The sequence below is a fragment of the Gossypium hirsutum genome, chromosome D12 (genome assembly GCF_007990345.1).
Source record: "Gossypium hirsutum isolate 1008001.06 chromosome D12, Gossypium_hirsutum_v2.1, whole genome shotgun sequence".
Taxonomy (NCBI): Eukaryota; Viridiplantae; Streptophyta; class Magnoliopsida; order Malvales; family Malvaceae; genus Gossypium; species Gossypium hirsutum.
In genome coordinates this window covers 54,828,243-54,899,951 of record NC_053448.1, presented here as the reverse complement: position 1 = coordinate 54,899,951, position 71,709 = coordinate 54,828,243, and the positions used below count along the sequence as shown (strand labels likewise).

Below are 71,709 nucleotides of genomic sequence, written 5' to 3'. Positions count from 1 at the left end.
CTTCCCTGTCTGTATGTCCTTCACAAAATATAGAACCGAGTGAAACTCAAAATAAACATTATTATCTTTGGCAAACTGACCCACAGACATCAAGTTCTTGCATACTGCAGGAACATGTAACACATTTTGAAGACGTAGAAGCCGAGCCCTAGCTGAGAGGGTGGTCGAGCCTATATAATCTATAGGCACTGAATCACCATTGCCCATGGTGACATAATTTTTACCTATATATGATGAGTCAGTCGTGAGGTTGGACACCTTCGGTGTTATATGATTTCTTGCTCCAGAATCGGGGTACCAAATAGAGTCAGCTTGTGAAGATGGTTAAGATCTAAGAGGAAGTTGACTGGGGGATGTCTGAGTAACTGAGCCACAACAATGAGACATCACTTGACAAGTAGGAGCGGAGGAAAAACATCCAGAGCCATGCAACTGATGACAATTTACTTGTAATGAGTAGGCCCTGCACCACCAGAAAAATTTCCATCAAACCTGTGATAGCAAGTCTGTACCATGTGGCCTATCTTCCCACACAACTCACATTACGGCTTTGTACGAGACCAGCCCTTCCAGTTCCACGAGATCTGCCTCGAGACCAACTTCGACCCTGTCCTCTATAACCTTGCTTGAAGTCTTAAGAATACCGAGTAGACTCAGCTGAACATTTTAACCCATCGTCGTTGTCTTACTGATGCTAAGTTTGCTTGACATGGAGTTTCTGTTAATGACTCCAATTGGCATGATTCACAATCAAGTAATAGTTCATTCAACAAGTCAATAGATAATGGAGTGGCAGAAGCAAGCACCCGAATAGATTCGAATTCCATTGAGAGTCCAGCCAAGATGACACTCACTTGTTCCTTTTCAGAAATAAAACTACCAGCAGCAGTCAAATTATCACTAAGTTGCTTGACTTTCGATACATACTTTTTAACAAACAGATTTGATTTCTTGAGGGAGTATAAAGCATGACATATGCTTGGGACATTTATGGTTAATTTCACACTAACCTTCTTTCAATCGCAGTCCATAGATCAAAGCTGGTTTTAGCAGTCGTAAGATGAGCCAAAATATCATCTGTAACAGTAGACAACAGCCAAGAAGCAAGAAACTTGTCTTGCTTTTTTTGAACAAGAAAGTCTTGATTTTCAACTTGTTGCCCATTCAGAACCAATAACAAACTGAGGAGGGAGGGAGTGGTATCTAACACAAACCCTTCAAGCCCATAACCTTCAAGAATCAACAGAAGTTGATGCTTCCATAGGAGGAAGTTGTGCGACGTGAGTTTTATGGTATCATGCTTTGAGAAGTAATGCACTGTAGGTGTACCATGAACACCATTACCTTGCGAGTGTTCAGCTTCTCTGGTGTTGGATGAGTGACGAGGTGTATTAACTGCCGCATCAGTGGCCATGAGAGATGAACCAAATGTAGCTTTCTTCTTCTTTTTCCCTTTTTTTAATGATAAGTGCAGCAAGAAAAACTTGGCTCTTGATACCATGCTAAGATAACAGAATACTCAAAAGAAACTGAATTGTATATTCAATATTGATCTCACTTCTTATGCAGATTACATATATATATAATGCAAACTATCATTACTTAACTACTGTTGTAACTAACCACAACTGATAACTACTAACTACTAACTGCTAACTACTAACAGACACTTATTTACTTCCTAATATGTTCTAAAGTCTACAATATAATACTTTTGTCACTGGAACAATAGGCCGTTGGTTGCATCTTGCAATTTTAAATTCAACACAAATAGAAATTAATAAACTACACCCAATTATCAGTAAGTTTACTCTTTGGCCACCAAATTATGAAAAATTGCAATTTGGACTCAATTATTCGAAATTAAATATATTATTAATTAGTTGCCAAATTATTAGTAAATTTTTATTTTTGATCACTCGACTATGAAAAGTTAGAAAATGATCACTAAAATTATTGATTGTAATGTTTTCATTATTCATCCTTTAACTAATTAAAGGACAAAACTAGCAAGGTAATGTGTAATGTCACCAGTTCGTTAGTGATTACTTTATAACTTTTCGTAATTTAAAAACTGAACTGACAACTTATTAATAATAAAACAATAATAAAGTAACTAACAAGTTAGCTTACACAAATATGTGAGGAATTATAACTACCACATCAACTTTTGTTAACAAGTTAACTTAAATGAGTAATTTCGAATAATTTTCCTTCTCTTCATCTTCCACCTCTACCTTCCCCCTTCATTGTATTTTCATTCTCTTTTTTGTTTGGTTGTTCGGAAGAATAATAGAAAGATGTTGGCGGAGGTTTTTCTTGGGTTGGGTTTTGCCCCCTATGTTGTTAGGTTTGCACTCTCTGCTCTCTTTTTCTAGTGAGTCTTCGAATCTCTATTCATCAATCATAAATCATAATGGATTAACTATGTGATGAAGGTGGTCGGATAGTGCTTGCATGATCCATTTTTAATTTATATGCTCTTTCATATTGTTTTTATGCTTTGTATTTTGTTTTTCTTTTTACCATGTTTTTTTCATGTGTCTCAATGTAGTTAGGTTTGAAGGTTTGATTGATGCCTACTTCATGCTTGGTTTGGCCTTATCACTTTAGGTCTGGTTTCTTGTATGTTGACATCCATTTTTGAACATGATTATTGCCTTTTCCTTTTTAGAGGGAGTCAAATTTTCATACCCTTTTGACTGCTTGTGAGTTTTTCCCGGCCGGGTATGTCTTCTTCCTTAGACCTTTCAATCGCAGGATACCCGTCCACTCGAAGCCCTATCAGTAAACACTACATTTTTTAACATCTCTGCATAGGAGATGAAATGCATGAAATGATGGCAAGAAAGTAACTCTCCTAGTGTAGCTAGCGCCTAGCGTGATAGAAATCAAAGTCTGTTGATTGGGGAATGATTCTGTCATCAATGAGATCCATACTCATATAAGTTGAGCCACAATTTAGTCCCTGAACAATATTTATTTTTACACATTGGTGTTTTAATTTTTGTTATCCACTTGATATTTGAATTATCATTTTTGTATTGATTTAAATCAATAAATATATATTTTTATATAAAAACCAATAAATATTTAGGTAAAATGGAATGAAAATGATAATTTAATTATCAAAACGAGATTAAAAAAATTAGATTCTAAATGTGAAAAAAATTTGCAATCCATCAACGGAATTGTTATATAAGGCTTACAAAAATTACACCTCAACAAAACGGATAAACTACATCATTAGCAATTGGACGGCTAGTGTATTTTTGTTTTGATCGTATTCAATTTTATCTCTAATGTTTTTGATCGTTTTTGTTTTAATCACTTTTTGTTAAATAGTTAATGAGCATGATGATGTGACTTTTTAAAATCGGTATAATAGCATATTTTGTCTTCAATATTTATACATTTTATTAAATTGATCATCATTCTTATAATTCAACAAATTTAATCTTCTATATTTATAAATTCTATCAAATTGGTCCTTAAATGTATCCATAATTTAAAAACTAAATAAAAAATATAAATATAAAATTTTTAATTATGAAAATGTGTTAAAAGATTAATTTGATAAAATTCATAAATAAAGACGATTAAATTTATTAAATTATTTAAAAATAAAATAAAATAAAATAAATAAAATATGTAAGTATTGAAAAGTAACTATTTTATTATATCAAATAAAAATATAATTTTAATTAATTATTTAAAAGAGAGCAATTAAAATAAAAACAATCGATAATATTAATTATAAAATTAATTTTTTTATAATTTAATAATCAAAACACAAATCAATTATAGTTGGAGCAAAATCCAAAACAATAAATATAGCTCGAACTTATATCATAACTGAAAATACGAACTCTCTAACTATCAAGCCATTACATGAGTTTACAATCTCTTCCTTCAATCTCAATATATATAAACCATATGCTTTTTTTTTTCCATTTATATTTCTTTTCTTCCTGTCATAGAATAAATGTAAAATATAAGATTTTGTTGTGGTTTAAACTAATCTATATTTCGTATTTCGTATTAATTTTCTAACTTGCTTGAATGATCTGGTCCCCTTGGGGCCTGGTCCTCGACTCATTCGTCCCCACTGATAAGTCCACCGGGTGTAGCCGGTAATGCCGGTTGTTTCAGTGGGTTAGGAATTGACCGCGGTTTAAATGATTGCCATTGCTTCTTCAGAGACCGATGCCAGAAAAAAAATCAGAGAGAAAGAAAGAAAGAGAGATAAAAGCTTTATTTTTATTTTGTAATTTTTTTTTTCTTTTGAAGAGTGTACGAGCTCTGATATCTGCTGCAATTTATACAGGTCGATGGGAAGGAGATTAGAGGCCGAGCAGTGAGTTGTTTGTGTTTTGGCAGGAGGAAAGAGGAAGGGTGACAGCGACTAGAGATAAAAAGTGGAAAGAAAGAGAGAGAGAAAGAGAGAAATAAGAATTGATTGACTGATGCATAAATCAAGAAGATTGATGTTGAATTGAGACAGATATATGCTTGTTTTGGTGGTTTTGATCAGAGTCTCAGGAAAAGTTGGGGTTTTACGAGAGTGGTGATGGTGGATTGAGTTGAATTCGAGTTAGGGTTTATAGTTTAAGGAATTTGAGACTATTAGATGGAAGATCTGAGCTGAAAACATTTGGCGGAGAAATGACAGCTTAGGAGGTATCAATGAAAGGAAATTGTGTTAACGTAAGAGGAGGAGAAAGCTGTTCTTCTGGTTACAGTAAGTCAATGGATGCTAGGAAGACCATGGAAGGGCAAAATGGTCATTCCACTCATCAAGCTGCCATCAGAGGTATAATCTCTTTTTCCGTTTCTGCCTTTCTTCGGGTTCTAAGAGTTTTGGTGGTTTTTTTTTTTTGCCGTTTTATGTTTATTTGGGTTCCGTCTCGTGTCTGGAAAATATAGACCCTGAAACAGCGCTGTATACGGAGCTATGGCATGCATGTGCGGGACCGCTGGTGACCGTCCCTCGCGAAGGAGAGAGCGTGTTCTACTTTCCTCAAGGTCACATAGAACAGGTTTCTCTTCTATCCCCTATTTTCTCTTATTTTTTTTCGTGTTAAAGTTAAAATTTCTTTGTTGGTGAATGAATGTGATTTCTGAAGTGGTTCTTTCCACTTCCTCTCTTTTTCTTTTTCTGGGTTTGCTTATCATTAACCTCAAAGTTCGTGGTGAATCAGGTTGAGGCGTCTACTAATCAGGTTCCAGACCAGCATATGCCAGTGTATAATCTTCCATCCAAGATCCTTTGTCGGGTGATTAACGTTCAACTAAAGGTAACTTGCACCTTTTTCTTATTGCAATTTGTATGGGTTTCTCTTGTCTATGGGGTTTAGTTTTGCTAACGAGACTAATATCCTTTTGCTGTTAACTATTTAGGCTGAACCAGATACCGATGAGGTTTTTGCACAAGTGACTCTACTTCCTGAACCTACTGTAAGCTTTGGTCTCTACTTTTTTTCTTTGTAATAATCAAAATTTGATGAGAAGTTGAATTTTTCATGAGTTTGTTCTTTGCCTTACCTGTTTCTTAGCAGCAAGATGAGAATACCGTGGACAAGGAGTCTCCCTTTCCTCAACCACCAAGGTTCCATGTTCATTCCTTTTGCAAGATCTTGACTGCCTCAGATACAAGCACCCATGGTGGGTTTTCCGTTCTCAGGCGGCATGCGGATGAATGTCTTCCACCATTGGTTTGTGTCTATTTGCTGCGGATGTATGAGTTCCTTTTCTTCTTTCTGATGTGATAATTTGGTTGTTATTCATTTGAGCTTGTTTAACAGGACATGTCACGGCAACCTCCAACCCAGGAGTTGGTTGCTAAGGATTTGCATGGAAATGAGTGGCGATTCCGACATATCTTCAGAGGTAATACTTTGAATGCTGTTGGTCTTCATGCATTTACACACACTACACAATGAAATTCAAGGAGTCTGATCGTGAAATGTTTGTACAAGTGCAAGCTAATATATTAATTTTTTACTTGGTTCTGTTCTCGTTATTATACGTTAAACCCGTTTTATTTATTTTTGTTGTTGGGCATACCAGGTCAACCACGAAGGCACTTGCTTCAAAGCGGCTGGAGTGTATTTGTTAGCTCCAAGAGGCTTGTTGCAGGGGATGCGTTTATTTTTTTAAGGTTTGCCTGCTTCCTTGTTCCCTGAATTTTGGTGTTTTAAATTGATTTCGTTGTACGAGCTTGGGAAATAATGTGGAAATGGTGTTCGACTGTAGAGGTGAGAATGGAGAATTGCGTGTTGGTGTACGACGTGCAATGAGGCAGGAGGGCAATGTTCCTTCATCAGTAATATCAAGTCACAGCATGCATCTTGGTGTGCTTGCAACAGCATGGCATGCCTTCACAACAAAAACCATTTTCACGGTGTATTACAAACCTAGGTATGTAGATCTTACTTCCTTTTTGATATGCATGTCATTTTTCCCGGATTAATATGCTAAAGCTCTTTAAATGGGCCACTGAGGAATTTTCAACTCTAATGTTGCTATTTGGTCAAAGGGTTATTTGTATCTTCTTGTATTTACACATGGAAATGTTCTGTTGTAGGACAAGTCCGGCTGAGTTTATTGTTCCATTTGGTCAGTACATGGAGTCATTAAAGAATAATTACTCAATAGGTATGAGGTTTAAAATGAGGTTTGAAGGGGAAGAAGCTCCTGAACAGAGGTATAGCTCCTTTCTATGCGAGGATACTACATCCTTGTGTGGATAAATCAGAATAATAATTTTTGAAGTTTCTAGTATTTTACTGCATGAGCAGCAGTTTTCAACTTGATATGGGAGCAAGCTGAGTGCTTTCGTTTTTTTTATTGCAGGTTTACTGGAACAGTAGTCGGGATTGAGGATGCTGATCCCAAAAGGTGGCAGGATTCCAAGTGGAGATGTCTCAAAGTAATTTGACATTTTTAGAAATCTGAACAAATGGTAGAATGTCTTAAGTTGTCTGGAATTTTAAAATGATGTTCTAACCTCCATTACAGGTGCGATGGGATGAGACGTCTTCCATACCTCGTCCGGAGAGAGTTTCTCCTTGGAAAATTGAACCTCCTTTAGCTCCTCCTGCCTTAAATCCCCTACCAATGCCCAGGACCAAAAGGCCTCGATCCCATGCAGTACCTTCATCCCCTGATTCCTCTGTGCTGACTAGGGAAGGTAGGTCCTTTCACGCGTAACTGTTCAATAATATGTTTTCATGTAAAACTTCATCTAGAAAGATCTGTTCATTTTCCAGGTTCATCCAAAGTTACTATAGACCCTTCGTCAGCTAGTGGGTTGTCAAGGGTTTTGCAAGGCCAAGAATTCTCGACCTTGAGAAGCAACTTTGCTGAGAGTATTGAGTCGGACATTGCTGAAAAGTCAGTGATGTGGCCTCCTTCTGTAGATGATAACAACAATGATGTGGTTTCTGCTTCAAGAAGATTTGCATCAGAGAATTGGATGTCCTCTGGGAGGCATGAGCGACCATGCACAGATCTGCTCACGGGGTTTGGGTCAAATGCTGAGTCCTTGCATGGATACTGTTCATCCTTGGTTGATCAAACTTTAGTGGCTGGTAATTCAACGAGAAAACAATCACTACATCAAGAAGGAAAGCTTGGCTCTTGGTCCCTCATGCCCTCTGGTCAGTCACTTAAGTTGGCAGACACCAATGCAAAGTCTCCACTGCAAGGTTCTGATGTGCCTTATCAAATGCGAGGAAATGGTAGATGTAGTGGTTTTGATGACTATCCTATACTTCAAGGTCATAGGATTGAACACTCGCATGGAAACTGGTTGATGCCTCCCCCCACTTCATCTCATCATGAAAGCAATCCAGTCCAATCAAGAGATTTAATGCCCAAAACATCATTTGTACAAGGGCATGAGAATGGAAAATATAGAGAAGGAAATTGTAAACTCTTTGGTATTCCTCTCATTAGGAATTCTGTTGCATCAGAGCCGACAGTCTCTCATATGCAAGCTGCATCCCGCCAAGTTCTTGAATTTGAGTCTGCTCAAAATTCTGAAAAGTTGAAGGCCTTGCAATTGGCAGAGGTGGAGGACCTGTCTAATTATAACGAGCAGGAGAAACAGCCTCATACACGAGAGATTCAAAGCAAACCTTCAAGTGCCTCAACTAGGAGTTGTACCAAGGTTGTTTAATCTCTCTTCATTGTCTTGATATTGCACACTTTCTGTAACGAAATCTATAAGGAACTTGGTCTGTCTATTTCTGTTTTCAGGTTCACAAGCAGGGGATTGCTCTTGGTAGGTCGGTGGACCTTACTAAGTTCAATGACTATGATGAACTGATTGCTGAGTTGGATGGATTATTTGAATTTAAAGGCGAGTTAATGGCCCCTAAGAAGAATTGGCTCGTTGTTTATACTGATGATGAGGGTGATATGATGCTTGTTGGAGATGATCCCTGGCTGTAAGGATTCATACATTGATTCTAATACATTTTCACTTATTTAATACATTGGATGTCTTGCACATAATTGTATTATTGTTTATGAAATAGGGAATTTTGTGCCATGGTTCGCAAGATTGGTATCTACACTAGGGAGGAGGTCCAGAAAATGAAGCCAGGATCATTGAGTTCAAAGGGTGAGGACAATTCAGTTTCCACAGGAGGCGTAGATGGAAAGGAAATGATGTGTCCATCAGCATCTAGTGCAGAGAATTGTTAGGTGTGTTACGTGTGTATGGTTGGTCTCGTTTTTGCTTTTGGTTATACCTTGTTCCAGCATTCGTAAACTTGATACACAGCAAATAACATTGCCCGTTTGATATTTGTTTCAGCTTTCTGTTAAGAGGCATAAGGAGTGGTATGCTATAGTGACATTGCCAATGGTTAGAACATGGATCGGTTTGAGTTGAAAAGTGACAGTTTATCAGATGTAGATGATGGCAGGAATAGTATAGTCAAATTTTGCACTTGTTGTGAAGGTAATAGTGTACGATGTCCACTATATATAACATAAATTATGTAAAATCCGAATCAATCAGGGTGTCCTTTTGTCGCGTGTACGGAGGTAGTCATACCTTCGTATTGTGATATGTGAATGTAAGTTAAATACATAATCAAATGTTTCAATTAAGCAATATCGTTGGTAAAATGCCAGAATTATCATCTCTCATTTCTCTTTTCAGAATCCTTGGAAATGGTAATGCCTTTTGCTGTTGTATTGGAATCAGAATTTAATTGGGATAGTGAAGAAATCATCTGAAGTCAAGTAATAGATATTATATCCATTTTTCCTCTCTAATCCTCAATTGGGTCAGGAAGGAGGAGAGGTAATCCACGTCAAGAGGCTGCATGTCACATGTTGCATGTCTTCGCAAATGTAGTAATGGAAGGGGCAGATGTCAAATTTTGGAGACAAAAGTAGGTAATGTTGCTACATGCAAATGCAACATATTAAAAAAGTTGTTTGAAAATGAGTTCACCGACTCACTTACCAAACCGACAAAAATCTTAGATTTTCAGAACCGAGATGGAAGTGGTTCAATGTTATATCAAGTAAATAACTAGCGTTTGATAATGGTCTGATTTAATTGAAAGGAGAGGTATTGAAGACCTTTTTGGAATTTGATAAATCAAAGCAGATGGTAAATGGGTGGGTTGGGATCGGGTTTATTTCGGATTCTGATTTTTTCGACTTTGGATCAGCTCAGGCTCAGAATTTTTTAAGCTTGGGTTCTTTTGGACTTAGATTTTTCTGGATTCGGGCTCTGATCGAGTTGGGCTAATGAATTTAAATAATTTTAAATTTTATAAATTATAAATATTTTAATTTTGAATGTAATAATTATTTTTACTTTTATACAATACTAACTTAATTCATTTGCCTTATAAAAAGTATAAATTATATATAATAAAATTATTTTACATAAAATAATTAAAGTGATTATCGTATGTAAAATTTATTATTTTATAATATTATATGAATTAACGAACATTTTTTTTATTGTTAATTACTATATTATATTGAGAATTAAATAACTTTTTATCTTGTTTGTTAAACTTATGTACTTAATAGTCATATTCTAAAATATTTATTCCAAAACTCAAATATATTATACTAAGGCAAATCTAAAAAATATACTCATTATTACCCAAACTCAAAATAAATTAATTATAGCTCAAATCTCAAGTCCAAAATAAAAAGAAATTAAACTCAATACCCATATACAATTTGTAAAAGTTAAAGCTCAATTCAAAATCTAATTTAAAAAAAAATATTTTATTAATATATAAATTTTTTAATAAGATTTTATGTATGGTTAGTTATAATTATAAACATGTGTTTTAATACATTAAAGTATACATAACTATTGATGCTATAACCTTTATTATAATCTATGATATAATAATAGTTATTATATTAATACTTATAAAATATATTATTTCATTATATAATATTACATCACATACTATAATAGTAAAGTAATACATAATATATTAATTATTAGTATATGCTATATTTTTTATTATACTGGTTGAAATATGCTCTAAGTCTCTATACTTTTCTTACATTTGAAAGTTAGTATTCCTACTATATTATATGATGTATATCATATCATGTAGTATATAATATATTAATAGTTTATATATGTGTTTCAATGATTAAAAATTATAATATCATGTAATTAGTGGCGGAGTAAGGGGGCTGGCAGGAGCCCCGACCCCCCAAGTTTATTTCATTTAGGCCATTTATAATTTATAAAATTTTAAATTAGTATTGGTAAAATTGCACTTTGTCCCCCCCAAAATGATAAAAAATTGATTTAATCCTTTAAGATTTATAAAGATATAAACTATTAAAATAGTGAAATTATATTTTTACTACTGTAAAAATATACAATTTAATTTTGCACCCCCAAATTTTTTTTTTGCTCTACCACTGTGTGTAATACTATATATTTTATTATATCCTATAATATAATAATTATATATAATAGTAGTGCATTTTATATTACTTATTATATATTATTGTTTAATATTATACTTGTTGAAATATGTTCTAAGCCCTTATACTTTTCGTATATTTGAAAGTTAGCTCTCCTACTATATTGTATAATGCTATATCATTCCATGTAGTGTATAATATATTAATGGTTTATACATGCATCAATGATCAAACATTATAATATCATGTAAACTATATATTTTATTGTAATCTATAATAAAATAATAGTTATATAATAGTAGTATATTATATATTAATTATTATAATATTATTATTTGTTATTGTACTAGTTAAAATATGCTCTAAATCTCTATATTTTACGTACATTTGAAAGTTAACCTTCTTATTATATTATATAATGCAATATAATATAATATAATATAATATAATATATAATATATTAATAGTTTATATATAATATGTATCAATGATTAAACATTATAATATTATGCAATATTATATCTTTTATTATAATTTATAATATAATAATAGTTATATAATAGTAGTACATTATATATTAATTATTATAATGTTATTATTTGTTATTATACTAGTTGAAATATGCTCTAAGTCTCTATACTTTTCGTACATTTAAAAGTTAGCCCTCCTACTATATTGTATGATATGTATGTATATTATATAATGTTATATGATATCACATGATATATTAATAGTTTATATATATGAATCAATGATTAAATATTTTAATATCATGTAATATTATATCTTTTATTATAATTTATATTATAATAATAGTTATATATGTATTAATATTTTAAGTAATAATTATATATTATAATATTATTCTATGCATTGGTAATACTAATACATTATAGTATGTTATTATTTTATGTATTAATAATATACAAATTTAATATATCGAGTTAAGGTAATCGATTTCGATTCCTATAATAGTTAAATAATATATTATTATATTATTATCAAAGTTTAATTTTATAGATTTTAATAATTATTAGTTTTATATATTTATGATACATATATAATTATAATATTAAAAATATTTTATATTAAACTAATGTTTTTAAAATTTTATTTGAAATTATAATTCAACATAAAAAATTATTATTTATTACTTTTTCTATTAATAAATTTTAATATAAATATGCAATGCTTATAGATACATTTAAAAAAAATAAAGAATTATAATTTATTTTTATTGTAAAGAACATAATAAAATTATATTAATTATTAATATCTATTATGATTGCTTAGTTATAAAATTGAGTTTTTTTTGCTAAATTGTAAATTACATAATTATTTTATGCATGTTATTATTTGATTGAATCTTTTTAATTGAAAGAGAAATATTTTAGATAAACTCCCTCATTGAGTTAGTATGATTTGATTAGTGAGAGTTCAGATCAAAACTGAAAAAATATATATAATTATGGGTGAAAGTATTTGTCTATTATTTATGGTATAGGGGTTAGATTAAATTAGTTAATTTATTATTAAATGAATTAATTTAATTTTCATATTAATAAAAACAATAAAATATGATTGAATTGCATATAATTAACATTTAAACATTGATGACATGGGAATTATTTTTTCATTTGCATAATTGTAAAAATCTTACAAAATATTAATTCCTTAACAATAAAATATTTTAAATAGTAAGTTTTAACTTTGTTGAAATTTGAATTTGTATAATTCTTTTTAATAGTATATGGATTAAATTGATTCATTTTTTCGTACTACTGAAAAGGCTCAAACAAGTCTAAATTTGTTCTTGTTGGAACATTTTCAAATATTTATAGTGTTCCAATAACTATAAGTGAATGAGTGTAATTAATAAAAAATTATATTATTTGATTTTCTAAAAAAAATTATAACTATTTAAATAATATTATTTTAATAGTTATAATATTAAATGAATAATTATGTGTTTATTTTAAAGACATTATTATTCGGAAAGACACCTATTGAAAGTTGTCTCTATGAAGAGATATGAAAATTCCTATAAATAGGAATGAGATTTTATTTGGAAATCACAACAACAAATTCTAATATTATTAAATTATTTTATAAAGTGTTACTGTAGAAATCATTTGTAGAAATTGAGTTTCTTGTTATACATTACTCAATATGTAGTGGACTATTTTCGTCAGTGCAAAATGCAAATAGTCATTGGCTTCATTGAATCCTCGAGGTTAATTTGCTTGGAACTCATTTGCACATCGAAGATAGGTGGGGGCGAATATAATAGTGGGACCTATCACGTAAATTCACCATTTTATTAGTGGGTTAAAAATAAAATTATCTAAAAAAAATTATGAACCCAGCAGCAAAGCAACAAGAAAACTAAAGAAGTAAAACAAAGAAGAAACAAGGAACAGAGAAAAGAGAAGAGGAGATAAAACTCAACTGCAAATCAAGAATGAATGTAAATAACAACTTCTATAACTACTTAACAGTAATAACAATCTTAACGAATTAACAGCTCAGTCAAAGCTGAGTCAAACATACTCATTTAACACGTGTCCATTCTCATTATATATACTCCAACTTTGTTTGCTTTCATAATTTCTTACGCACTTTCAATCTCATCCACCCTCGTCTCTCTTCCTCTCCTCCAAGAAGCCCTCTCTTGTCGACAAAGAAATGAAATAAGGTAAATTTTGACGCCTTAAACTTAACTTCTACATTTCGTGTTACAGTACTGCTATTTGCGGCCGCGATCCGCTGCTATTGAGGTTTTTAGCGGTGGCAGACGGCTATCTCTGTATTTCTTGAATAACTGCTATAGTTATGGCCAGTGGAATATTCTTTCTTGTGCGACTTTGTTATTTCAAAGCTCTTATTGTTGTTTAATGTTTTAAAAAGGTCTTTTCTTCCTTTCACATGAATCTGATAAACTGTGTTCGCTTTTAGTTGACATTGTAAGATGGTATGGAAGAAGCCATGATCCGATTTTATATGAGTTAGTACATGGAGACGCAGACAGTATCCAAGCTCATTGGGCCACCACCCGGGTATGTTGGTTACAATGAGGGTGGTCAGCTAACTGAGGCTGTTCGTAGACGACAATACACAGTAGTGCTTTTCAATGAGATTGAGAAGGCCCATCCTGACATCTTTAACGTGATGCTTCAGATACTGGAGGATTGAAGGTTGACAGACAGGAAAGGGAGAACAGTGGATTTCAAGAATACCCTTTTGCTAATGACATCTAATGTCGGAAGCAGTGTAATTGAGAAGGGTGGGCGACAGATGGGGTTTGATCCGGGTTATGATGAGAAAGACAGCAGTTACAGTATATTAAGGGGATGGTGATGGAAGAACTGAAGCGATATTTCAAGCCAGAGTTCTTTCCGTCACTTGCAGTTTTATTTCTTTGCCTTTAAGCCTGTCAAACACCTCCTGCAGCATTATATTCGCTATCTCCTTCACCTCCAATTTGAATAGATTGGACGAGATAATCGTATTCAGGCAGCTGACCAAGTACGATTATCTCGTCTAATCTATTCAAGTTGGAGGTGAAGGAGATAGCGAATATAATGCTGCAGGAGGTGTTTGAGAAGCTTAAAAGCAAAGAAATAAAACTGCAAGTGACGGAAAGGTTTTGAGAGAGGGTGGTAGAAGAAGGCCATTGAGAAGAGCCATAATGAGACTTCTGGAGGACAGCATGGCGGAGAAGATGCTGGCTGGGGAAATCAAGAGGGTGATTCTGTACTGTGGATATCGAGTCTGATGGAAATATTATGGTTCTCAATGGGCAGTAGTAGTGGAGTGGGGCTCCAATTCCAGCTGTGTAAACCCAAACAGCCATTTCCGATGTGTTTGTTGTTTGTACCTTTTATTTTCTCTTCCTTTTTTTTTTCATTGAATTGGCCATTATATTAAAAAGAGGACTGACTACGTGGGGGTAGAATTGGAAGGCCATTGATTCTTTTATTCCTTGCACATTCCATGATATAAATTTGTTCCTTGTTTTATCCTCATTCTTATGCCTAATTTCTTTATTGCCCTTATTTTATGAAACCAATTCAAACTCCTATTTTCTTCATACTTGTAACACTTATGGTATTCTCTGTATATAAGCTCAAAATAAACAATACTAAATAAATATCATCTTGATAAGTTTCTTTAAAGAACGCGAAATTATATAATTATTTGAAATACATAAAACTTCCAATACAACAATATCAGATGCATCCTTCTGTCTCCCTCTCTTCCATCCCAGCTCTTTATCAAGAAGTGCTAATTTTCTGTAAAACATTGTGCATCTTAAAAAGAAAGTGTAAAATGTTGGGCAGGGTGCAAAAGAGACAAAAGATGGTAGAGAGGAGGAGGAGATTGCAGGCATTGGTTTGGAACTTGAGGTAAAGTGTTTCAAGGAGTGTGTTGATGCAGAAACTAATTCTGTGACTTTCTTTTGTTCAGGATTTGAAGGATGGGGCTTTTAAAGCTGTGGAATAGCTCCATGACACACAGACTGCTTTGGGCTCAGGAAGGCATGGTTTGTCCATCCCGTAATTCCGCGGCCTGTTAAAACAATGTATTTGTGAGTAAGGCTAGCTTCTCAAACCCACAAGAAATACCACCACCTTGTAAGAAAACAAATATTTAAGGTCGTCAAACAATCCAACACCTATAAGTTAGGACCTAGAGAAGGACCATTTTAAATATTTTGATCCATCTTCTAATTAAAGAAATCAACATAAAATGGCTCGTAAAACTCTTGTACCTTCATTCTTTGACTTCGTGATCTGCCTCAGCTCTTTTTCATGCTATCTAGCTTCCTCAGGGAGCTGCACCAACAATGATGCCTATGTTCTCGGATTCCTGCACTAATTCTGAGATCAAGGTGGGTGATTCAGTGGTTTCCCACGGAAATGTTATGTTTCTCAACAGGTGGCAGTGGTGCCCTGGAATCATTGCCTCGTCTAATTCCAGTAATGTAAATCCATAGAGCCATTTCCTTACACCGAATAGATTTTACTTCACATTATGAAACTCATGGATAAATTTGTTTGTATTAGATGCGAACGTAGTTTTATTTCTCTTTTTACCACCTTTTTTTTTTGTGGAGACATGAAACAATACCGTAAGGTTGTTCTTTAATGATCCGCTTCAAACAAAGATCCATTACATCAGGAACTGTCTCATCAAATTACACCATGCATATGTATATATAAAGCTATGAAACTTAAGCAGGCTATAGTAAAAAATTACTAAGAAAAATTTTGAACAATAAATATAACTTCTCAAAACAAAAAGCAATAAATAAATAAAAATCACAAAGTGTTGTCGAGATCTTTGTGATTAGACAAAGAAGCAAGAGCTGGATGGTCAATTTCTTTACGAGATGCTTCCCAAAGCTGTTGTTCTATTCCTAACTTCCGCAGCTCATATAAACCTCGATCAACTGCCACACAGCACATCATGCAAACCTTCGTTTAAAATCATATATAACTCGGAAATCGGAATATGCCACATTCATGCTTCACGAATTATTTACTGGCACTTTAAACATTCATCAATCACCCCCCCCCTCTTTATGTAATGGTTTCATCATATATGTATCTTTACTAAGATGCTTGGATATTCATTTCAGGCTTGACAAAGGTTCAGATATGGCTCAAAATATGTGCTCGGTTTTCACTTTTTCTGAAGTTGTCCCCAGATACAATTGCATTCATCAACAAGATCAAGCAAAGAGGATAGTCATCTTACCATCCACAGCATCATGAGAAGTAGGGGTCTGTCCACTATGGCTAATCCAAAACTCAAGTCGCTCTTCTGCAATATCATCTTCCACGCCATACACTTTGGCTCTTCTCCAGAAATACGTTAACCAAGCCTATAACAGTTACAATTTATAAGCACAAGAATTCTGACATAAAAGCAACCTTCTTCAGCAAGAGAAGCTCTAGTGCAGATCTAATTTACCATGATGCCAAAACACTACTAAATTTACTAATAAATTCAAAAGTTGACCTTAAAACCAAGCTTGCTACCTCAAGTAAATAAATTGTTTTGGCAAAAGGTGGCAAGGCCATATGCAGTTAATTGATGGGCAATTCATATTTGTTGAGAATATTACATTCCTAAATTAATCTGCAAGAACCATACATAATTGGGTACCATAGCATGGTGTTTAATAACATATAGCGGCATATAATGACCTTCGACATTCAGCTCTTACAAAAGAAGAAAAAAAAGGTGGTTTTTCATGTTCTCTTGGAAATAGACAGGGAAGTGTGAAAAGGAGACGAGGCTATGAATTAGATCCAGAAGAACCAGAAAGGAAGGATTAAGCAAGACAGACAGATAGAGGAGGGTTAATTAAAGGAAGAAGAAAAAAAAACTCAGAAATTGATTTATATGAATTAACTGTGATCTAACAGATAATAGAAAGCAAAAAGGCTAAGAAATAAATTTTGCATTGAAGTCTCACATATGACTGGCATGCAAAATATTAAAATGAAGAAAGTGACAAACCTCTTTGAAAAGAACATCTTCTCTCTCCTCTTCACTTAGTTCTGCAATTGAAAGGCAAAAATAGATATCTTTAAATAAATCAAGAAGAAAAATAACACTGAATCTTTTTAAAATAATTGAGGCCAGTGGTTTCCAAAATCAACATGAAAACTTGCTGTAAGATAAAATAGTGAATAAAGACAGATGAACAGTGTTTCTTACCAAATGCATCAATCAACTTGGGATCACCTGGTGACTTTGAATCTGAAAACCAAATAAAAGTAAAAGGATAAAGATTTTGCAGATATCACTATCTAACTTATTTCTAACAGAAGGAATTGTAGAAGTTGAAGAATTGGTGGCAAAGTAGTTTATATAAAAGAAAAGATTGAGAACTGTTTCTTCAGGAGGAAAACGTGGTGAGAGCTGTCACTAGTTCTACTCCATTTTACTGAATACAACCTAAAAGATGCTAGTGTTTGCACAAAAGTAAATGAAAATTTTGGCATCCTTTAAGGAGTTAATTGGGGCAAAACACAAATAGATTAAGTACATCGAACTAAATTGATTACTCATAAAAAAGCTTGCAGAGAGATAAAGCAAACCTGAGACGGATTGATGAAGCAAACCAAGTCGCCTATACCTGCCTAATGCCTGTACAACAGCATCCTCAACCTGAAAGCAGTATCGAGCGTGAAATTAAAAAAAAGAAAAAGAAAAATGAAGTGGTACTCCAAAAAATGCAGATGAAATACAAAGTAATAATAAAATAGAAATTCATATAAATACAGAATGGAGGGAAAGAAGTATTACTGCTACTAAAATTTTTAGAAGTTAATGCGCAAGGCATAAACCATCATAGAGGTGGCACACAAATTTATAAAAAGGGATGTAAAACATCCAGGAAAAGTATACCAAATTAATATTTAATTTTGCTTAAAAAAATCAACCTTTAAAGATGCTAATTCCCTAAGGCCCATTTCAACTGAAAGCATACTCTCAATATTTCCTTCTCCAGTCAGATCATTCAGATCCCGGACAATTTTACTCCGATCTGAATGTCCATCACCTGTAACAGTTCTAAAATTTAATAGGTCAAAATAATATATATTAAAAAGAAAGAGGGATTAAACAGGATGTAGTCAGAAAATGAACTAGCCTTTATCCCAGGCCTCCTCTTTAGCCTTTTGTCCAGCTGAGACAACAACTTCAAATGGAAGAGGAGCCAATGCCGACCAGTATTCATGCTTTGACACTGCTATATCTGCACATATGCCTGGAAAATCCAGTAGCAATTGCAGAAAAAGCAAATCCTATCAGTTTAATAAACAATAAAAAGACTATGAAGTGGGACGAATCAATACTGCAGGAGTGAAAAATGCAAACTCCATCACCAAGGGAACAAAATAAAAAGGCTAAGCATTGCTACAGGATGATAACACTGACCAGCGAAAGAACAATAGCAAAGTCCATATCAACAATCTACCACAAAAGTAGAATGTAGATTCACTACTAACACATTATCTTCGGTCCAGAAAAAGACTAACCGACCAAGTTGCACATACAACAAGATCCTTGAACTTCATGAATCTTAAGAATGTTCAAAACTTTTACACTAAGGGTGCATTACATCAAAGGTGTAGGGACTAAAATCTTACTTTTATGCATATTATTTAGTGCAATTAAGATGTAAATTAGTTCCTAGCTAGAGAAGAATGTGAGAGTTGATTACCATGCTGTACAGCCAATCCCCAGTAACGAGCAAGCCAACATCTCTTTAGGACAACTTCCTCCTACAAAATAGATTTAGTACAAATTAGAATTTAAGCAATCAGAAAAGAAGTGACTTGAACTTGATGGACAAACCATCTCTTCCTGAGTCAAAATCATTCTTTGTGTCATTGAGCGAAGGGCTTTTGTTTCAGATTCTGCTTCATGGAGCTGTTCGGCAGCTTTAGCAGCCCCATCCTTCAAATTCTGAACAAAATAAAGTTACAGAATTAGTTTCAGCATGAACACACTCCTTTGCACCGGCGTCATTGCACACTTTACCTCAAGTTCTGAACGAAGGGCTGCAATCTCCTCCTCTCTACCATCTTTTGTCTGTTTTGCAGCCTTAAGAGCAGCCTGCAGAACATTTTAACTTTCCTTTTAACAAAAACAATGTTTTACAGCTTAAATAAAGTAACAAAAAACAAAAATTAGCTCTTCTGGATAAAGAGCAGGGATGGAGGAGAAGGAAGAAGAGAGGGAGAGATATAAAGGGAGACAGAAGGATATCTCTGATATTGTTGTTCCAGGAAAACATCTAAAATGGGATATACAAAATATTTAATTCATAAGTGGGAAGAGAAATGAAAACAAGAAAGATAAACCTGGTCCAACTAAGTTTAGACACTACAAGTATACCTCTCTTTGACGCAAAGCTGCTTCCTTCCTGCAAAAAGTCCACACAAATTATATAGTGATTATAATAATGCAACTAGCAAATGAAAAATACTCACACTTACCTACTTAATAATTTAGCTTCCAGAGATACACCTTCTCCTAAGGAAGCAACCTATTAACATCGAACTTAAAAAGTAAGCAGCTTTATATTGCAGTAACAAACGACCGGCAAATATTTAGCCAATAGCCATTTAAGCCAGTGTCACAAATCATATGCTTAATTTACTTGTATCTCAACTTCACAACATGTTCAAAAGTTACATGCGTTTAACAAGAGGACCTGAGTATGCTTCTTCACATAAGTGCCTATTGAAGGGATTTATCTCAGTGTCACCTCATACACAACCCAGTACGGTTCAAATATCAGGAACCAAGAATGTAAACAGATAACTTGAAAATTGGAGATATCAAGTTGTATTAAGTGTAATATGATCTATGTGACTAATTTCAACTAATACATACAGCTAAACTAAACCCTTCAACAAATATGCAGCTCTAGAAGCTACAGGATATGTGATAATTTAAGGAAAGACAGGCAAAGCATAACCCATATGTATTTATGAACGTTGCATCATGTCTAAATCATGAAAGTGTCCCAAACCAACAACTGTGCTTCATATAGTAGAAGTATTTGATGAAACAACTCAGATGATGCTACATAATTTGATAGGATAAGCCATCCATGCTGTACCAAACAGGGGGAGAAGATCTTGCAGCCAAAGAAGAAGAAAAACGGACCTGCTTCTCTAGCTCCCTAGCTCTTGCTTCAGCTTCTTCACGTCTTTCTTCAGCAGAACGAAGCTGTATAACATACGCAGGCATAAATGCTACATGTTGCAGATAACACAACAGTAATGATAAAGGCTCACCTGTCAAGTAGATTCTCATTAGATAACACAACAGTAATGATAAAGGCTCACCTTGTCAAGTAGATTCTCATTCTCTTCTTGTAGCATATCAAGCTGCAACATAGCATGCATTAGCTTCAAACTAACTGCTTCAAGAATAAGATTTTAGATTCAACTGAATATATTCAAAAGATAGATGCACCCTCAGAGGCATGATTACGTTTCAAATTATGCAGCTTACAGTATAAGATCAATATATTCAAGAGCTGTATGAGTCAGATGTCAATATAGAACTAGATAAATTCCAGTGACATACTTCATCACGAAGTGCAGAAGTTTCACGCTGATCTCCAATGTCGTTTACTTTCAGCTGTCCTACATCAGCTGTAAACCTGCAGTACTTTCAAGTAATACAATTCCACTGCTCAAAATCTATTGTCTTACAAATGGTTGAACATTTTCACTTTCTCAGTACACAACAAAAATTATTTTAAAAAATGGGCAAGTAAACCTAACAATACTCCACGCACAATGAGAAAGGACAGAAGCTGAGAAGCACATGGATGATTATGTATGCAGAGAATGAAGGCACAAGGAAGAAATTGTCATTTGGCAATTCATGAAAACTTGAGTATGAAGAAAACAGTACTTTGAATTGGTTTCATAAAATAGGGGTAATGAAGAAATTAGGCACAACAAATAAGGATAAACTACTTGATTGGGTAATCTACTAAGGGAGAAATGAAAAACTATATAGCAAAAACTGCATTTGAGTTGAGACTTAAGCATATTTTCCAAATAAACCATAAACAAAAAATTATGGCATGACACCCTAAGATCTAGGGCTGGCTCTAGTATGTCTTTCGAGGGTTTGGATCACAGTATTTTTTAAACCAACTATACCATAAAAAAAGCTATGATCTGATAAGGATTTCTTTTAAGAGATAAAGATCATGTTTGCAAATCAGATATTAAGTATAGACACCAAGTGATCAAACTAAGAACAAATTTATATGATAGAATATGTAAGGCATAAAAGAAGAGCATTACATTATTAATCAAGTTTTAACATGAAGAGTTCTTTGAAAATCTATACAACATGGTTTAGTCTAGGTATTCAGTGAGCATTATCATCCCAAATACTTTTAATGGGATAAAAATAAATGTGTAATGTATGGTAGAAGATATATTAGTGTAGCAGTTGCATTGTCCAAAGGGACAATAATTTAAGTGCATATAGAGAAAAATATGATTCCAACAACAAAATAATTGGTGCAAATGTGAATAAATAAACTGCAATTGCAAGAGGCTGCTTTGACCTGATATGTTTTTCCCAACTATACTAATACATTAAAAAGTTGGTTCAGTTGGTCTTTTTGTTACCTCACAATCTAGCAATCGGTTGCCATCTTACTAACTAGTTATTATCTTGAGTCTTAAATATAAATTTAAAATTTCCTTCTATTAGAAGACTAATTTGAATTGCTTTTACTCTCCTCACTTCTTCAGACGCCACCACGATAAACCCACCATTCTCCTATCTTCTCTTACAAATGAAACAGATTATGTGGCATACCATTCACGAAATCGGCTAAAAGCAGATGGAAAATAACATTTTAATTAAAATAATAATAACTATAAATAGGCTTACTTAAATACATTAACATTTACATGAACTACAATATTAACCTTTTATATTAAGCATCTGTAAATTCAAAATATATTCCTAAGTAACAAAATTCATGAATGCTAACCTTTTGTCTCTACTTCGATTAGGAGGATCAATCGGAGGTATAGTAACTGGCGTGCGAACTGAAGTTCTATTCGGCGGTATCAAATTTGGCGTGGTTGACCGCATCGCCGTTGCTGGCCGCCCTGCGGACGTGGAACGCACGGAAGACGCATGCTCTACAAAATTCCGACCTAACTAATCAAATTACCAAAAACGCCATATCAGATAAAAAATTCAGATGCATAAAAAAGAGAGAAAAAGCCTCTCCAATTCACTTCAATTCAAAGCTACTACCGCAGGGGACGGAGATCTATTAGGCCGGGTGAGAGAGATCGCTGGAGAAGTACTGCAGCTTAATCCATTATTGGAGAAGGTAGGAGGTATAGGAGGACCACCAAACCTGAACCCTAGATCATCGTCTTCCTCATCGTCGTCGGGGGTCTGCGAAGCCATGACTTGAGCGAGTCGTTGAGCTGCAGCTTTGGCGGCAACATTTTGTGTGCGTTTGATGGTAGAAAGACCACCGGCAGCACCGGGCTGTAACCGAGAAAGAGGATGCGCCGGAGACGACGAACCGGAGCTGCTGGATCCACTCCACTGCCGGCCGTATAACGGACTTTCTGTCCTCCGGCGATCCATCACTTTACTTATATTTAGTGTTTATTTATTTATTTTCTTCTTTTAAACGGGAGCTAGATTTTGGGGGGAGAATCGGGTGGGATTTAGTCGATACAGAGAGAAAGACGCGGGGGGTTGAAATGGGTTGAAATTATCATGATTGAGCAAGACGACATCGTTTTGGGGGGGCTTCGTCATAATAAGGTTTCGCGGGAGAGAATTGAAGGGAGAAAAAAGCGGGAGGGACCCAGTCCCAGTGACAACATGCTAAACTGAGTTGGCACGTGGGATCCTACGATATTGAAGGATCCCGGACAGGTTACTGCATTTTCTTTTCTTTTTCGAAGAAAGGTTAATGACCTTTTCGGTTGAAAATTAAACCCCATCATTTTGTCCCCGTCTAAGGAACCTTCGTTACATGCCATATTTTAATATTTTGATTACTAGAATGTTTTGCCTGCTTTAGCTGGGTTTTAATTATGTAATATATTTATTAATATAAATTTAAATCTTTAAATTTTAAATTTTAAATTTAAATTCAAACATATTATAAAATTAAAATTAAAATATTTTTATGTAATCTAAATAAAATAAAGAGAACAATTGTATATATAAATGTAAAAGGAAGGTCTAGCCTTCTTTTTATATACGAAAAAAATCAATACCACCCTTTTATTAATTTTAATGTTCCAAACATTACGGTATTAAAATAGTTTAGGAAATTATATAATATTTTAGATAATTATACAAAATATTACGAAATCTGTAATAATTTATATAATTGGATAATATTTTCCGTAATTATATAATTTATATAATTAAATAATATTTTGTGTAATTAAAATCGAAAGAAAAAAAAACCTTGATTCGGAAAAACTTCTCTAGATGATTGCCAATATTGATTCATTTATCTTAAATTTATTTAGGTTATACTCTTTTCAAGAAAAATTAAATAACTATATATAAAAGGGAGGTTGAAACAATCTTATTTATTGACAGTGTTAAGTCCTTTTATTTTATTTTTATATGAAAATGGTCGAATATCATTTTATCCTTCTATTATGCCTACAATTAAACTTTAATCTTTATATTTAAATTTATACAATTTCGTCCCTACTTCTTTTACATTGTTTCCTTCTACTTACACGTCACACACCAGCCATGCTGTATTTCTCTTCCTCTTCTTTTTTTTTTCTTTTCGTTTTACCAAAATAATTAAATTTTAATTTCTATACTTTATTTTTTAACATAAATTGGTGCTTATATTTATATAATGTTATTAATTAATCTAAATAATTAATATTCTTAATTTTTTAATTAAAACATTACGTTGTTATACATAATTTAAATACCCTAATAGTCTTACAATTTGACACATGATTTTTTTCTTCTTCTAGGTTTGCTATGTCTTACCCCTTCTTTTGTAATTTTGGAAAAAATGTTAATTTTGGTCTCTCTGTTATGCCTAAATTTGATATTTAACTACTACACCTTAATTTTTAATGTAAATTGATCCTTGCATTTTTATATTATTATTAATTAGTCCAAATAGTTAATATAATTAATTTACAATTAAAATGTTATGCGATTATATATAATTTGTATGCCCTAAGTGTCTTAGAAACGGATACGTAATTTTCTATTTTTTAGGTTTTCCTTATTGCATTTTTTTGACATTATAAGACAATGATCAAACTTTAGTTTTAACCTTATACTATGTTAAAACTTGATATTTAATCTATAAACTTTATTTTTTGACATAATTTGATCTTTCTATTTTTATAATGTCGTCAATTACTCTAAATATTTGATATTGTTAACCATTTCAATAAAACTGCTCACGTTAATTTTTCTTATGAAAAATATTCCAACAAAAAAAGACATACTGATAAATTTAATCCTCAACATTTATATCTTTTGTCAACTTGACCCTTATTTTTTTTTAGCTAAATTTACCCATTAACCTTTCAAAAAATAGTTAAATCACTTTTTTAACTTAAACACTAATTGCAACATTAATCTTTTAACAATGCTGGAGTGATAGTCCACATGTACTTCATGCTGACATAATACTACTTTTTTTTGTATTTCACATCTACAATAATTTTAAAAATTATAAAAATATTCAAAAAAAATGTTTAAAGTAAAAAAAATTACACATAAATTGCTACGCGAGCTGCATGTTCAAAATTTTAACATTTTAGTCAATATTCTTATTAAAAGTAACAATTCAACTCATTTTGAATGGTTGATTATCAACTTAACTCTTTTAAAAAATTGAAAGTCAAATTTAACTAAAAAAAAGAATAAGGGTCAAATTGACAAAAAACGTAAACATTAAGGATATGTTTGGTTCAGTGTATTACCTAATACAATACAGGCCGAATACGCGCGTATTACATGACGCCTCTAATCCGGCGTTTGGTTCGCTGTAATAGGCATTACGGGCGTAAACCAATCCCGACCTAATCCCCTTTTTCGCTGCTTTTGTAATCCATTCCCAAATCCCTGTAATACCTATTACGTCCGCCTTCCGTCCCCTGCTCTCTGTTTTACCCTCCCTCCCTACCCGACCCTCTCCTATTCTGTCCTCAAAATTTCTCCTTCCATCTCCCACCGTTTTTGTTTATTATTCTGTCCTCATCGTTTCTTCAGTCTCTGTCTCCTCCCATTTCCTCCCAACCCTATCTGCAACTCTCTACTGCTCTTCAATATTTTCACAAAATTGGAAATACCTGATAGCTGAATCCAGTGAATCCTTTGAAAATGAAGCGTTTTTCGGGTCATCACCTCTAATCCAATATCGGGTGAGTTTTATTTCGGACCGAAATTAATCTGCCAATTCTTTTGTTCGACAATCTTTTATCAAATATTTTTGCATGGTTATGAATCTTTAGTCTTCAGTAGTTTCTGTTGAAATTGCTATTTTATTTTATGAAATTGTTGCTGATTTCATTGGAATTATTGTATAATTGCACTTGTGGCTTTTTATTCTTCAGTAGTTTAATGCTGATTTCATGGTTATGAATCTTTTACTCTTCTGTAGTTTTAGTTAACGAAAGTTTTTCTGGGTTTAATATCCCTTGCCTGGTTCACTCGGTTTCGAAGAACAGGATGCTAAAACCTTTGCTTCCTGGGTATGATTTTCAGTGATCATTTCCCTTGTTTTAATTGAACCTAAAGCTTAATCAAGTTGGTTCGTGCGATAATTGTTTTGTATGCAGGGTATTGATTATTTGAAGTATGATAACTGTCACCATGATGGATCAAAGCCAATTGAAAGGTGGTGTAGTTGTCTTCTTTGTTTTGATTTGCAGCCATATTATATGCTTATATATTGCTTTAATTTTTCGTGTAGATATCCTGCTATGTCTAAAGCTTTGAAGAAGGCTGGCCGCCCCATATTCTTTTCTCTGTGTGAATGGTACTGTCTAAATCACAGTTTGATTTAAGCTTTTAATTTAAGTAACGATTTTCTGATTCTTTTTTTTTTTTTACTTTGTCATGTGTTTGATTTTTTGTTTCTTAGGGGAGAAATGCACCCTGCTGAATGGGGTTTCCATGTAGGAAATAGCTGGAGGACAACTTGTGACATAACTGATACATGGGAAAGGTAAAGATTTGTTAACGTATTTGGAGGATGTTAGAGTCGGCCTAGAGTATAACTTACGATATTTTGTTGCCTGGCAGTATGATTTCGAGAGCTGATCAAAATGAATTGTATGCTCAATATGCAAGGCCCGGTGGTTGGAATGGTTAGAGTTTTCTTCTAGTTCTGCAATTTTTTTTGAACCATATTAAATGTTTTGTGATTACAATTCTTGTTATATCGATAGATCCGGACATGCTTGAGATCGGGAATGGAGGGATGACGAAAGATGAATATATAGTACATTTCAGCTTATGGGCTATTTCCAAGGTATTACAATTGATATTCACCTTTTTTATGCTTGTTGATATGCATGATGTTGCATATCTGGTCTGAAAAACATGAATGCTATTGCAGGCTCCTCTTCTTCTCGGCTGCGACATAAGGAATATGACACAAGAGACTATAGAGATCATTTCAAACAAAGAGGTCATTGCTGTTAACCAAGGTACATAATTAGAAGTACAGTTCTTCAAAAACGCTTTAATGCATCAATAGTTATCGAACTTTTTTAACTTAATGCGATCTTCTGCATTAGATTCTTATGGTATTCAAGCTAGGAAGGCTAGGATGCACGGTGATGAAGAGGTGAAACCTATGCAACAACCCCTTTTGGTTAACCATATGATCATATAACATGCTCGGATTGGTCACTTACCTTTTCGGTGCCTTGTAACAGATTTGGGTTGCGCCACTTTCCAGCTATAGGACAGTAGTTGTCATTCTCAATAGGGGTTCAGTTCGCTATTCTGTAACCGCGTTCTGGGAGGATATGGGACTAGACCCCAACACTGTAGTTGAAGCTAGGGACCTTTGGGAGGTACTCAAATTATAGCTACAAGCTTTATAGTATATCCTACTGTCATTTTCCATTGCTTTAGTTCACTTATTCATGCACATATATGAATCTCTTGCAGCATAAAACACTGAAGAACCGATTTGTGGGCAATATTACAACAATGTTGAACCCTCATTCATGCAAAATGTATGTGTTGAAACCAATTTCTTGAACTTAGTGATTCTTGAATTGGGTCACTTTCTTTTCTTTTTTTCTTTTGGATTAGCATTTTGGAATTAGGAATTAGTTCTTTAATAATATTTGATGAAGAAAGCTTTCCTCTTTAATGTAGTTGGATTAGCACTTGTAATTAGTTTCTTAATAATATGAATGAAGTAAGCTTTTTTACTCCAATGTCAGATGTGGTTGCTGTACTCTTGCAGATTTTTTTCATATTTATTCATTAGATTCAAGTCATTGAAGATGATAAAAACAGAAATGAATTGGACTTAATTACTACAAATCCAGGTCTCCAAATTGTATTATATATTATGGTTTGAGTAAATTCATATAAGAATATTAATTATTAAGAATTTTATTAAATTATATATTTTAATTAAAATATATTTAATAATAATTATGTTTAAATATGATTAAATTATTTATTATTGATATTAATCTTATTAAAATTTAAATAAAATAATTTACCAAAACAAATTTCTGCTAATTATTAAGAATTTTATTAAATTATATATTTTAATTAAAATATATTAAATAATAATTATATTTAAATATGATTAAATTATTTATTTTTGATAATAAATAATCTTATTAAAATTTAAATAACAATAACAATAATCATTTACCAAAACAAATTTATGCTAAGGGTATTCTGGTCATTTTAGTTTTCTCCATTATGCTATTACACCTCTATTACATTCAACCAAACACAGTTTTACTATTACGCCTCTATTCCATTACATTCAACCAAACAGTTGATTTGCTATTACACCTCTATTCCATTACACCTCTAATCCAATCCAATACACCTCTAATCCAATACAGCGAACCAAACGTGCTCTAAGTACCGAATTTACATCATGCCAAAAAATATTTTATCATGACAAGTCCAAATAAATGTTTTTAAAAGAAAAATCCATATAAACATATTCAATGTTATTTTTATTAATACATTATTACTAAGTGATTTTTTTTTAATTTTAAAATATTATCAATGAATTTAATAAAAGAATTTTCAAAAAGTAGAGAGTAAAAAATTTTGAAACTAAAACTAAAATTAGATTATATTTTAGAATTCAAATTTGTATTTTATAATTTAACGCAAATAAATAATCAAAACCCAAAGAGTGAAATAAAAGAATTAGGGGAAAAAAAGAGTGGCACCAAAATCATGTAAGGTATAACAGTGAAATTGGTAAAATCCGAAAGAGAGAGAGAGGCAAAGGTCAATAAAAAAGCGTGAAGGCAATGGAATTTCATTCTTTAAACGCAGTAGACATTTTCATAAACTTCCCGGATTCTAGAAACACCACTAAACTTTCCATTTTCTCAGGGGATTCACCTCATTGACATAACTAATATAGGGTTAATGCCCACAAAATTAGCAACAAGGAGTGGGGGCCGAACCAATGATTAAAAAACCGGATAGAATAAAGTCTAGGATCTCACATTTCCCTCTTATTACAATGTAGTCCGGCCTAACTGACAGGTGAATGCTGAAACTTATGTCCTCCAGAAAGCCTTTTTGATCATTCCATGAACCAAACTAACCCAGCATTACTGCACCCTTGAACTGCCCCCCTGCATATCAGGAATGGCCAATACGGACATGCAAGGCTTCCCCCCATGGCGATAAAACAATTAGCTTTTGGATTAAATTTATTCCATGTGCTTGTGCAGGGCATACACAAGAAACAAATGAGCTTTAGCATATGTTACCGTACAACAATTTGACATTTCCATTCCTATTGCATACAACTACTTCAGATGCAGCATCTTAGCTTAGGTTCGGTCAAGAGGGTATACCGTATCAAAAACAACCCTAGCAAATGTATGTCGAGTTTCCCTAAGACTTCCTAATGCTAACAACTCATAGTCAATCCGGCTACCTTGCTTTGCTACAAATCCCTTCTCCGCACCCATTGTCACACATTGAAAGACCTTGCAAACATTCAAATACAATGCCAATGGTATAAATACCTGCACAAGAATGATTGGAGGAAATTTTCAGCTATGCCTTTTAGTGTAAAACAGAAAAGAGAGGTGGATTATGACTAGTGGTGTGACAATTATTAATTATTCTTAAATATGTTGCTCACTTCCAAGTTTCACTCCCTACACCCCTGATCAACTGTCAGTTGCACAGGGCCAACTATGTAAAAAATGGAACACCCACTTGTTCCAGATTTCAACCTCAAGAATAAATTTAAATTGGTGAAGTGGAAAATATACATTGCTTACTACATCTAATGGGACAAAATAAGGTGTTTGCTAGGGTTCCGTTTGATGCCTAATTGGCTTTATCCTAGTGTGTTATCCATAAAACCAAAAAAAAAAGACGGAAAAAACGAAGAAAAATACTCACCAGGTCTGAAAATGGGGCTTGAGGATATGCTGACATTGCCTGAGAGACAAAATGCTCATCCGTCATCTCACTCAAAGTGCTTTTAACAGATGCAGCAAGACTCATAACCTCATTTACTAATGTCAGATTCTCTAGATTCTGTGGTTCAGATAGCTCATGAAAGCTACTATCATGTGATTTGTTGATGTTCTTGGCAATATTTATCGCTTCCGGTATATCTCCACCATTGTGGACAGCAAGGCTAAATGCAGCAACAACCAAAGGATCTCTAGGTTTGTTTGAAAGTGCTTCATGGAATGCTAGAATTCCAACCCTGTTACCAATAGAGTGGCTTCAATAAAGTACACCGAAAGAAAAACACCTAGTTTGCACAATTTGTCTAATTGAACATCACCAATATTTGACAATATTGACACTCCATTATACTGATGAAAGGGATTCTCGGATTTTCTTGTCATTAGCAATCTTACCATAAACTACTGTGGCATGGTCTGTTAGGTGCCAGAAGTCTATCCAGTTTAGAAAACAATGACTGCAAATGAAACATCAGAAAATTAACAGGCTCCAAGCTAATGCTACCATATAGATGCAAGTAATCTTGTAACCCCCAAGCCAATAAGATACAGAACAAAAATTACCAAGAGCATATTAGATCTCTTATCACGCCTCCGGAAACCAGTGCGAACAAAATAGGCAGCCTGTAAGATGAATTTGCATCAACCTTAGTATCAAACTGACAAGCATGAAAGGGAAATTTAACTTCCAGTTCTGTACCTGAATTGGCAAAAGTAGTTCTAAGAGTCCAAATTTCCACAATAATCTTAAAGATGCTTCTGCAGAACCATATGCCATCATGTAGTTCATTTCCATCAGAAGCCTTGACTAAACATTGCCATTATTGAACAAAATCAATCAACAACATTTCCACATAACCTAAATGCTGGAAAAACTCAGAAAGGAACTTCCTGTATACCTTATCCAGTCTCAGTATCAAACAAGATAGATTTTTGACAAAATGAGCTGTTTCCCTAGAAAAACTGAAGCCTAACCGGGCAGCAATTCTTATCGCACGTAGTATTCGAGCTGCAAAGAATAAGGAGTGTGGAGCAATTTTCTCAGTACATACAAAAGCTAGGTTATTAAAATGTGTGAAATTCTAGGGAGATACATCAGAATATAACAGGTAGTTTCCATTTTATAAGGTGAAAATTAACCGAGTTGGAACTCCAAATAATAAACTCACCACCATCCTCTTGAAAAGAGGTACTTGCAGGAATCACAGTTCGTACCTACCAAAAAAGAAGATAAAGGACAATGTACATTAATTCTAATTTCTAAAGCATCAAAAGGAACAACCATCTATGTTTACTCGAACTTGGGTGGGAGTCGGATATTGGTATACATCCACCCCGGTATATTCATTTCTTTCTAGGTTTTTCCATATTTGCATGGTCCTATGAGGGTCATATCCCCATATCTATGTCCTTATATGCATTGAACACAGGTATTTAAGTAAAGGGAAGAGGTGAGCAACACAGAGCCAACCATAACACCGTGATACATACTTTAGCTTTTTTAATATCTTCAATTCCTCCAATGTAGTCATAAATTATCCTAGCAAATGGGTCAAACATTAACCTGTAGAAACAGATGGGTGTCTTAAATGAATATTAAAGCCATAGGGCATGCTACTATGAACACTAGAAAATTAAAGGCATAGGATGAAAATAAAATTGGAACAAGTTGTAGTACAAAAATCAGAAGTTCATAATGTCATAAATTTTAACCCGTTAATTGTGAAGTCTCGTTGTAAACAATTTCTCCAACGAACAAAATCCTTCTTGTCAGAGCCAGCAGGCCTTTCAAGTTCATAGGTTAGGCCCCTACCAAAATTTCGTGCAGATGTGCTAAAACTTGAAACCTAAATTGTACGAGGAATTCAAAATAAAAATAAAGCATTAGAAAAAGAAAAGGAAAAAGAATTGAAATAGCTAACCTTGATTAACAATCATCACCAAGAGAAAATTAACAAGCATAAAACTAGAAAAAGAAAATTTGAGTTGCAGGCTACAGAGTTCAAAAAGTCAAAGATGAAAAAGAAAGAACAGACCTCCACTATTGCATCATCCATGTGCACATGGCATATAGGAAACCGCCTTCCGATTATTGCACACCGTGAAAATGCCTTCACCACCTGAAAATTAGGAACAATAAATTTTAGAATGTCAGAAAGCCAAGGAAATGGGAAACCTCCGCACAGCATAAGGCATGACACTAACAATAGAGATTAAAGGGATTCTGTTTTAAAGGTATCAAGCAGACATCATACCATGCTTGAACTAAGATATGTATGAAATATTAATTCATATCTGATGCTAAATTATAGCTAATGGCATGTCGATTCTCTAAGAATATGTACTATATAATAGGCAAATATTCAAGTAAGATCAAAATAACCATAAAATAACAACCAAAACAAGATTAAGAACAAAGGCTATCAATAACAGCAACCTCTCTGAGTTCTGCTGTAGTAATAATATCGAAGTCCTTAGGCGTTCGCTTCAAAATAAGATCCCGAACACAACCTCCTACAAGGTAAACCTCATATCCTACGAGCACAAGAGACAAAGGCTTAGAAAACCAGTTTCATACCCTCAAATAATGCAATAGAAATACACATACTACAGATACAGATACCTTTTGTTTTGAGCCCATTAAGAACTTTCCTTGTTGGCTTGGAAATATTTGAAGTGCTAATTCCAAGATCCTGAGAATTAAGCTTCTTCCACCGTGACAATTTGCTTCCTTCTCCACTCACTTCAACACCCACAGTTTCATACTCTTTCTTAATGACATAACAAAAAGGGGAAATATTAAAATTCAATAAAATTAAGAAACCCTTTGGCATACCATTTTTTGCAGGAGAAAAGTGAGCGCCTTGAATTACTGGTTCATCAAGCGTCTCGATTGCAGCGACGGAACAGAACCGGATCTAAAAAAGAAACAATTCAAAAATTGAGAAATAAAAAAGAATGAACTCAAACCCATGTAAGAAAAACATATAAGTGAAAGATTAAAAAAAAGAAGACCGGAATTACTTTGCGAAAGCAGTAAAATAGAGGAGGACGAAGAGAGAAATGAGGCTTGCAGGCGAAGCATAACCCTGAAACCGCCATGGATGGGTTACCATGTCATGATGATGAGGATGAGGTTAGGCCTTAAACCCTAGCCAATGGTTCACTACAACTGATAGGGTTTAAAAAGTTGAAACAGTTCAAAAGTAAATTGTTTGTCAGTGAATTCAACCCTCTAAAATTAACCATACAATTAAAAAATAATAATTATAGCAGTTAATCTGATTATAAAGACTTCAAATAAAAATAAATTAAGAAGACAGCGTTACACCACTGAACAAAATAAAAAGAAGAAACAAACGATTTTTTTTTTTTTTTGGCTTTTTCTTTAACTGTTAGTTTTACAGTCTTGAGCTCTTAACATTGAAGGAAATGGGATAAAATGGGGAGGGTTGGGCTTAAAGCGTAGCCAGTTCTTAATTTGATGGATCCAAATCCTTCGTCGTTTCAAGCCTACAGTCTGTTTGTATAAGCCCAACAAGGCAGCAGAAACTTATAAGACTGGACCACTCACTGTGAGGAGTCCACAACAAATCAAAAACCACTTTTCTTTTTGGTCCAAATATGTGAAAATTATAGAAGCTGTAATTTGTTGCAGCTGCCACCGGAAATACAGTATAGAACTTGGTACTAGTAATTGTCGGTTGAGTGAATTTAAGTAAATAAACTTCCCTTGTTTTATTATATAATTAGTTAGGGGTTTTAATTTTAGGGTATAAAAATTAAAAAAAAAAAACTTTCATGAATTCTATTACTTAACATGAGAAAAAGAAAATAAGGTTGTTGGATACTTGGATTCATGTAGAATCAAGTTTAAAAGATGTAAATCTCAATATTTTAATGTTTGTTCATTCTCATGCACCTATCAAATGGGTTCAGCCTTGTGATGTTTAGGGATTATCTATGTCAATCGTTGGTAAAATAATTGAGACTTTTTTGTATGACTACTTATAATTGATTTGTATATACACATATGATTAGCATGTTTTAAGTAGAATATAATAAAGAGTGTATTTTTCTTTCTTCATATATGAATCAATATTTCAAGTTCATTTTTATTAATAAACTTAAGCGAGTCGATATGTAACTAAATTTTCGAGGAAAATTAAATTATAATAAAACTATTCATGCATAATTAAATAAGATAATAAGAAATTTTATCATTTACTAGGTCCAACCTGATACTAAATATGGACCTATAATTTTGATTAAGCCCTTTTTTTTTCTTTTCATAACATGAATTCTGATTTTTGGAGTCAATTGATATTCATAATGGAAATTGGGCTAATAACTCATAACATGTTTATTTGTGTAATAGTACTCAATTTATTGCACTTCGTCCAAGGGCGCATTAGCAAACATGTTTAATTTATTGAATAAACATATAATTCATGCCAATCATTTCAGCTTTGGGAGTATTTCAGGAATTTTTCTTTTGAAACTATGATATTTGCGTTTAATTCAAAAATATTAAATAAAATAACATATTAAATATGTATTTGTATTTCAAGCTTAGATTTGGAGAATGTCACATATCATTTTTAAATTTTACTTCCGTTTTTTGTTTAAATCCATATTTTGAACTTTATATTTTTGTTCAATTTTTTTAAAATTTTGAATAGACTTCGAACTTAGGTAAGTAATTTAACTTTTGAACAAGCCTAGATTAGAGTATAAGTGTGAGGTTCAGTGCATTTTTATAACTAAACTTAAGTGAGTCATCTTATTTACAGCTAAGTTTTTAAGGGAGGGGGAAAATGTTAGTGACATGGGATCAAGATTAGAGTATAAATGTAAGGTTGCTATATGGTGGGTGTGTAGAACTTAAATTATAACTTGTAATTGCGAAAATATACTGGACTATGTAAGTATAGGAAGAATCTAATCTCATAAATTTTAGAGAAACCCGAACCATGTAAACAATTTTCATGTGCCCACCTCAATCTTTATCTCCCCTTGTCACTTAGTCTAGTTGCTACTTATCTTATATTTAAATTTGTGTCATGTCCACAAAAATCAACAATTTTTTTAAATGATTCATGACAAATAAAAAAAATGTAATAACGGATTTGCTCTTTTTAAGTATTTCAACTAAATTTAAATTCACAAATCATTATTATTAAAAAAAATTACTGCAATACTATTCCTTCAATATTTTGTTTTTGTCAATTTAAGACTACGAAAGGAAAGATACACTGAATCTTTTGATGGGGCCACTCGAGAGGCGCCGTCCAAACTCCAAATAGATAGAGAAATAAGTAAGCCAAATAAAAATCAAAACGCGTCCTTAGAACGTAAATGGTTTTAACCATGGCAGTACAGTACCTTATTTGTGTGTATTAGGCAATGCAGAGAAGAGAGCTTCACAGTGTGTGAAAAAAGGAAGAAGCTTTAATCCTTTCTCTTTCATTTTAATGAAAAGCCAGTAAATGCAAACATTGTTTGTTTCCTGGCAAAATCTTTTTCTACCATTTTTCCTGCATCAGTGTATCATATATAGATTCTTATCATATCAAATTTCTTGGTTACACGTCCCCATTCAACTAAACCAGAAAATGCTCTAAAGTCCTGCAAATTAAGACTAATGGATGATTATTAGTCACTTTCAAATCTCATTAGATATGGAGTTGATGAGCCCCCCTCCCCAAACCCTTTTTTCCTTTGCTTTTCCTGTTCACCAACACCATATTCAAACTCTCAAAGCCTTTGGCATTACAGTTGAATGTTCCAAACACAGACATATTAACTGTTCTTTGATTGTTTTTGTAAGGCCGACCCCTTAAAATTTCAGAAGAAACTCTACTTAACTAATCAACTATTTGTAAAAAATTACATTCGACAAACACGAGATATCGATATTTTTTTTGATTTTTTGATTTTCATTTCAAGTTAATGTTTAAGTTTCGTGATTTATCCGTGAAATACTGATGTATTAATATTGCCATATATCCTTTTTGATATTTCTTTATGAAAAAAAAAAAAAACCCTTCCCCACCTTAAGGCAAGTTTTCATTTGTCTCTCCATTACAGTCGTAGATGTCGGTAATGGCAAATTTTTGAATGCTTTCTATATACCGACAAGATAGACTACATATTGATAAATGAACATGGAGGTTCGGTCGATGCTTATGATATGATGTGTGTTAACATATGAAACAAAATCCAAGGATATTGTAATTAAAGAAAATAAACATCAAATTAAGTAGTTCTCATTCTACACGTCTGGTGAGAATAAAACCATGTGTCTGTAGAACAATGTGCAGTACTTTTCAATTTTCAGAGGCCATAAATTTACTTAAAAAGCTGAAAAACAAAAGCACAAAATACACTTTCGATATTCAGATTTATGAGTAGTATCGGAAATGGATATATGTAAACATACATAATATTATATATGAGTGAAGGTAAAAATACTATAAAACTTATTTTTGTACTAAATCCTTTTAGAAAAGAAATTCAATTATTAAAGTATTTGATGGAAGAATTGCCTAGTTTTTTCATGTGCTTGACCAAATATATATAGTCAAGATTACAAAATAAAATAAATAAAATATCTAAAAGATAATAAACCAAATCCAAAATTATTTGTTGATTTCTAGCAACTACCCAACTAGAAAAAAGAAAACATAACTCTAGTAAAACTAGGGGACTTATTCAGAGCTAACAACCTTCAATATTCTAGCAACAGTTGAAGACTTATTCAAACATATCTAATTTTCTCACCCTTAAGCTAAATCATCCCATACACTCAGTTTACATTTGCTATGACTCCCAACTTGCCTCACATTCGAACAAAGTCTTCTAACTTGAATGGCTTAGTCATAACATTGTTACTTGTTCTTGTGAACTACAATGTTGCAGTTCAACTGTTTCATTCCTTATAAGATCTCTTAGAAAGTGAAAGCATATATCAATGTGCTTACTTCTCCCATTCATAACTGAATTCCTTAATAATTTGATGGTAGAACTATTGGCACACTATATAACCGTTGGGCTTGTTTTATTTTTTTCCTATTGCCTCGAGTATCTGTCTTAGCCACACAGCTTGACATGAGCTTGCTGTTGCAACTATAAATTTTGCTTCAGTTGTTAATAGACTCAACGCCGGTTGCTTGTTTGAGCTCCATGAGATAGCAGCCTCACTCATCATGAATACATAGCTTGATGTACTTTTTCTGTCTTCAATGTCATTGACAGAGCCACTATCTGTATAACCAATCAAATATTTTCCTCTATTCTCTAACAGAACAATCCAAATTCACATGTTCCTTTGAGATAACATATGATTTGCTTTACTGCTTGAAAATGGAACTCCTTTAGATTTTTCATGTATCAACTTACTTGACTCACACTGTACATGATGTCCAGTCGCGTGGCAGTTGCATGCATTAGGTTCCCGACCATCTGCTTATAAAACGTCTTGGGTCAATATTGTTATTTTTTAATAAATTTTTTTATAATTTTAAATTTTTTATTATCTTTTTTATTATAAATTTTGTTTATAGTTTTTATGTTTTTTAATAACTTTTAAATTTTAAATGGGTTTAATTGATTTTTTAATTTGTTACTACGGTCTTTTTGACCCTTTAGCCTTATTAATTTCAAAATTTTTTAATTTACTTTCAATAAAAAAAAGATAGGGGTCAAATTGAATAAATGTGTAAAAGTTGAAGGCTAAATTTGTTATAATACATTATACATAAACAATAAATTTGCTCACTCATCTTATATACAAAAATTAATATATCTATTTTTTCAATAAATGAAGTAAAATACAATCTATAATATAAAGTATTTTGTGGTTTTTTTACGAAAAAAGAATAATTTAGGAAAAGCATAAGATGGCGATAGGTAGAATGAACGTGATTAATTGGTACAAGTACGTCGATTCTGAAACTTAGAAGCCAGATAGAAAAAGCAAGGATTCAGGCAATGTCGGTGTGGGGGTCCATCCAGGCCTTATTAGTTTGCTTAATTACAAAATGTTAAAGTTTTACATGTACATTCAAAGCTATTAGCTGTCATGGTACGCACAATTGTAATGTGTCATCCATGAAGAAATTAACATTCGAATTTATAGTATTTAATTATTATTTTTATCTTATCTTAGTTTGAGAGTACGTTGTCATTTACGAGTCACCCTCGTCAACTTCGCAACTTGCAAACTAAGGTTTTTTTCATGCTTATGTCCTTCCACCCATGCTCATTTATGCACATATGTACGGGTTAGGGACTTGGCTAAGGTGCTTTGTATTTGGGGTGAAATGATATGTTCTAACTAATGTATTTTATAATTTTAACCTTGTCAGTCATTAATATTCATCCACATTAATTATTAGCTCAATAAACACAAAGCTGAAATTACATGTTTGTGGTTTAAGTTATAGATGGTCAAGTCAATCACTCTAAACGAGAACAAACTAAACTTCCTCCAAGCTCCCCTTTTCCTCTAATACACCACGAAACCATTTTTTACGACTTATGGCACAATTGTACACCATCTCATGCATATAAAAAAAAACTTCTTACTCTATAAAATATCTTACTAAACTTTTGATGAGACCGACTTTAGTTGTTATTTAACCAAACACAATTGGATTTGTGTGATTAAAAGAGTGAGCGTCCAATCAGAAAAGAAAGAATGCATGACATAAATGATAAACACGAGGTAAAAAAAAGTCAAGCATGTGTAATTGTACTATTTTTGTTTTGCTTGCGACTCATTGAATTTGCGATGCATTGAACCCATGTACAATCTGTGACTGAGCATTTAATAGTTTATGAAAACCTTCAGTGCGTCTACCATATTTTGGCGCATGCCCTGCGTAAATAATTGAAAGGGAAAAGACGAAAGAATATTTCACTGCTCTCCACATCCAGTGAATCAAACACTATTATTTTTAATTTTATGGAAGCCAATCTCATCCATAAGGATCTAAGAATTTTTTCTTTTCTTTTTTGTTAAAAAGGATCTCATAATTGACAACACATAGTAAGAAATGCCATGCAGAGACCCATGCAAGATGATAGTTGCTATGCGATCGGTCCCTACCTTCTGCCTAAAAAAGAAAGGATTGATATATAAGATCATATACATCTCGCCTTGCATCTCCTTCATTGGTCTTCTTTCTGGTTCTCAGGTGCCTTTTACTTGCGTGGATGATCTGAACTAATAGATAAATGTCAAATATCATATTTTGCCCTTACGTTGTAGCTAGTCTTGTTATACCTCCAATTTGGCAATGAACATGGTAAGACATGAGATAACCTGTTGTTAATTCTCCGCAGGAGAACGGTCAACATACAACCCCTCACTGACAACTGTTCGTGGTGACTCCTCACTTAGGAGAGTTTGTAAAGGACCTGCCATGTGTCCTCTCCGAACTAATTTGAAGACGGTGCACTACGCACCCCACAAGGACCACTAAAAAACCACTCACTGTAAACTTTCCATGGAGACTACTAAGGGCATAACAACCTTATACAATTTTAAAAATGAGAATATCAGAGCAAAATCACATAATACACTATATGACGATAACTGTATATATAAACCCTAGATTACAAGAGACTCTCTCCTTCTTCCCTCAAAATACCCTAAGTATCAACCAAGCTTTCTCACTTTCTCCTTCTACCCTAGTGTTAGGAATGATAGCAGTTATCAGTTAGTGGTAGTTGACGGTTAGGGTTTAGTAGTATTTTCAGTTACAGTAGGTTAGCTGAAGTTGGTTAGGTTCAGTTGCAAGTATTAAATACGTGTAATTGTATTTCTCGGAATATGATAGAATTACTTTCTTTGAATGGGAGAGAATCTTAACATGGTATCAAGAGCTAATTTTTTTTTCTGTGTGAGTTTCTTGTGTTTTCATGGCTATGGAAACAGTTCCTGGAATGGAGACTCCGCGTCATTCAATCAGTTCTGGAGAAGGAGTTCATTCGCAGAATCTTAGCACTGGTGGTTCGTCCACAGTTCACTACTTTGCCAAACATGATACAGTCAAACTTGCTGAGCATAACTTTTTGCTGTGAAAGCATCAACTGTTGCTGATTCTTAAAGGATATGGGCTTGAAGGTTTTGTGTTGGAGACAGTTTCGGCTCCTCTAGCAGTTCTTGCAGGAATTGATGGACAGCTGTTGGATAATCCTGCGTTTCTTATTCATAGAAAGCAGGATAAATTTTTAGCTTCTTGGCTTCTCTTGACAGTTACTGATGAGATCTTGGTTCATCTCACAACGGCAAAGACAAGCTTTGAAGTTTGGACTACTATTGAAAAGCGTTTTGGTACCACGTTGAGTATTAAGGTAGCAAGTTTGCGTCATGCTTTGTATTCGATCAAGAAGGCTAGTTTAACTGTTAAAGAATACCTGGCTAAGGTAAAGACTTTGAGTGATAGTCTAACAGTAGTTGGAAGTGTGGTAACGGAAAGAGAACAAGTTAGTGTCATTTTATCTAGTCTTCCTATGGAGTATGAGTCTGTTCGAGTTTTTGCGCCTGCAACTCCAATATCTTTGGATTTACTTACTGATATGCTTCTTGATTGTGAGACCAGACACTTAGCTTTATTGGCAAAAGCTCATTTGCAAGCAAATGTGTTAACCAAATTTCAAGATACCTCAGAAGGGTCAAAGTCCACTTATTCTCAGGCTTTCAAGCAAGGTTATAATGGTTCTGGTCGAGGTTGGTCTCGTGGGAGAACTAGAGGTGCTGGTTAGGGCTAGTCTCGATCCAGGCCACAATGTCAGCTCTGTGGGAAAATTGGGCATGTTGTTCAGAATTGTTATCATCGGTTTGATGAGAACTTTACTGGTCAAAATTCGTTAGTCAATCTTCATCAAACTCGTGATTTTACTCCTTCTTCGATAGCTTGCCCATCTATGAGTTCTTGCTCTGGCTCGTGTTCGCAGTCGCTACCCTCACAGACCAATCTTCATTCTGATCAGACTTGGTATTCGGATTTGGGTGCAACGAATCATGTTACACCTGATAGGTTGACTATTATGACTACCTCTCCTTACACAGGTACTGGTCGAGTTCTTATGGGAAATGGTAAGTCTGTCTCCATTGCTAGTGTAGGATCATCTAATGTCTTAGTTGGCTCTAGGCTTCTGCATCTTCAGAATGTGTTGCATGTACCCACAGTTTGTAAGAACTTGATGTCTGTGGGTCAATTTGTAAAAGACAATGGTGTTTATTTTGAGTTTCACCCTTTTTCTGTGTTTTGTGAAGGACATTCAGACAGGGATGATTCTCCTCGAGGACCACATGCATACGGGTCTATACCGATTTCAGTTCTCAAAGTCTACTTCCAATCCTCACTATTCTCTCTCGAAGTCTAACTCGTACTTGGTCAACAGTATTCAACTCTCGTCTGCTGTTTTATGGCATAATAGGCTTGGACATCCCTGTTCAAACACATTAGCTCATGTACTAAAGTTATGTAACGTTCATTTTGATCAGAATAGCTTGCCTAGTCTATGTATTGCTTGTCAACTAGGCAAAGCTCACAAACTTCCTTTTTCCACTTCCAAAATGGTGTACTCATTTCCTTTTGAATTAGTGGTATCGGATGTATGAGGACCAGCTTGTGTAGCTTCAAATGGTTTTTGTTATTACGTGTCTTTTGTTGATATGTACAGCATCTATGCTTGGGTTTACTTTCTAAAGAAAAAATCTGAGGTGGTTCAATGTTTTCTCAACTTTCATCAGATGGTTAAGGTGCAGTTTGGTTGTTCTGTGAAAATGCTACAAACTAACTGGGGAGGAGAGTATCGTGTGTTGTCAAAGGAACTCTCTTGCTTGGGTGTACAACATAGGGTCACCTGTCCATACTCTTCAGAGCAAAATGGAGTTACTGAAAAGAAGCATCGATAGCTTGTAGACATGGGGTTGTCACTTCTAGCTCAATCTGGTATTCCTTTGAAGTTCTGGTACTATGCTTTTGCACATGCTGTCTATTTGATAAACAGACTGCCTACTCTAGTGCTTCATAATGTAAGTCCTTATGAAACACTTTACAAACACAAACCGAGTTATGATCTGCTTCGTGTGTTTGACTGTGCTTTCTTCCCTGATTTGAGGTTTTTCAACCAGCACAAGTTACAGTTTAGGTCCCAACTGTGTGTGTTTTTTGGCAGTGCTTCCAATACAAAGGGATATAGATGTTTAGCTGCTGATGGTCGGGTTTATCTCTCTCGCTATGTTCAGTTTAGTGAGACATGCTTTCCTTTTCAAAATGGTTTTTGCTCTCGGTCTCTAGTGAATTCTACAAGAGACTCGCATCGCCAGACCATACTTCCTATAGTCATGGAAAATATTTTTCCTGCAGACTCCTATGTTCAACCTCACACAGGTTCTGACAGGATGTCTCCTATGGTGTCTTCCCCAGTTAATTCTCCTCGCACATCTCCTGCTAATTTCCTACCAACGACTGAAATGTCTCCCTCGTGTGATCAGCCTGAGAGTAGTGCAATGGTTCATCAAAATGCAAATTTCCATCCCATGCAAACTCGTGCCAAAAGTGGGATTTTTAAGCCGAGAGTTTTTGCTTCAGCTTTGGATGAGAATGAGCCTTTGACCATAACTGAAGCTTTTCAAAGTCATGATTGGACAACAGCTACTCAAGATGAGTATCGTGCATTACTGGCAAATCATACTTGGGACCTCATGCCCTTACCTGCTGGTCGAAGGGCGGTTGGATATAAATGGATTTTCAAGCTTAAAAGACATGCTGATGGGTCTGTTACAAGGTACAAAGGTCGACTTGTGGTTAAGGGGTACTTGCAGGAAGCTAGGGTTGATTTTCAAGAGACATTCAGCCCTGTGGTTAAGCCCACTACAATAAGAGTGGTTCTTGCATTGGCAGTCTCTTTCAACTGGTCACTTCGACAGGTTGAAATCAATAATGCGTTCTTGAATGGAGAATTAAGTGAAGAAATTTACATGTTGCAACCTCCAGGGTTTGAGCAGCAAGGCTCTAATGGCCAACAGCTAGTGTGTCGACTTCGAAAGGCCCTGTATGGTCTCAAACAGGCACTAAGGGCTTGGTTTCACAAGTTGCGCAAATTCTTGGTCACCATGCAATTTAAAGTATCCAAAGAAGATAGTTCCTTGTTTATTCTTCAGTACGATTCTCAGTTGGTGTACGTATTGGTCTATGTTGATGATATTATCATCACAGGTAATGATGCTAAGTTCATAGATGAGTTTGTCACTCAGCTCAATGCAAATTTTTCACTAAAATACCTAGGAAAGTTGCATTATTTCTTAGGCATAGTGATACGAGATCAAAGGCCCGACAAATGCGTTCCAAACTAAATGGGACCATCCAGGAGTTTGTCAGTAAGGCCTTAGATGCGTACACAAAAGAAAGGGAAAATCAAGATTTCAAATATTGGGAATCTTGGTCCAAGACACCAAATCTTGCAGCCAAAGCGCATTGGATCTCCATTACGAGCATCAACGATTCAATTTCGGTAGGAGATGGATCACAAGCCCAAATTCTTGAGGGCAAGGCCCAATAAGAAGATTCCAAGCCCAATCAAGAAATCCACCCATACTTAGTTGAAAATCAGGCCAAATTGTCAAAGTGGCCCAAGTTGTAAAGTTTTATTTTTATTTATTTATTTATTTATTTTACTTAGTTTAAATGTTTATCCAAGAGTCCCAAATAAAAGACCCTTGGCCGAATTTCCATATTAAAATAATTAGGAGTTTTTTTTAGTTGTAGTTTTAGTGTTCTAATTAAATTAGGAAAACATTTGAAAGGCCTATTTATATGGCTTGGCCAGCCACCCTACATTACATTACAATTACATTGAAAATTTCAGATTTGATTTGAGTGAAAATTCTCTTTGAGTTCTTCAAGGATTTTCTCTTGAGTTTTCTTTAGAAGTTGTTTTAACAATCTTTTTGATTGTGGGAGCCATCTTCAACCTTCTTCTTGCCATTGATATTCTTTGGAGGGGAGATTAGAGCCGTTTGAAGGGAGTTGTGAGATCTTTCGAGATTTCAAGGCTTCTTAGGACTTATCTTTTAATTTCTTACTGTCAATTCTTTCTTTATTTCTACTTGTGCTGAATCATTATCTAATCTATTTTCTGTTCTTATTGTGTTTTCAGCCTTTTTCTATCTTAAGGAATCAGCCCAAAAATCCCCAATTTCTAGGGTTTTTTCATACTCTTTTTGGGTGAAATTAGATCGTCGAAATTTGGGGAAAACTATCTTGGTGTTCAATTGGGCAGAATCACAATCTCCTTGAGGGTTTCAAGAACCCTAACACTTATTTCTATTCTCAATTTGATTCTTTGCTGATTTGGGGATTTTATTTCAGATCTGAAAATTCAAAAATCTAATCTTTTAATTTTCTGTTTCGTTTCAGATCTAATTGTTTAGGGTTTTCGTAGGAGTTTCTCGTGACTTGGCAACTCGATCTTGGTCCGCGCGCAACCCCGTATCATTTGGTATCAGATTTTGGGCGTTTTGGGTGTTCTTGGTTGATTTCTAAACTGATCTCTATTTTTTTTAAAGCATAAACAGCAGTTTTACCCAGAAAAATTGTTCAAAAAAAAATCATTTGAGTGGGTAAACGTTGTCCGATTGATCTGAAATTTTACATACATGTTTTTGGCACTGTGATTGAATATAAAAAAATTATTCCCGCAAAAAAATCAGTCAAAAAAGTCAAAAAAATCAAAAAAGACGAAATTCAATAAAAATTTAAAAAAAAGATTCAGCGGGTTGAATTTGGTGCCCAAAATTTCCAGATCAAAAATTCAATATATAAGGACACTCCAGATTTAATTTCTTGATTTTTGGAGATCGGGAACACCTCGAACGAAGTTGTCAAGTTACTCCGCAGTTTTTCGGGTTTTCTGTTTTCAGCAATTTTTATTGATTCTTAGCTGTAGGTTTTCATTTGTTTACCTTTATTCTTCCTTTACGTTATCTAACACCTTCTTGTTTCTTGTGTTAGTAGGATTTAAACGTGTGCACAACTTCTTCCTCGGTGCAACACGAATCAATTGGTGTCTCGTCAGTTTTTGGCATCCTAGTGCAAATTAGGATTCTTTGGTAGTTTGGTTCACACTCTCTAATTGGTTGATATAAACTCTGATAAAGAACTCACAAGATTGAATTCGACCTCATTGAGAATTTGAATTTTCTTTTTGAGTGATTAATGGTGAGGTTTGCTAACTTTTATTTTTGAGTGTTGAGTGTTTATTTTTTACAGGTTTTGAAGATGTCTAAAGGTGATAATAATGATACACTTATGGAAGTCCAACAACAGTTAGAAGGACACACTGTTGCAATCACACAAATAAATGCTACCCTTCAAGCATTGAATACTACTTTGAATGAGGTACGAATGAATCAAGCACTTCAATATCAAGATCCAATCAGGGAAGATAGGAATAACCAGCCCCATAGGCGCGGCCCTCGACGTGTCCCTAGAATGGATGACGATTCTCATGATCGTGGACAACCTTCTTTGGCAAAACCGAAATTCACAATTCCCCAATTTCGTGGTAAGAATGATCCTGACGCTTATTGTGAATGGGAATCTAAGATTGAACTCATGTTTCGGTATTATAAATGTCCGGATGATGAAAAGGTAGCATTAGCAACATTGGAATTTTCTGATTATGCATTAAGTTGGTGGACTCAACTTGGGGTAAACCGCCATCGGAATTATGAAGGTGAGATTTCGACATGGGATGAGTTGAAACAGATTATGCGTAAAAGGTTTATTCCACCTCACTACTATAGAGAAATTAAAACAAAGTTGAGAAGACTTATCCAAGGTAGTAGGACGGTGGATGAATATTTTAAAGAGATGGAGATGCTCATTCAGAGAGCTAATGTGGAGGAAGATGAAGAAACAACTATGGTTCGATTCATTGATGGTTTGAACAGGCCGATAGCTAATACATTGAGGCTACAAACTTACATTGATTTGGAAGAAGCAGTTCACAAAGCCATTGAGATCGAGCAACAATTAAAGGAACAAAGGTTTGGGTCCTTCTCTACTTCACAATATTATCGAGGTAACAATTCCAATTCTGATTTTAAGAGTTCAAAACCACCTTTTGTTACTAACAAGTCTTCTTTGAGTAATGGAAGTAAACAATCAGATTGGAAAAAAGGGGCTCCTGCTAAAACGCAAACACCTTCTAAGCAACCCAATTTAGGTGATTCGAGTGCGAAGAGGACTCGTGAGATTGAATGCTTTAAGTGCAAAGGGCGTGGTCATTATAGTAGAGAATGCCCTAACACGAGATTACTTCTTCTAAAAGATAACGGTGAGTACACTTCCGACTCTGATAATACAGATCCAGATATGCCAGACCTTGTGGATGACAGTGTTAATGGCGACGAGTTGGTCGAACCACCAAAGGAAGGGGACTTTGCTAATTTTCAATGCCTTGTAGTTCGTCGAACCCTTAACATTCAGATGAAAGATGATGATAGCCAAAGGGCCAATATTTTCCATTCTCGGTGTTTTATTAAAGGTAACTTATGTTCACTCATTATTGATAGTGGTAGTTGCTCGAATGTAGTGAGTAGTTATTTGGTGGATTCTTTAAAGTTGCCTTGTACCAAACACCCTAAGCCATATCACCTTCAGTGGCTTAATGAATGTTCCGGAGTTAAAGTTACGAAACAGTCCTTGGTCACTTTTAAACTCGGCAATTATGAGGATGACGTATGGTGTGATGTAGTCCCCATGCATGCGGCACACTTGCTCCTTGGACGACCTTGGCAATTTGATCACGATGTTACACACCAAGGTAAACTTAATCGATACTCCCTTGTATTTAAAGGCAAGAAATTCACTTTTGCTCCTTTAAATCCTACTGATGTATATAAAGATCAATTGAGGATGATAAAATTTTGTGAGGGGGTAAGGGAGAAAGAGCAAGTACAAAAGACAGAGAGAAAAGAGGCTAATAGTAGTGGAAAAAGTCAAAATTTAAAAAGCCCAAAGGTGAGTGAATCCTCTAGTGGTAAAATGAGCGGAAAAAATCTTTTGGCAACAAAAAAAGATGTGAAGAGAGCCCTACTTAATAAACAGCCTTGTATCCTTGTGAGGTTTAGGCAAAATTATTTATCTTTATCTAACATTAACGAAAATTTGCCTAGTGTGTTTCAATCTCTTTTGCAGGATTATGAGGATGTTTTTAGTGAGGCCCCTAAAGGTTTACCACCTTTACGAGGGATGGAACATCAAATTGACTTAGTACCCGGAGCTTCAATCCCAAATCGACCAGCCTATAGATGCAATCCCGAGGAGACAAAGGAATTGCAAAGGCAAGTGGAGGAATTACTAGACAAAGGGTACATTCGTGAGAGCCTAAGTCCTTGTGCTGTTCCTGTCTTATTGGTGCCAAAGAAAGATGGTACGTTTCGTATGTGTGTTGATTGTCGCCCAATCAACAAGATAACGGTAAAGTATCGACACCCAATTCCTAGACTTGATGATATGCTTGATGAATTACATGGTTCAATAATATTTACAAAAATTGATTTAAAAAGTGGTTATCATCAAATTCGAATGAGGGAAGGGGATGAATGGAAAACAGCCTTTAAAACAAAATTTGGATTGTATGAATGGTTAGTTATGCCTTTCGGCCTTACTAATGCACCTAGTACATTTATGAGATTAATGAATCATGTTTTGAGGCTACATTTGGGTAAATTTGTAGTAGTTTACTTTGATGATATTTTAATTTACTCAAAGTCATTAGATGATCATGTTTTCCATGTTCGAACCGTTTTGGATATTCTACGAACTGAAAGATTATTTGCCAACCTTGATAAATGCACATTCTGTTGTGATAAACTAATATTCTTAGGTTTCATAGTTAGTGCTCAAGGTATTCATGTCGACGAGGACAAAGTTAAGGCAATTAAGGAGTGGCCGACTCCTAAATCGGTAACTGAGGTGAGATCTTTCCATGGTTTAGCCAGTTTTTATAGACGATTTGTGAAAGATTTCTCTACTATTGCTACCCCATTGACTGAAGTTATAAAGAAATCAGTGGGTTTCAAATGGGGTGAAACCCAAGAAAAAGCTTTTCAAACTCTAAAAGCTAAGTTATGTTCTGCTCCTTTGCTTAAATTACCTGATTTTGCTAAAACTTTTGAACTTGAGTGTGATGCTTCAGGAATTGGAATCGGCGCCGTTTTAATGCAAGATAAGCAACCTATTACTTATTTTAGTGAGAAATTGAACGGTGCACAGTTAAATTACTCGACTTATGACAAAGAACTATTGGCATTAGTTCGTGCACTTCAAGTATGGCAACATTATTTGCTGCCTAATGAGTTTGTCATACATACAGATCATGAGTCTCTTAAATGGTTAAAGGGACAAGGTAAGTTGAGTAAAAGACATGCCCGATGGGTAGAATTCATTGAAACATTCCCTTATGTGATTCAATATAAAACAGGTAAAGATAATGTAGTCGCAGATGCTTTGTCTAGACGATATACTTTAATAACTACATTGAATGCTAAAGTTTTAGGGTTTGAACATATTAAAGAGTTATATGATGATGATACTGATTTCAGCCATATCTATAAGAATTGTGGACATACTGCTTTTGAAAAATTTTATCTTGTAGATGACTTTCTTTTTCGTTTAAACAGGTTATGCATACCAAAGTGTTCCATGAGAGAATTGTTGATTCATGAAGCCCATAGTGGGGGATTAATGGGACATTTTGGAGTGGCCAAAACACTAGACATATTGCAAGAACACTTCCATTGGCCACATATGAAGAAGGATGTGGAAAAGGTATGTTCCAAGTGCATTACATGCAAACAAGCAAAATCTAAGGTAATGCCTCATGGCCTTTACACTCCTTTACCGATTCCTACTTCACCTTGGGTAGATTTATCCATGGACTTTATTCTAGGTTTGCCTCGAAATAAGAAAGAAAGAGATAGTATATTTGTTGTTGTTGACAGGTTCTCAAAGATGGCACATTTTATTTCTTGTCACAAAACAGATGATGCTACACATATAGCAGACTTATTCTTTAAAGAGGTGGTAAGACTTCATGGCATCCCTAAAACAATTGTTTCTGACAGAGATGTCAAATTTCTTAGCCACTTTTGGAAAGTATTGTGGGGTAAGCTTGGTACTAAATTACTTTATTCCACTACATGTCACCCCCAAACTGATGGCCAAACCGAAGTAGTTAATCGGATCTTAGGGACTTTATTACGATCTGTTGTGGGAAAGAACATTAGAAATTGGGAAGAATGCCTACCGTTTGTTGAATTTGCATATAATAGATCTATTCATTCTACAACTGGTTATTCTCCATTTGAACTTGTTTATGGTTTTAACCCACTAACAGTACTTGATCTTGCGCCATTACCACTTGAACACATTGTTAATTTAGATGGTGAACAGAAAGCTGAGTTGGTGAAATCCTTACATGAGCAGGCTAGGCAACGAATAGCCAAAACATATGATGCCAACACCAACAAAGCAAACAAGGGGCGCAAACGGGTTGTCCTAGAACCCGGAGATTGGGTTTGGGTCCATATGAGGAAAGAACGATTTCCTGCAAGAAGAAAGACCAAGTTGGACCCAAGGGGCGATGGGCCTTTCCAAGTACTCGAGAGGATCAACGATAATGCCTATAAAATTGATCTACCTGGTGAGTACAATGTAAGTTCTACTTTTAATGTGGCTGACTTGTCCCCATTTGATTTTTCAGATTCGAGGTCGAATCTTTTTGAGGAAGGGGGAATGATACGAGATCAAAGGCCCGACAAATGCGTTCCAAACTAAATGGGACCATCCAGGAGTTTGTCAGTAAGGCCTTAGATGCGTACACAAAAGAAAGGGAAAATCAAGATTTCAAATATTGGGAATCTTGGTCCAAGACACCAAATCTTGCAGCCAAAGCGCATTGGATCTCCATTACGAGCATCAACGATTCAATTTCGGTAGGAGATGGATCACAAGCCCAAATTCTTGAGGGCAAGGCCCAATAAGAAGATTCCAAGCCCAATCAAGAAATCCACCCATACTTAGTTGAAAATCAGGCCAAATTGTCAAAGTGGCCCAAGTTGTAAAGTTTTATTTTTATTTATTTATTTATTTATTTTACTTAGTTTAAATGTTTATCCAAGAGTCCCAAATAAAAGACCCTTGGCCGAATTTCCATATTAAAATAATTAGGAGTTTTTTTTAGTTGTAGTTTTAGTGTTCTAATTAAATTAGGAAAACATTTGAAAGGCCTATTTATATGGCTTGGCCAGCCACCCTACATTACATTACAATTACATTGAAAATTTCAGATTTGATTTGAGTGAAAATTCTCTTTGAGTTCTTCAAGGATTTTCTCTTGAGTTTTCTTTAGAAGTTGTTTTAACAATCTTTTTGATTGTGGGAGCCATCTTCAACCTTCTTCTTGCCATTGATATTCTTTGGAGGGGAGATTAGAGCCGTTTGAAGGGAGTTGTGAGATCTTTCGAGATTTCAAGGCTTCTTAGGACTTATCTTTTAATTTCTTACTGTCAATTCTTTCTTTATTTCTACTTGTGCTGAATCATTATCTAATCTATTTTCTGTTCTTATTGTGTTTTCAGCCTTTTTCTATCTTAAGGAATCAGCCCAAAAATCCCCAATTTCTAGGGTTTTTTCATACTCTTTTTGGGTGAAATTAGATCGTCGAAATTTGGGGAAAACTATCTTGGTGTTCAATTGGGCAGAATCACAATCTCCTTGAGGGTTTCAAGAACCCTAACACTTATTTCTATTCTCAATTTGATTCTTTGCTGATTTGGGGATTTTATTTCAGATCTGAAAATTCAAAAATCTAATCTTTTAATTTTCTGTTTCGTTTCAGATCTAATTGTTTAGGGTTTTCGTAGGAGTTTCTCGTGACTTGGCAACTCGATCTTGGTCCGCGCGCAACCCCGTATCACATAGAGGTGAGTTATACTGCACAAGGAGTATTTCTTACACAAAAGAAGTACATTGCTGACCTTCTTCACAGAGCTTCTATGGATAGGTCAAATAGTTTACCAACACCTATGGTTACCTCGAGCCGATTATCAGCCAATGAAGGGAATCCTGTTGAGGATGAGCATCATTATAGGAGTATTGTTTGTGCCCTACAGTACATTGTCATCACTAGACCAGACATAGCGTATTCAGTAAACAAAGTTTGCCAGTTTATGCACAAGCCTTTGGACCTACATTTCAAGGCTGTGAAGAGAATTCTAAGGTATTTACAAGGGACACTGGATTATGGTTTGAAGTTCACCAGAACGTCGAGATTTTCACTTGAAGGATATTCGGATGCAAGCTGGGGGTCAGATGCGGATGATCGAAGGTCAACTTCAGGCTTCTGTGTATTTCTTGGAGGAAATCTAATCTCCTGGAGTTCAAAGAAGCAACAAGTCATCTCCAGGTCTACAGCAGAAGCAGAATACAGGAGTGTGGCTCTTGTAACTATAGAAGTAGTATGGATTCAGGCATTACTGACTGAGTTAGGCATTTTAGTTCCAAAGAAGTCCTTGATATGGTGTGATAGTTCAGCAGCTGTTGCAGTTGTGGGGAATCCGGTCATGCACTCAAAGTTTAAACATGTTGGAATGGATCTGTTCTTTGCCAGAGAGAAGGTTGCAGATGGGGTACTTCATGTAGGGCATATATCTGGGTCAGATCAAACTGCAGACATACTAACAAAACCTCTGTCGATAGGAGCCTTCAATAAGTTTCGAGATCGGCTTTGTGTTGTTGACATAAACAGGAAATAGTTTGATGGAAAGAGAAGTTGATAAGTACGGGGCATGTTAGGAATGATAGCAGTTATCAGTTAGTGGTAGTTGACGGTTAGGGTTAGTAGTATTTTCAGTTACAGTAGGTTAGTTGAAGTTGGTTAGGTTCAGTTGCAAGTATTAAATACGTGTAATTGTATTTCTCAGAATATGATAAAATTGCTTTCTTTGAATGAGAGGGAATCTTAACACCTAGCACCTTAGCTCTAGCTCTCTGTCTATTACACCTTCTTCTCCGTAATTACTTGAATAAACAAAACTCTTATCTTTTTATTCACTTATATTAAAATCAACAAATTATTTAGAATCTTTGTCATGTGATTAATAGTTTTGGCTATTCTTTTCCCCAGTTGTTATTAGTTCCGGAAATTATTATATGCATCAACTTATTTGAATTTTTTATTCATTGTTATCATCACAACTACTAACTTATATGAATGAAGATTCTAAATTTTTTTAATGGAAATTACGAGTTTTTCTCGATATATGAACTTACAATTGATCAAATACAATACATTAATTCACTAATAACAAAATTCATAAATGAGATTAAAAATTATAACATAATTTCTTTTCTTTTTTTTTTTGGTAAAAACATAAATTCTTTTTTTAATTTCAGAATCTACTTATTATTTTATTAATCTCACTTGTAAAAGTCAAAATTTCGTATATATAAAAAATACAATAAACAATACATTTATTTTTTTTAAAAGGATAAATTTCATAGCTATACATGAAATTTGATTTTATATAATTTTACACATGATATTTTGAATTAATTCAATTACCATAAATTATTAACACAATTATTGATATAACATCATTTTATGTTTATATAATCATACATGAATAAATTATATTTATGCAATATAAAAATAAATGGATGAATTTATTTATTTAAATGTGTATGATTAAATCAAAATTAAAGCTTCATATATGCATTCGAATCGCAATTAAAGCATCATGTGCATAATTACACAAAATAAAAGTTGATGTATAATTTTAAGATTTATCCTTTTTAAAAATGGGTTGAAGATTAATTCTTCCTAATCAAGAATTGATTGATTTTTGGGCTTACTTTATAATTCTAATACAGATATGGGTCGGCCCTCAGGGTTTTGGCCAGGGTGTTCATGGGTGTACATTAAATATTTATGCTCATGGTTTATTTGAATTCAACTATGTAAAATCTAAATTCAATTTAATTATTTTTTAGTTAATGTAAAATTTAATTTGGATTTTTATTTTTCTTTTGAGTAATCTTAATGCCTCAGTCGATTAGATTGTTAATTTAATTAATTTTTTATATTTATTATTATTTAAAAGTTTAAATAAATTAGTGCCTCTAAATTTACCTCATAATCAAGAAATAAAATCTTAAAATTATATCAATTCTTCAACCACATCTAACAAGTGCAATACCTTCAAATTATCAATACCATGAATAATATCTAAAAGGTACAGAACCTCATGTGATAGTTTGATGGTCAAGAGTGTTCATCGCCCCAAATGTGAGTTGAGTTTAAGTCGCGTTAGTCACGTTAGTTGTTCGGACTTTACAATAGTCCAAATCACTAATTTATCTCAAATTTTATTAAAAATATTCTAATTAAATAAAACCAAATAATTATTTTCTTATCCTAATTTTTTTATCTTAAACAAATCCTGGGATTCGAAATTAAAAATTAGTCAACAAAGCTCAAACATTTAAATTCCAAGTCAAATGGAAGCAATTGATACAAGTTGCGCATGGGATAGCATGTTAAGCTTTGACGGTGGCAACGAGTGTGTGATTTAGATGCTTTACGTTGCTTCAATCCCATCAAATTCTGTTCGTCATTTTCTTTAATCACATTGAAAAGTAAAAAACTTGACAATGTTGATTTCTCAACACACCATGATTTTATTTTATTTCCTCAAAAAATAATATATCGATTAATTAAATTAGTATTATATAAACACTTTATCTCAACAATATCATAATAAATAATTTTATTTCATTTTTTTAACCTAAATATTTTATGTGTTATTATTAATTCATTTCAAATTATACGTCTATCATATGTTATTTTATCTTTTAAATTTGTGATTTTCACACACATATTTTTGTGATAAGATTTTTTATTATTAAATAAACTCGTATTATTTTTATCAGTAAATAATTAAAAAATATTATTTTATAAAAATATTTAAATAAAAAATAAATACTTAGGGATTGACTAATAAAAAATCATCGGTCAATGTATAAATGATTTTTTTATTTATAAATAAAGTTTTAATATTAAAATATTATTTTACTCACTTTATTGTGTAATATTATATAATACACAAACGTGTGCCACAGCCAAACCACAGATTCACAGTGGCTGAATAAAAAAGGTTAGTAGCATAGTATGTCTGACAATTACTGAAATAAATTGCTACTACGTACCAAACAGGAGCAAACGGAACGCGAACATATCACTGGGAAGTGTGCTATGTAGTTTACTGTTTTATCTACGCTACGTTCGATGAAATCAGAAAATCATATATTTTTAATAGTTTATTATTTTATAAATTTTAAAATATTAAATTAAATTTTTATTATTTTAAAAAAAATTAAAATATAACTTTATTATTAACAATTGAAATAAAGTTTTTTTTTATCATTTTAGCGGTTTCGCCATTGATGCCCTCTTTTTATATACAAGAAAAAGAAAAACACTGATGAACGAATTTTTCGATTTGGCTGTAATTATTATGATGGTATAGATGCAATTATGGCATATTATTTTACTCAGGTTCTGTGCATAGAGTTAGGCCATTGACGAGGAAAGAAAAACATTTGATTTTGTTTGGTTTTGATATGATTTCCTTTTTTTTTTCTTTTTAAAAATTTAATTTGAAATCAAATATTAAAATAATAGAATAAGTGTCCCGACCCCCTTCAAATAGAAAATTATATATTTAGGTCTTTTAAAAATTTTAAAATTTTAAATTAATAAAAATAAAATTGTACTTTGATATCTTAAAAATGATAAAAATTTGATTTAATCTTTTAAAATTTATAAATATATAAACTATTAAAATTTAAAATTTAATTTCGATTCCCCTAAAATATTTTTGAATTCGGCCCGAATAGAATCCACATGATCCTAAAACCACTCATTTGGTTTTTATTTGTTTCATATTCTATTATAAAATTGATAATATATGGAATTAAGTTTGCTTTGAATAACTATAATTTATATATAGAAAATAAATTGAATATATTCGCTTATTATTCAAATAAAAATCAAATCCAGCATCATAATTAAAAATTGGTGTATAACACATCCATGTGTGGGGGTGAAACTTTTTTATAAAAAACATAAAGTTACCATTATTTCTATAAAATAATATATATTATTTCGAGGATAATTTTATCTTTTCATATAAAAATAAAAGGATATATTTACATATAATATCATTTGAATTTAAAATATTATATAATTTTATTATTTTAATTAAAATCATATTTAATTTGTATTAAAATTCTTTAAAAATTTATTAGATATGTTTTCAACTCATATTGTAGACGTGTCATAATCTAATATTAATAAATCATTTATGCTAAAAATTAATGAGAGTTTAGTTTGACTTGAATATCATTTTATTATGTAACATGTAAAAAAAGTAAAATTACTCTTAAAATAAAATTTATTAATTTATAAATCAAAGAGTTTTTAGCCCTTTTTTAATTGAAGTGGTGTTTTCAAAAAATGTTGATGCAATGGTTAAACACTTTACATTCTTAAACAGATAAATCAAATTCAAACCCCGAAAATAATATTATTAGAAACAATAATCACAAAAATTATCTATTAAGTGACGGTGATAAAAGAATTGTATATATTTCCTATTTGTAACTCAATGAACTCGCAGTTTTCTTTAAAAAATGAAAAAGAAATTGTAATTTTTCTTTTTGGCCTTTTTTGGGGTTTAAGCACTTGAGTTAAATCATAGGGGATTCCCTCGATTAGCCTGATAGCTAAGAGCTGTTTAACCATAAAGTTCATCCGGGTTCACGTCTCCAAAAAGTAGTGATAAGCCTTTACTTGGGTCACTCCATTTGCATGTAGCGTATGCATGGGTGATATGGGTCTGATGCTACAGTCGATGCGCAAGCAGTAACGATAAAGGAGAGAGAAGACCGGTCAAATATACAGGGACTTTAATTCTGAAAAAGAAATTGTAAACAAAGGGACTTCTGCATGGGGATGAGTAGTTAAACCAAAGATTTTACTTTCGAAATTTTAACGACCCTGTCTTATTTTGTTTGATTCTCTCTCTCCCCATGTTTATTTATATATATATATATCTTCCTCTATGGCATCTTTGTTTCTCATAGATAGACCCACTGCCCCTTCTTCAACACTTTCGTCTCAGACTCTGCGCCTCTCTCTCTCTCTCATCACTTTCTTCAGAAACTCAAAAAGCTTGCAATTTTCTCTTATGGCAGCCTTTTCATATATTCTTGACCCCAATATTTTCTTGCAAAACATGGCTCCCACCCCCAAAGCTTCTTCCTTTATGATGGATGATGGAAACTTAACCTCTAATTGTTTCTCTCAATATTACTCACCTGAGCTTTTCCACGACTCGCTGTTTGATCCTAACAACCATGAAACTAGCTGTGTTGATCACTGCTCCAAGGTTGTTTCTCAGAGTGATAACGAGCCATCGGTGGGTGAGAAACAGAGCACCGGTGGTGGCGATTCCACTGTGGTAGATAAGCTTGAAAAGGGTGAGCAAGTCACTCAGAATGTGAATCCCAGAAACAGGAAACGGAAGACCAGAAACGGGACAACCTTCAAAACTAAGGTTAAAAAACCGTAAATTGTGTATGCATGGTGGTTGCATGGTAGCTTTAAATTAAAATTCTTCGGATTTTCAGTGATGGGTTTCTAATTTTAATCCTATTTTCATTATTTTATTTCGTTTAGGATGCAAAAGAAGGGAAAGCCAAGGAGAAAAAGAAGTGCAATAATGGCAAGAAAGGTGAAAAGAAATCTCCTGAAGAGCCTCCGTCGGGCTACATTCATGTAAGAGCCAGGAGGGGCCAAGCAACCGACAGTCACAGTCTAGCTGAAAGGGTACTAATACTATAGCTAGTCAATATTTAAGGGTTAAAGCTGGAGATGGGTTCAGACAACCCTGAGCCACTACTTCTTGGTCAAACTCAAAGCCCAAATGGTCTTAAAAGGAGTGGGTGGATGAACCATGGGACCAAAGCCCTTGTGGTTCATCAACAAGCATTACAAGCCCTTAGTTTTACACCCCATAAACTGAGGATCTTGGTATATTTCCTATTGACCAATTCTGCAAACTGGATTGCAGGTAAGAAGAAAGAAGATCAGTGAGAGGATGAAGATATTACAATGTCTGGTTCCAGGGTGTGAAAAGGTATTTAGTTCAGCTCATTTTTTTTTAATCCTAATTGTCTTGCAAACTAATCATAGAGTTATGAAACATTTTCAGACAGCTTTCATGTGTGTGTTTTGCATGAAAATAGGTAACTGGGAAGGCCCTTATGTTGGATGACATTATCAATTATGTTCAGTCCTTACAAAATCAAGTAGAGGTATATGGTTATATACAATTAAAAATAACCACTCTCTGACAGTTAATTCTTTTCCATAATATATAAGTATTTAAATAAACAATGATTTTGTTTGTTTTCTTCTGTATTTTAGTTTCTGTCAATGAAGCTTGCTTCTGTGAGTCCCATGTTCTACGACTTCGGAGTGGACCTGGAAGCCTTAATATTGGTGAAACCAGAGGTAAAAAAAAGGGGGATAAAATGGAAGATAGTTTTAGTTTGTTTATTTATGTTTTAATGTAAAAGCCATTAATTTATTACAAAAGCTAGCTGATGAAAATCTTTGTCTCTGACATAAGTAAATTTTATTTTTTTAGAGAGTGAACAGTGAAGCATCAACAACAACACCAGTACTGCCATGTCTGCAACAATGCAACCCCACTCAAGCTTCAGCTTTTGTTGATTCAACTACCGCCACCTTTGCCCCATCTAATAACTATCCTTTTCTAGGTGCCTCACACCAGGGCCAAACCCCCATTCTCTTCTCTCACCCCCAGGTCAGTCTATAGCATGCATATGTACTTTTTTTTGTATCGATTTTTATGAGATTGTATTCTATACCTGTATATATATATATTAAAAGAGTTCGTTTATATGTATTTGAAAGATTATACTTTTGTATTTTATATAAAAGGAAAATACTATATAAATGCATATGTATTGTGACAAGTAGACAACACATCTTTTTCAGGATAATGGAAGTGTATTGTGGGATGTGGAGGACCAAAGACAAAAATTTCTCAATTCATCTGGCCTCAACGACAACTTGTGTTCTTTCCATTAAATATATAGTCCCGATAGCTGCCCTACAATCATCTTTCCAGCTAAGCTTGCAGAGAGGTAAAACATCAGTTTCAGGTGAAGGAGGTGCTTCGCCATTGCTAAAAACAAAGCTCTGCTCTAGTTTCAAGTTCAAACTGAGTGAATTAAGCAGCATATGATCTGAAAACATAGAATGAATAAAGGGCAGCTACACATCATTGGATAGAAGAACACAAAAGAGATATATATGTATTCCAAAAATAAGACCAGATCTTTTTATTTTATTTTATATATAGATCCTTTGTTGTTGTCCATTTTATGTCTCCCAAGCATAAAGTTACTAAACCCTATATTGTGTAGCTTACAAGAAAAAGTATATCCTTAGTTTTGTATGTTGTACAAATTATTGTGGTATAAAAAATGTTTATTTTTCATATTGTTACAGGTATTCAGTTCTGACAGTTATTTTTACCTGCAAGGAATGGGTTGCAATATTTGAATTAAAACATATTTTTCTCTTTTTTTCTCGGATTTGAAATTTTCAAAATAATGTTTTCATGTAAAATAGGATTTAAATCCCAACTCTGATGCTTCTACTTCTAACATGTTACATTTGTGAGTAAGTAAAGAAAAAATTGTTGGCAAAAGGACCTTGACCTTTACAAATATAGAGCAGTAAACTTTTCCTAATACAAACAACATTTATTATTAACTCTATCAAATCATCATCATCATCATCAGATCAATTTGATGATGAGACTGCATTAATGATGTACAAAAGATTATGTCTCAGATGATTTACTCTCTTCCTCATTATCTAATATATATAGTAAAACATGAATAAAATTAGAGTAACTGTGTTTATGAAAAACAAAATTATAAATATAATGTATAATATAGCTTTTTTAATCATTATAATATTAAGAGAAAGAAGAAGATATAGGTGTCCGGAAGCCTGGTTTTGGCTATAATATAATTTTTAAGTAAGTTTTTAATTGAGTTGATGTTAGTAATATAGATGATGACACATTAACGATTTGGATGAAAAATTTATGTAACAAATATATTGAAAAATTTATGTAAGAACTAAGTGATGGTTTAAATTTTATCGATTTATAAAAATATAAAAAGTTAAAACACTTTCAAGCTGTAAAAATAAATAAATAATTTTTAGTAATTTTTTAAATAATTAAAACGTAAGTTACACTAATTTAATAAGGGGTTTATGTCAATAACCTCTTGATTCAATGACAAAAGCATTATGCAGGTACGAGAACTGGTTCAATCTCAAGCAACTTCATTTCCTTCCCCCAATTATATAAAAAAAATATTGCTTTATTTTGATGCTAACATATTTTATTGCCATATATAACATAATAATATTTTTGTCTTCTTTCATTATGATTTTAATAAATATTAATGCTTTATTTTTTTAATTCAAATATAAATAGATATATTTTTAATTAAAAAATACAATTTAACTTAATTAGTAAATAAAATATACTTTTTGGTACTGAACCCAAAATGTGAATCTTGAATTCAAAATAAAATATTATTTACAAATTATTGCATTAAAATAGTTAATTTATATAATTAATTAATGCAATATACATAAATTTGTTAATACTTTTAAACCAAATAATATTTTATTCTTAAAACACTAAAGACAATAATCTTTAATTGAATGATTATTGATCAAATATGGTGATTCCAAATTTCATTTTTCTTTGAAACCACACACAAACACAAACATTTATGTCAAATCTACTTTTATGTTTTGCCCCATCCCTACTAAAATAGATTAGTCACCTCCCTCTTTCTATATGTAAAATTATACGTAAACTTAATTAGCAAGTTGGTCATTGGATTACCTTAACTCTTATGATTACACTAATGATTGAATAATGATTTGATTAAGCAGAAAACCAAGTCATAGAACATAAAACTTTATGCCCCTCCTACCAAATCAGCACCAAAATGGGTGATTCAATTAAAACACCCAAATTTAATCCCTAATAGATATGATTTTGGACTGCTTTTACAAAAGATATCTATATTTAATAAATTAGTTACATCACTGAAAACAAAGTTATCAACATTAATTATTTTTCAATTTTTTAAAAAAATCTATTTTTAATAACAACCATGAACAATAATAATACAAAAAATATGACTTATAGTACAAATGATGAATAAATAATCATAAACTAATGCGCAAATGTCATGTTTGCACAATAATTTTAAAAAAGAGAAAGATAAATTGACAATAACTGCAGCACTGGAATAATTTAGAAACAAACCAAAAACGCATTAACTTGATCAAATCGTTGAAATTGACATCCTAACCTTGCCATAATCAAATCCATCTGATAATGAACACCGATCAACCAAGACAAAATTGACAAAAGCCCCAAAAGACCCATCGTATCAATGATGCACAAAAGGCCAAGTCTCATATGCCTTATCCTCCTCCTCCTCATCTCATGATAAAGCCTTTCGAGAACAGTTCTAATTGATTTGGCAACGCTCTTATATTGGCAAATCTCACATGTACACTAGAACATGACTAAAATTAAAAATAAAAGTAAAAGTAAAATAAAACCATATCTACTTTAAAATAAAACATATTGGATAAAATAAAAAACCAAGAAAAATATGGACAACCACGAAATTGTAAAGAATATAAAATCACGAACGGTAGAGAAAATCACGATAATGTGAATTGAAATTTAAAACAAAATAAAATAACAAAGAAAAAAATGTTGAAGAAATTGCGACCAACAATTAGCCCGAAGGCTGACGCTGCCAACGAATAAAAGATTTAGTTTGAAAAAGTTGAGCAGCTAATAGGGTTTATTTTTCAAACGTTTTAATCAAGTCATATTATTTTTCATTCACAAATCCCGTATATATATTGTGTTAATTCTATCAAACTTCCCCAACGCAGGGACTAAATTTTAAATTAGTATTTTAATTGAGTCCTTAAAATATAAATATCATATTATTTGGGTGGTTCCATTGATCTTAGATGAATGATTATGCTTTAAGGGCTTTTTAAGCTTGATATTGAAGAATGGGTTTAGCCATCTTTATATCAATAGAACAAGGTCAAGGAGAAGCTTCCTTCAAAATTGATATGTCGTTATTCAAAGTTTCTTTGAGTTCTTAGATTTCTTTAGAGACTCTGAAAAAAACTATCTTTAAAATCTTTTCTTTAGGCTTTGATTTCTAAACTTTTGAATGACTTTGACGTGAGTATTAGTCAATTAAGCAAAAGAAAGTTCATGATTTATCTTTTAATTAATATAATTTAATTTAATTAGAGATAAATAATAATAACCTATGACGAATTTTGATGCAACTAGGTATAAACATGTAATTTGATTCACATGTTTTAAATATATTTTACGTTTATTACTAAATATATATTTCACGTTAAATTTGCATTAAATTTAAATTGGCATGTATTACCTAAGTTAACGTTACTTAATTGATATAATATTGATATTTTAAAATTTTAAAATTAATTTAAATTTTGAGTTATACTTTGAAGATGGGGAATGCAATTCACTCACATATATTGGATGAATGCATCAACCATGTGTATATATAAATACAAATTATTTTATACGTTTGGAAATTAATTTCCAGGCTCCATATCAACTGAGCTATATATAGAGAAGATGCTGATTGGGTGAGAAATTTGATTGAAAAGTCAAACTTACTGTAACAATCATGTAGTTCCCAATCATCAGGTGTTATATATATATATATATATTGATATTAAACTGTTTGTAGATGAAGACAATACATGTGGATGAAAAAGTGGAAACTGTTTTTACCCTGACCCACATGGCTTATTTCTTGCATGAGTTGGCTCAAACTTTTTGTAAATATGCATGCCCAAGTAAAACACTTTGAAACAAAGTTTTGGTATGGAAATCCAGCGATTTCCAAGTCCCATCTCCATTTAAAGTGAACCCCAATCCTCACCTCTAGAACCATCTTCCTTCATCTTCCATTTCTTGTATTCTACTTATCCTCTCCAAAGATAAAGAAACTAAAGCATTGCATGTGAAAAGCAAAAGCTATTTGAATGATTGGTTGCCTATATATCAATGATATTGAGATGGAATATTAAGTGAAAACAAGTTAATCTTACGTCAGATAAGAGATGAAATATTTATAAACATACAAGTAATTGTCTCCTATATCTTATCCTACAAATTATTACCGAGAAAGAGTAAACAAAAATGATAAGAAATTACGAAATTAGATTAAATAGGATATGGTGAGAACTGCTTTAAAGGGATGAAGAGATGTTAATTCCACATATAACATAGGAAAATGAATAAAAGACTTTTTTATTTGTTTGGAAGATAAAGAAAGCGTTACATATTTTGCCAACTGGCGTTTGTCTGTTTAGGAACATAGATAACAACTCATTTATCAAATATTTTCTCAAATAAACCTCTCAACTGTTTCTTGAAGTAGAAATTAGGTAACGTCGCCATCTTGCTCAAGGTTTTACAAGAAGTTATATTTGATTTTCAAAATTACCAAAACTTTCTTCTATACCATTGGCCACGAAGAAATGTTTTTTTATTTGCACACAAAATTTCAGTAAAATGCTCTTCACAGTTGTAAGCTCAATCCTTTCTACTGATAAATTCATTAAGCATAACCAACAATCCATTCTACTGAAGGAATTCAGAATTAAATTTAAAGTTGAACATGAGATTTGATCTTATTTCTTCCAACATCAAAATGACCCTTATTCGACATAATTTCAGAATAATAAAAAAATTCTTTACTGTTATAACAACCACCGTATCACAATAACTAGCTAAATCGAATTTAAAAATTGGAAAACTGGTAGGTGGTTTCACAACAGAACCGTTAGTATGTTTTGACAGTGGAAGACCCCAACAGAACTTGGAAGCGAAAGCATTTGTCTTCAATCTTCGATCCTACCTACGACAAGTCTTCACCCATATGTCAGATGAACCATATCATGAGTGCAGGTTTATATATGCGATCAAGCTTGACTCACTACTTCAACATCTCAAATCCAGGGAATCTGTATGTATATGTATGTATGAAATTTGCATGGTACCAGCTTCAACACTTGTCAATATATTTCACCATTAGAGATGTTTTATGTTAGGTACATACAAAAAAAAAAAAAAGGGTAGTCGTAGTAGTATGTTTGATGACATGATAAACCAAATGAGTAGGATTATTAATAATTGAAATTCGTATTTAATTCAATCAGAAAAAAATATATAAAATCGATTTTTTTTATGAGCCACGTACGAAAGAAAACTTGGAAAGATTACCTTGCTTTCCTTCATTGAGTTGATGGTGACGATGATGTGATACATGCATGACCCATCAAAATCGTAATGAAGGGGACATCACCTTCTTCTTTTCTATTTGATGGGTCATATAATGTAAATAGTATACATCACCATGCTAAAACTATTTCATAATGGTTTTCGTATTGTCACATTCCTATCATATATATTTTTTATATACATAAAATCAAAAAGAAAATAACAAATAAAAAGTTACAAAACATATATCATTGGATGCATATATAAATATTTATTATTTCTAATATGTTTAAGCTTGATTATAATTGCATGTCTACAATGTTGGCTAGCAGACAACAATATATGGACACTTGAAAAGTTTGTATAAGCTTGTCCTTGCCCAACTTATAAATCTAATTCACCATAAATTATGGAACTTGATTTATAAGGTTTTTTTTTAATAAAAGTAACATAATTTTTTTATTAATTACAAAAACAATCTAATTTAAAAATTATGTAAGTAAATGACCTGATTTTTACAATGTTTGTTGGTGGCAACACCGACACCTCATCATCGGCTAATGATTGCATTTTAAAAAAATATATATATTTTTGTTATCTGGTGGCACTGGAAGAAAGTGTAATAATATAAAACGTTCAGGGGCTTGACGAAGAATTACCCTTTTTAGATTAGTTGAAAAAGGATGTCATCATGCACCAAATTAAATACTTTTCAATTTTTAGTCTATTTGCATTTTAAGTCTGTCTCTTTTTGAAATTAAATTTAAATAGTCTTTAAAAAATATAAGAATAACACAAATAAACTCTTCTTATTTTTTTTTTATTTTTTTAAAATAGTAAACTTAAAAAATTATATAAAATTCTTATTTAAATTACCCAAATATATCCCTCAAAAAATTTCCTCAAGTTTATCTAAATTCATACATGTCGCGTGCCATACATGGGTAGATGGCACGACCATGTGGTCTGTGTGTTTTATGTTTCAATTTGGCACACATAGCAACATGTTGTTACATGGTCTAGAGACACGGTCATGTGTCTCCTCTATACGGCTTGAGTCCTCGCACATGGTCAGTTGGCACAACTATGTCTTATGGCTTCACATAGCCTAGGGCTATCACATGGCTTGGTCACACGGCCGTGTGACCCCTGCTTAACAATTTTACCCAATTTTTTTAAAATATTTTAATTAAGTCCTTGATTTATTTTAAATTGTTTTATAGCTTAAATATGTTTAATTTAAAACCAAAAAATTATGAAATGACATGATTTTATTTAAGTTTAATTTAATTAATCAATGTATGAAATGTTTGATATGTTATAACATGTTTTGTTCTGTAGCATTCCGTAACTCTAATTTGGTGATGAGGACGGGTGAAGGGTGTTAAATTTATTAGTATCATATTTAAATTTAGATAAATTTGAGGAAATTTTTTAAGGGATATATTTGGGTAATTTAAATAAGAATTTTGTATAATTTTTTAAGTTTATTGTTTTTAAAAAAATAAAAAATGAGAAAGGTTTATTTTTGTTATTCTAATATTTTTTAAGGGCTATTTAAATTTAACTTCAAAAGGGATACCTAACATGCAAATAGACCAAAAGTTAAAAATTATTTAATTTGGTGCCGCTAGGTCGACAACTTACCTTTTTTTCAACCAATCTAAAAAGGGTAATTGCTTCATTAGGTTTCTGAATGTTTTATATAATCACACTTCAGTGCGGTGCCATCAATTTATTAGGCGACACTACTATTTTTTTAAAAAAAAGCAATCATTAGCCAATGACGGGGGACAGTGCCGTTGGTGTGTCTGGTGACACCGAAAAGCACCGTAGAAATCAAATCATTTATATACATGATTTTTAAGTTGGGTCATTTTCATAATTAATAAAAAAAATTAAGTTACTTTTTTAAAAAATTAGCCTGATTTTTAAATAATAGTGAGGATATTTAATGTATTGTAGGGCATAGTTTTTATGTATTATCAATTAATAATAAGGTGATGTGTCGTTATTTATGTAAAAAAATATTAAAAAGTTTATATAAATAAGTTTATTTTAAAAATAAATGTTAATTATAAAGATTAAACGCAATTAAATACAAAAACATTAAATTCGAAATTCGAAATTCAAAATAAAAAATTTAAAACTTAAAACCCAAAAGCCGAAAGAGAAGCAAAATAATTATAGTTAATATTTAATTATGTTTAATTAAAATTAATTGTATTTATTTTCAAGTCTTCCAATATTTTTTTATTTTATGGCAGTGTTAATATCAAGGGCAAATCTAAAACTATTTTTAGGGGTCAAAATTTAATTATAAAATTTTGAAAGGACAAAACATAATTTTATCGTTGATTAAATTATAATTTCATCATTTTTAAGGGACTAAAGAATATTTTTCAATCTGGGGGCAAAGTGCAATTTTATCATATATTAATTTGTAATTTCATTATTTATGAAGGGATTGAACAAATAATTTTCCATTTGAGGGAAGCAAGGCCCTACAGTCCCTTAAATTCACCCTTAATTAACGTGACATCTTATTATTAACGAATGGTGCATGAGATTTATGCACTGACCGTACATCAAATATTAATATTAAATAATAAATCTAAATTATATCTTCTAATCTATGCTATTAATAAAACACTTGACTGAGTTTGTGTCACGGGTTAACCGAGTGCCAACTCGGCTTGAAAATGATTAATATACCATTTTATTAAATGACTACTATTATTATTTGATGGTATTTTTGTCTTTTCATAATTTTATATAGTTTTAAATAAAAGAACTAAAATTAACGTATCTAGAGATTAAACTCATGTTTAATAGATTATTAGATTTATAAATAAATTCTTTACTATTACACCAATAATAATTATTGAGTAAACTTACAAAAAAATAACTTTTAGCATAATATGTGTTCTCTCACCAAGTTTATGTAAATAGATAATGTCACTGGCTACGACAAGATATTTAATTTTTTTAAAATAGAATTTTAATATTGAAATTTCTTTTCACAAATTTGATCTCTTTTTGACGTGCTATAAAAAAATGGCAATATCATAATAAATAATTTGAGTGTATTTAATATTTTTTAATATAATGTATTTACCAATTTCATTTTTTGTTTACTCGTAAGTTAAACTATTATTTTATTATTTTAATTTCATGCATATTGCATGTGTGTTGTTATTATTATTAGTTTCAAAATTTAAGTTTCATTATTTATTTTATATTATTTTTAAACACACATCTGTAGTTTTCACACGCATACACGACCGTCTATAGGATTTCTAGTACTTATATTTAAGCACTTTATTGAGTTGGTGTCACCCCGACTCACCAGCTCAATTATGAAATTACAGAAATACTCCTTTTAAATTATAATTAATATTATTATAATGAAACTTTTATCTTTTCACATTTTATACCATCATTAAATGAAAAAATTACAAATCCAAGAATCGAATACATATTCAATAATATTAAAATACAAATTTATTATCATGCCACCTATATTTACTCTTAAACAAATTTTAAAAGAAAATATGTTTAAAATATTATCTTTCACCCACATTGTGGGTGTGACAGAAGTACAAAATCTAATTTTCTAACACAAGTTAATTATCATTTCACCTTTATTCACTATTAAATAAATTTTAAAAGATAATAACTATATATATATATAAACAAGTTTTTTCTTTCACCCATATCATGAGTGTAAAGAATTCTAGTATTCCATGCACAAGTTAATTTTATCTATTTAATATAAATTTATAAATAAGTTTTATTTAATTAAAAACTAAAAATATTCTTTAAAATAAAATAACATAATAAGTTATTATAATTTTTTAATACAACAAAAATATTATTAAATTTTAAAATAGGACTTAATATACAAATAAAATAGAAAAATAAAAAAATAAAAAAATATTTTTACATTTAAAAACTTTAATTATAAATTATTATTTAAGCAAAATAAAAGAAATTAATAGGTCTGATTTTGAATTAAGTTTAAAATTTAAAAGAAAATTAATTTAATGATCAAAATAAATTTGAATTTTAAATAATGTAAAATATTTAATATTTTATTGAATTATTTAAAGTTTTAAATTTATATTAATTTATTAAATATTTATTATATTAATAAAAACATACTTTAATATTACAATATAAATAAATTAAAATATTAATATCCTAGAAACTATTTTATTAATGTGTTGTAAAAATATTCAAAACGTAAAAAATAAAATTAATTAGCTATCTGTTTATGTTAAAAAATAAAAAAAAAATTATTTAAAAAAATATATATTAATAAAATCACTTTTTATTTGTTTTGAAATAAAACACTAATCTTATATTTATAGTTTTAAATTTTTAGTCTTTACTATCATAATTAAAATTATATAATTGATTTTTCAAAAAAATATAAATAAAATTTTAAAATCTATTTAAAATATAATCTTAAACAATAATAAATTTAGAATAAATAAATGAAATGTAAATTTTTTTTATAATTTTAAATTCTTAAAAACATAAAACTGAAACATATGTTTTATTAAAAGTTATTTATAAAATAGATGTATTTATTTTATTTATACAATAAATTAATTTTTATTTTATTTTAAATATGATAACATTGTAATATATTAGTATAAAATATAAAATAATTATAAATATATATTTACAATTACTATTATTTAGTTACATTCAAATTCATCTTAAATTACACATGTTCAATTATCTCTTAATTAGTGTTATAATTATATACCAAAAAAAAATAGTCTTATTTTATAGGCTTTGTTTCCATCACCAAAAAAATGTATAAATTTTTTATTATTTTATATTTTCAATTATTATTATTTAATATCTGATAAATTACTATTATCTAGTTTTATTTTACTTGTGCAATTATGATTTCTTTTTACCATAGTCAGTGTTATGTGTTTTGAAATATCGTGTGGATCAATTAATAATTATTTAGTGCGGTTATTAAAGCGAAACTAACCTTTTAATTTTTTAAATCAAATTGATAGGTAATTAACTATTTAATTATATATGTTTAGATTTTATTATTTATTTTAATTTATATAAACCAACTTTTTAATTATTTTTAAAAATAAAATGATAGATAATTAATTATTTAATTTTATATGTTTAGATTTTTATAAATTAATTTGTTTTTAATTATTTTTGAATTTTTATAAATTAATTTTTATGTTTTATTTATTTGATCTAATCACTTAATATTTCACTATTGGTTCACTATTGGTTGTTTATTATTATTATTATTATTATTTATTAATTTTAAAACATTATTTGATTTTCGTAAATACATTTCAAAATTAATCACTTTTTATTATAAATTAAATTAATTTTTAATTTATTAATATAAATGTGTTTTTTTAAATTACAAAAATATTATTTACTAAATTTAAAAATAAAAGTGTAAAATAGTGTACAACCCACATAACATTAAAAATTAATTTATATAAATATAAAACACCTTAAACACCATTGTCACGAATAAAATACACAGTTACCAAATAAAAGCTACCATTATCTCAAAAAATATCAGTCATTTCAAATATTCTGATTCTTCCTCTCAAGTAAGCAAAAATAAGTTCACATTCCTAATATATAGATAGGAGAAAGGATGGTATAAAATAAGAGTATGACGTTATTCTGTATCTCTTTTTAATTATTTAATAATATTTTAATTTCATTAATGTTACATACACATTAGTGAAATAAATAGTAATGTAAAATATTTATTTAAATCACAAAATCAAACCAGAACAATATATACATAATTTGAAAAGCATAAATTGGAAATAAAATCTGGATCGAAATTTTATACTCGTAGGTAGGCAGGAAAAACCGACTGGTAGTTGAGATTTGTTTTCACAGTTTCCTTAAGACAGATTCGGCCGCTCCTTTGGTGCTGGAGAAACGTTGGTCGACTATCTCCCAGGATACAACAACTAGATAAGCACGACAGTCAATGCGGGACTAAACTTTCCATTTTCCTCAATATAATTCACAAGTGGCTTACTTTGAGTATCAATTTCTCGTTCATCACTCAAATATTTTAAGCGCATAATATATCGTTATAAAGGTCTCATGGGGTAAAATATAAAACCATAATTTTATTATTCAAATCTCCACCTTTACTAATCAAGAATATGCCTCAAAGTTTCCAAAAATCTATTTTTTTCAACAATTGATACATAATTTTGGTATTTTTTTTAACCTGAACCTTGAACCCCAAACCCAAACCATGAATCTTGAACCAAAATGCCAAATTTAGGGTTTATGATTCAAGATTCAGGGTTCAAGGTTCGAGTTTTAGGTTTAGGGTTGTGTTCGGGGTTCGGGTTCGAAGTTTAAGTTAAAAAAATACTAAAATTATATATTAATAATATGAAAAAAATTACTAAAATATTATTAAATAATTATAAATGAATACGAGATGACGTGGCACCTCTATTTCATACAATAACTTCTGAATAGAAGAAACTTTGGAAGTTTTATAATAATAGAGTAATTAAACTGTTAACTACGAACAAATAACCATTTTGTAAAGAAGGAAATGACAATTAACAACCTTAATCATTCTCCCAAACTTCTCCTCAATCAAATTCAAAACCAATGGAAAGGAGGGTGCATGCATGCATGCATGGCCTTAAGAGTTTTAATTCAAAATAAAACAAGACAGACAGAATATTAGGAAGAAAGCAAAGAAATGAAGGAGGGTATCATTTTATGTTTTCGGTTGATGGAACATGTTAGTTTGATGGGAATCTTTAAGGAGTAACATTCATTGAATTGGATATTTGAATCTCGAAATAGATTGGTACTTGCTTATATCATCGGTTAATTATTTATTGTAGTCCAATTAATCCTGTACTAGAATGAGACTGTATAATATATATAGTACAAGATTTTAGCAATGTATATGAAGTTTCAAACCCAGGTATATGGGCATGTTCGGGCAACTTTTGGGAGGGACCAGGTGAGGGTGCAGCGGAGAACCTGCATGCCTCTGGTTGGGACCAAACGGGTGGGGACCAAATGGATGGAGAAGAGGAGCAAACCGGCATGGCGCGGTCCCTTTTTCCCCGTTGAAATGCTTTCTCTCTTTTGTCACCTTATTCTTCTTCTTCTAATAATAATAATATTATATTTAAAAGAGTCATTTAAGGAATTGGAAGGCCCCATTTATTTCATTAATATTTTAATCTGTCTTCTTCATATATTTGTTTGCAAACTATGATATTGGTAAATTACATTGTCCGTAAAAGAAAAAATTTCACCAATAAAATTAAGATAATGATATGTGTCCAATTTATTTATTTTTTAAATTTAAAATATATCTCAATAAACACGTGTATTTAATTGAGTTAGTATTTGGTACATATTGACGGTAGATTTTTTTATTTTACAAACAGCCTTAAAAAATTATCATGGGTCATTTTTTTTAAAATTTTATTATACCCTTGTAGAACACTACTCTACTTGTGGAGTCTAAAAATTTTATTAACAATGTACCAAATATTTTCTCGTATTTAATTAATTTTTTATTTTCATACTCAATTTAATATCGTGATTAATTTTCAGCTTTAGATTTACTTTTAATACTCACTCTGGATAAAATAATGTAAATCGTTGAGTCTAATTTTATATTAAATGTTTAAGAATCAATTAATGCAAATAATAAGAAGCTATAAACATGAGATTTGTGTAATTAGAAACTGTAATTTGTGACATTTCTATAAACATAGTCCTAAAATTAACATGCAAAAACGAAGAATTATATATAAAAGGGAAAAAAAGAGATATATTAATAATTAATGTAATGAATTATCGTAATTATCCTATGAAATTTGGATTTATTGTAAAAACTAAAAGACATGGTGCAACTGT

The 71,709-nt window shown here is 32.2% G+C and overlaps 5 protein-coding genes across 9 annotated transcripts; 3 read left to right on the top strand and 2 right to left on the bottom strand.

The window, feature by feature from the left end:
- Positions 1-3,961: 3,961 nt before the first annotated feature.
- Positions 3,962-9,127, top strand: LOC107946610 (auxin response factor 2A). Of its 2 annotated transcripts, none has more exons than XM_016881008.2 (15): positions 3,962-4,813; positions 4,927-5,039; positions 5,202-5,297; positions 5,401-5,457; positions 5,556-5,714; positions 5,805-5,889; positions 6,070-6,160; positions 6,256-6,420; positions 6,587-6,706; positions 6,856-6,931; positions 7,021-7,192; positions 7,272-8,173; positions 8,263-8,453; positions 8,544-8,712; positions 8,825-9,127. In XM_016881008.2, exons 1-14 carry the CDS (start codon positions 4,687-4,689, stop codon positions 8,710-8,712), a joined length of 2,523 nt encoding a protein of 840 aa, XP_016736497.1. In that variant the 5' UTR covers positions 3,962-4,686; the 3' UTR covers positions 8,825-9,127. The 2 variants fall into 2 exon arrangements, with proteins under 2 accessions (XP_016736497.1, XP_016736498.1); XM_016881009.2 differs by having other exon boundaries at positions 4,197-4,813; positions 5,559-5,714.
- Positions 9,128-16,062: 6,935 nt separating this feature from the next.
- LOC107946609 (coiled-coil domain-containing protein SCD2) lies at positions 16,063-23,254 on the bottom strand. Of its 3 annotated transcripts, none has more exons than XM_016881007.2 (17): positions 22,765-23,254; positions 22,493-22,665; positions 21,055-21,130; positions 20,811-20,852; positions 20,629-20,691; positions 19,953-20,002; positions 19,852-19,879; positions 19,495-19,569; positions 19,309-19,419; positions 19,175-19,235; positions 18,602-18,718; positions 18,393-18,511; positions 18,048-18,117; positions 17,665-17,706; positions 17,464-17,504; positions 16,696-16,822; positions 16,063-16,387 (listed from the first exon to the last, which is right to left on the bottom strand). In XM_016881007.2, the coding sequence occupies exons 1-17, from the start codon at positions 23,107-23,109 to the stop codon at positions 16,257-16,259; spliced, it is 1,671 nt and encodes a 556-aa protein (XP_016736496.2). In that variant the 5' UTR covers positions 23,110-23,254; the 3' UTR covers positions 16,063-16,256. The 3 variants fall into 3 exon arrangements, with proteins under 3 accessions (XP_016736496.2, XP_040963155.1, XP_040963156.1); XM_041107221.1 differs by having other exon boundaries at positions 22,493-22,661; positions 22,765-22,998; XM_041107222.1 differs by having other exon boundaries at positions 22,493-22,646; positions 22,765-22,906.
- A 3,202-nt stretch (positions 23,255-26,456) lies between these two features.
- Positions 26,457-27,929, top strand: LOC107944910 (alpha-galactosidase 1-like). Its single transcript, XM_041108030.1, has 8 exons — positions 26,457-26,512; positions 26,618-26,701; positions 26,779-26,843; positions 26,925-27,007; positions 27,095-27,185; positions 27,276-27,325; positions 27,417-27,557; positions 27,655-27,929. The coding sequence occupies exons 1-8, from the start codon at positions 26,457-26,459 to the stop codon at positions 27,745-27,747; spliced, it is 663 nt and encodes a 220-aa protein (XP_040963964.1). The 3' UTR covers positions 27,748-27,929.
- Positions 27,930-28,981: 1,052 nt separating this feature from the next.
- LOC107946608 (poly(A) polymerase I) lies at positions 28,982-33,604 on the bottom strand. 2 transcript variants are annotated; one of them, XM_016881005.2, is made up of 14 exons: positions 33,219-33,604; positions 33,031-33,112; positions 32,818-32,937; positions 32,632-32,729; positions 32,231-32,314; positions 31,908-32,041; positions 31,686-31,758; positions 31,364-31,409; positions 31,094-31,203; positions 30,895-31,002; positions 30,759-30,818; positions 30,591-30,652; positions 30,121-30,433; positions 28,982-29,735 (listed from the first exon to the last, which is right to left on the bottom strand). In XM_016881005.2, exons 1-14 carry the CDS (start codon positions 33,294-33,296, stop codon positions 29,538-29,540), a joined length of 1,566 nt encoding a protein of 521 aa, XP_016736494.2. In that variant the 5' UTR covers positions 33,297-33,604; the 3' UTR covers positions 28,982-29,537. The 2 variants fall into 2 exon arrangements, with proteins under 2 accessions (XP_016736494.2, XP_016736495.2); XM_016881006.2 differs by having other exon boundaries at positions 28,982-29,696.
- A 22,787-nt stretch (positions 33,605-56,391) lies between these two features.
- On the top strand, positions 56,392-58,875 carry LOC107946607 (transcription factor bHLH137). Its single transcript, XM_016881004.2, has 7 exons — positions 56,392-56,901; positions 57,024-57,173; positions 57,418-57,483; positions 57,593-57,661; positions 57,774-57,860; positions 57,997-58,176; positions 58,371-58,875. The coding sequence occupies exons 1-7, from the start codon at positions 56,407-56,409 to the stop codon at positions 58,461-58,463; spliced, it is 1,140 nt and encodes a 379-aa protein (XP_016736493.1). The 5' UTR covers positions 56,392-56,406; the 3' UTR covers positions 58,464-58,875.
- Positions 58,876-71,709: the final 12,834 nt, after the last annotated feature.

Bases quoted from the DNA above. Each gene is read 5' to 3' on its own strand.
- LOC107946610 (XM_016881008.2), top strand. From the start codon at position 4,687: ATGAAAGGAAATTGTGTTAACGTAAGAGGAGGAGAAAGCTGTTCTTCT. The intron at 6,161-6,255 runs GTTTGCCTGCTT...GTTCGACTGTAG, and splicing joins GATGCGTTTATTTTTTTAAG to AGGTGAGAATGGAGAATTGC. The intron at 6,421-6,586 runs GTATGTAGATCT...GTTCTGTTGTAG, and splicing joins ACGGTGTATTACAAACCTAG to GACAAGTCCGGCTGAGTTTA.
- LOC107946609 (XM_016881007.2), bottom strand. From the start codon at position 23,109: ATGGATCGCCGGAGGACAGAAAGTCCGTTATACGGCCGGCAGTGGAGT. The intron at 20,003-20,628 runs GTCCGTTTTTCT...CGATGTTAATAG, and splicing joins CTAGGGAGCTAGAGAAGCAG to GTTGCTTCCTTAGGAGAAGG. The intron at 19,236-19,308 runs GTTTGTCCATCA...TCTATTTTGTAG, and splicing joins TTTTGACTCAGGAAGAGATG to GAGGAAGTTGTCCTAAAGAG.
- LOC107944910 (XM_041108030.1), top strand. From the start codon at position 26,457: ATGTCTAAAGCTTTGAAGAAGGCTGGCCGCCCCATATTCTTTTCTCTG. The intron at 26,513-26,617 runs GTACTGTCTAAA...TTTGTTTCTTAG, and splicing joins TTCTTTTCTCTGTGTGAATG to GGGAGAAATGCACCCTGCTG. The intron at 27,326-27,416 runs GTGAAACCTATG...GCCTTGTAACAG, and splicing joins GGATGCACGGTGATGAAGAG to ATTTGGGTTGCGCCACTTTC.
- LOC107946608 (XM_016881005.2), bottom strand. From the start codon at position 33,296: ATGGCGGTTTCAGGGTTATGCTTCGCCTGCAAGCCTCATTTCTCTCTT. The intron at 32,315-32,631 runs GTTGCTGTTATT...CCTAATTTTCAG, and splicing joins CTACAGCAGAACTCAGAGAG to GTGGTGAAGGCATTTTCACG. The intron at 30,653-30,758 runs GTAATTTTTGTT...TTTCATTTGCAG, and splicing joins AGAGATCTAATATGCTCTTG to TCATTGTTTTCTAAACTGGA.
- LOC107946607 (XM_016881004.2), top strand. From the start codon at position 56,407: ATGGCATCTTTGTTTCTCATAGATAGACCCACTGCCCCTTCTTCAACA. The intron at 57,662-57,773 runs GTATATGGTTAT...TCTGTATTTTAG, and splicing joins CCTTACAAAATCAAGTAGAG to TTTCTGTCAATGAAGCTTGC. The intron at 57,861-57,996 runs GTAAAAAAAAGG...TTATTTTTTTAG, and splicing joins TAATATTGGTGAAACCAGAG to AGAGTGAACAGTGAAGCATC.